The sequence below is a fragment of the Biomphalaria glabrata genome, chromosome 15, assembly GCF_947242115.1.
Source record: "Biomphalaria glabrata chromosome 15, xgBioGlab47.1, whole genome shotgun sequence".
Lineage (NCBI taxonomy): Eukaryota > Metazoa > Mollusca > Gastropoda > Planorbidae > Biomphalaria > Biomphalaria glabrata.
The window spans coordinates 15,493,074-15,565,162 of record NC_074725.1 but is presented as its reverse complement, the minus strand read 5'-3'; the positions used below and the strand labels follow the sequence as shown (position 1 = coordinate 15,565,162).

General features: G+C 36.0%; 2 protein-coding genes and 1 long non-coding RNA gene across 12 annotated transcripts in view; 1 reads left to right on the top strand and 2 right to left on the bottom strand.

The window, feature by feature from the left end:
* The window catches only part of LOC106053165 (uncharacterized), a 9,157-nt gene extending 2,828 nt beyond the window's left edge, over positions 1-6,329 (top strand). For all 5 annotated transcript variants that reach the window (XM_013208647.2, XM_013208646.2, XM_013208644.2 and 2 more), the window contains exons 2-5: positions 605-915; positions 2,112-2,495; positions 3,179-3,273; positions 4,924-6,329. In XM_013208647.2, coding sequence (XP_013064101.2) covers positions 630-915; positions 2,112-2,495; positions 3,179-3,273; positions 4,924-5,067 — 909 coding nt within the window. In that variant the 5' untranslated portion in view covers positions 605-629 and the 3' untranslated portion in view covers positions 5,068-6,329. The remainder of the gene's footprint in view (positions 1-604; positions 916-2,111; positions 2,496-3,178; positions 3,274-4,923) is intronic.
* A 5,080-nt stretch (positions 6,330-11,409) lies between these two features.
* On the bottom strand, positions 11,410-66,334 carry LOC106053164 (uncharacterized). 6 transcript variants are annotated; one of them, XM_056012221.1, is made up of 5 exons: positions 66,233-66,330; positions 61,667-61,766; positions 51,608-51,721; positions 47,075-47,118; positions 11,410-15,636 (listed from the first exon to the last, which is right to left on the bottom strand). In XM_056012221.1, exons 3-5 carry the CDS (start codon positions 51,652-51,654, stop codon positions 13,415-13,417), a joined length of 2,313 nt encoding a protein of 770 aa, XP_055868196.1. In that variant the 5' UTR covers positions 51,655-51,721; positions 61,667-61,766; positions 66,233-66,330; the 3' UTR covers positions 11,410-13,414. The 6 variants fall into 6 exon arrangements, with proteins under 6 accessions (XP_055868196.1, XP_055868195.1, XP_055868193.1 ...); XM_056012220.1 differs by lacking the exon at positions 61,667-61,766 and having other exon boundaries at positions 66,233-66,334; XM_056012218.1 differs by lacking the exons at positions 47,075-47,118; positions 51,608-51,721; positions 61,667-61,766; positions 66,233-66,330 and adding an exon at positions 42,565-43,293.
* Positions 66,335-70,028: 3,694 nt separating this feature from the next.
* The window catches only part of LOC129923144 (uncharacterized), a 3,958-nt gene continuing 1,897 nt past the window's right edge, over positions 70,029-72,089 (bottom strand). The window contains exons 3-4 of the long non-coding RNA XR_008775085.1: positions 72,049-72,089; positions 70,029-71,686 (exon numbers count right to left, since the gene is read on the bottom strand). The exon at positions 72,049-72,089 is cut by the window's right edge and continues 28 nt beyond it. This is a non-coding gene — a long non-coding RNA (uncharacterized LOC129923144). The remainder of the gene's footprint in view (positions 71,687-72,048) is intronic.

Sequence of the window (72,089 nt, the reverse complement as noted above, 5' to 3'; positions counted from 1 at the left end):
ACATAGGGCATAGGAACATTTTAAACCACAGAGCATCAATGGTTGTCTTGCAGGAATTTAATTGTATATTGAAATTTTGTCAGAGGAAGTGAACTTTGCCACATAGCTAATCTTGTCTAATAACCCATTATCTTCATAGGGGAAGATTTGACACAATAATAGCAGGCTTTGACCATTAGGATTTGTCTAATTAGATTCTCCACACCAGTTTAGTAAATGTTTTACAATTTTTGCATCTACTAGACATAATTTCTTTACTTATCCAGCATCTTCCAATGAAGGAGAAAGCTTTTCACGCTTCTTTCTGTTCATATCTGAATTTATATATGAATAAACAGAATCACTGAACAAATGGAATACTGCCACAATGTTTTATACTAAACCACAATTCAGTATACAGGTTTTCAAAGAAGCTTTTTAAGGGGGCACTTCTTTTAAGAAAAAAAAATGAGTTTCAAGTCTGGAAATAATTTCAGTAGTCTTTCCATTGCAGGTATCAGAAATAATAATCTCCAAGTGGCCTTTATTTATCCCACATTTGCAGCCCTTGTTAAAAGAATATTTTCACTTTATATGTTCACTATATATTTTTTTGTATTTTCAGTTTCATGCGTTGATTCGTTTGCAACATGTTCGCAACTGAATCATTTAATCGAAATAAGGACATTCGAAATCCAGAGCCTTTTTCTAATGGTACGAACTCTCATGAAAAGCCCAGTAGAGCTAGAATTGTAAATCATTCTCAGAGAAAGAACAGGTTGGGAAAGAAAAACCAAATGCAGAATAAAAAACATAATAATGAGGTGGCAACAGCACAAAATAAAGGAGTTCATCCAAAATTAGATCAAGTCGACAAAGAAGAGCATGGGCCACACACAGAAGAAACCACACCTGTCCAACAAAGGTCTAAGCTTCGTAAGTTGAAATAAAACAAATATGTAGAGCAAATGTTAGGACTTGCAGTTTAAGCCAGTGTTGGGCTAACATTTTGTTTTACAAAGGGGCCAAAAACTAAAAGTAAAACTTTATCAGGCCATATTTTTTTTTTCATTCAAGAAATAAAAGTGATAGTTTTTAAATATCAAAATCAAACTTTTTGAAGGTGGGAGTGTTTTTACTTTTTCTTTGTATCTTAGCACTTAATTGGTTCATGTAATGGAAATCATATATAAATCAAAATGTCAATATTTCCTCAATTTTTATTTAAATAAAAAATGAAATATTAATATATGTGAATGGTCAGATTAAGCCTTTCACTCAGTTGGAGTTGGGCAGCAGACCATAGTTTTCCTATCCCTGGTTTAAATGTTTCATTGGTTTTTACAAAGTTATTTTGGGGTTTTTGGCACATCGGCACAATTTAGGCCATGTCATGCCCATAATTCCTCAAGGATCATTCTCACTAAAAAGTTAGTACACATTATTTCTTCTACAGCCAATCTCAGGTCAAGCTGAAATTTTGCACACTTATTTCTTTTACCTGACAGACAAGAATCAATAAAAAAAAATTAACCCTTTAGTAATTAACTATTTTGTTTTGTATTGAACATGGGCAAGTAATTGTACTTGACTGATGTGGTGGTAAAAGTGGAATTTGTCTTCTTTATACTTTGCTTTGAAGTTTAAAACTAACAATAGATAACTATAAAACTTACATTTTCATATGCACTTCTCTGATCCAGTGGTTAATTTGCTATCTTGAGATGGCCTTAGCCCTTGTATTCAGGATGTTAAACTTTTATTGCTTTTATCTTTATTTTTTATTTTTTTATTTTTTTTTTACTTCTTAAACTGTAGCTGACGTGACATGATTAAGACCACATGGTGCAAATCCTAAGGTTTCCTGTCAAAGTTGAAGTGGTGCCTGGGATTTCAAATTATTTATTTTATAAATATGGAGTTTTAATATTCTTCCTTCTTTTTCTTCTTTAATGTTAGGTATTTAAAGCAATTTGTTGATAGTTATGTTGCCATGGATGGCAGCCAGAACAAATATTGGTCACAGACACCACCATTACCTTTTTAAAATAATAAATCTTAATTTTTGTTTAAAATGTTTTTTCTGTTTAAAATTCAGATAACTGTATTTTTTTGGTACCCTCTCATTTCAGGCAACAGACAGACTATAGCAAAGCCAGACAGTTTAAAATATGAGCATGACTACAATAGGGGGTTTCACACCAAAGTCATGCAAAATCTCTTCATAGAATCACCAAAGAAGAAAGGAAAGAATGGCAAAAGGCCGACATCTGAAGCTCGGAAAAGGAAATCATCTACTCTTGGGGAGGAGCAGGAAGGTGCCAAGAAGTCAAAGGCAGAAGGGGAGGGCGAAATTATGGACTTGTATAAATTTTCACTCAACCTCATCAATGGTGAGGTGGACACATCCAAGGCTCATTCATCCAAAGACTCTAAAAATAAATATGTGTTATTTATTGGTAACCTCCCCTATGACATCACCCGGGAACAGCTGGAAGAGCATTTCAGAAAAACAGGTCAGTGCTTTCAAGTTAGGGTTGATGGGATATTAATGCATGTGTGGAGTTACTGTGTATCACATGTATATATGTATATTAACGTATATTTTATACTGTTCAATTCACATACACATAATAATTATAGTCATTTAGCATCTTTTGCTGATTCACTACTTCTCAGTTTTTTTTTCTAAGGGATTATGGCTTCTATATTGTGACATTGAGGAAAAATCTAAATAAACTATGAAACATGAATAGCTGAAATATTTAATTAAATGCATTAGAATTTCATAAATTTGTCAATATTTTTGGCCTGTTGGGTAGGTGCCTAAATTCTCATTTTCTTATTGTGTGTAAATGAAAAGTATTTTTAAAAAAATTATTTACACGTGTTAGATTACGCATGTAGGTGACAAAATATATTATTTACAAGTGTTTCTTACATTCAGTACATGTATTGTTCATGTCCATATCTGCTTGAAATTTAATTAGAAAAAAAAACGCTTCTATCATTTTGGTAGTACATTCTTCAAAATCCTATGACCTAGACACAGTACTAGGTTTGAGTGATTTTACTATCCAAATAAATCAGATTCATATATATATTTCACTTTTATTAAGTATTATATGATTGTTTACAACATATTTTAAACTGAGCAAGTTTTATCTATACATTAAAAAAAATACAACTTCTGTTACAGGTGGTATTAAAAACATTCGTATTCCTAGAGATAAGGTCACAGACAAAGGAAGAGGTTTTGCTTATATGGAGTTTGATGGCCGCATCAGTCATGGGGTAACTTGAATATTTGTACCTATTGTATTAGCTCGTTTTTATTTACTAAACCTCTTTTTGTTTGCTTTGTTCAATTTTTTTTTTAAATATAATAATTTACAAGATTATAATAGCTGAATTTTATTGAAACATATTATACATCTTATTCTGTCTGGTTCTCTATCTGATGCACTTAAGCACGTCAAATATTCTGTGTCAGCGAGACATGCAACTGCAGTACTTTTTCATCTGTTTCAAATCTTTTTTTTTTTCAAATATCAGAGGAATTTATAGGGAGGATCCTGGGGCTGGCGGGGTGACAAAATCAGACCTACCATAACCATTCAAATCTGGCCCACAAATCACATTCTGTATCTTGGGCATCAATTTGACCTGCTATTATGTAAATATGAAAATATGATTTTGAGTCATACTGAATGATGTATCCATGGGTTCATGTAATGCATCATATGTAAGTAGACTGGTCGTCTATATGAAATCTCAATTTGTAAAAACATTTACAGTACAAGCACACTCATAATTATTATGAATTGTTATATTATTTTGAAATAATTTGATTAAAACCAATTGAATAAAGTATAAGATTTAATTGCGAAGTTATTTCTAGTGTATACGTTCAAATATCTCCACTCAGTCTTGGGGTGACTGATAAAACCATACAGAGTCATCATGTGATAAATTTTTTTTTACATCTAAGTACTACTAAAATAAATATAAAATAAAAAGATAGAGATAATGCAATAAGATTTTAACTAATATCAACACAAATGTCTGTTCAATAGTCCTTGGTTTTAGTAGAATATTACTTCAACCTAAGCCAGGTGTCCCATGTTAAATCAAAAGATGCCATTTTGTGTACTACAATTTAAAATTTATACTGTGCACCTTTCAAGCACAACAAATATCACAATTTATACATTAATTATTTCTAAATGCAACATTTTTTAAAATGAAAATTGTGACATTTCAATTAGAATTTTTTTTATATAAACTTTAAGTGAGCCAGTAATTATTGACCACCAGTACTGGAGAAACACTCATATATTATTAGTATATACAAGTTATCTTATTTGCTCAAAGCTAATTAATTGGAAACAACATATTTATGCAAACAATTAGACTTTTATTGCAAAATTATGAATATCTTCCGAATTTATTTTCTCCAACCACCAGATCTATATGCGTACATTGCATGAATATGGTAATGGTCATGGTACAGTTGCTACACCACTAGCTGTAAAATAATTTTTATAAAAAGGAAGGTGTGGGCCAATGACTACACTCCTTGTGCCATGTTATGAAAGAATGCTATAAAGTTTTTTTTAAAGGAATTACTGCCATTCAAACCAGTTGTGCTGGTTCATTAGATGCTTGTTCTATTAAGGTGTTTCCCCAAATACCTATAAAGCCAGTCCACTCCTCAGGAGGATTCTGCACTGGAACCATTATATTTTTTAAAAACTTGAGCAGTAATAAAGGTTCAAAAGTTCATCAAGTACTGTGGAACAGATTACTGGTAAATTTTGAAACTTCACTGTACTTGCCTTTACAATGCTTCAATTTACTAATGCACTTTCTCTGTGGTACATATAATAATTCTGATTCAATTTGTGTTTCATACTATTTTTTATTTCTGTATTCCTAAACCAGATTGCACTGCGACTTCACCACACTACTCTGGCAGGTAGAAAAATTAATGTTGAATTCACATCAATAGGTGGCGGCAAGTCAGAGGCCAGGAAGGCTAAATTACAAAAGAAGAACTTGAAAAGGAAGAAAATGAAATATCACTGATTTAAATTACTAGATGGGATATGTTAGGTGACCAAGCAAGAGATATTTTTGACTTAACTTTGAAATAGAACGCTGTGCATGGTCAGAGGAAAAATACAACTGTGGTCATTTTTTGGTTGTTGTTTTGTAATTTAAAAAAAAATTTTGTTGTGAAGGATTCCCATATTTGCTATAAATAGTTTGTATATAAATACAATTTCTTTGTTATGTTTATGTTACAACTACTTTCTCTGTCAGGATGTTAAATTAAGATAAATTTGTTGGGTGTGAGATGGATGGTTACATTTTTTTTCCATTTAAAATTACAATTTATATTTCTAGGCATGTACAATTATTGTTCGTCTTATCACTACCAGAAAACTGATTTAACAATGGGCTGAAAAGTCCACGTACAATATATATTGTAGTTATTTTCAAACTATGAAGTGATAGGGAATAAAACTGAACATGAAAAATTTTTATAAACTGCACATCTAAATTTATTTATTCCATAATTGAATATGTTAATGTGTATTCAAAATGAATTTTGTACTAGTTTTATAGTTAAATTCATCACTCTATGAATTAATTAGTGATATTTTGTTATTGTTTAACATGACTAGACTCTAGCTGGAGGGCATGACATGGCCTAAAGTGTGCCAATGTGCCAAAAAACTCAACAAAAAAAACTCAAACTCTAGCTGGTTAGCTAGTATGTAGTTTTGTAATTGTTTTTTTCTACTAAGTCGTTTCCATTGGATCATTTGTTTTCTTCTTTGAGAATTGTGCATCTCCATTAAATCAGCCACTTTAGGATTTCTGTGTTGGAAAGGGAATAAAAACCATTTGCCTCAGCATTTATCTGTTAAATGTGAAATGTTGTCTAATCTCATTTCAGAGGAGTGGTTCCCAGCATTGGATGTTCCAAAAAAAAATAAAAAAAAAAATAGCTAAATGCTTGAATATTACTTGTCAGGTTTATTTTGCCAGTGTTGTTGCCAAGTGGGATGTTTAGCTTATTGTCATTCTTAGCAGTTACAGTCATAAATATAGGAAAACCAACACTGTTGTAAAATTTTACTTACAAAATTATTTTCTTATTTAATATTTATGAGTAATTTTTTTTATTCATAACAGTTTATGTCTTTTTGATAAAATGAGAATGTAGCAGAACTAGTTGTGATAAGCTTGGATGTGTTGCTAACCTGTCTTGTGGTTTAGACATGAGTGGTTCGGTTGTCATTGTTATATCAATGCTAAATTAAACTTCTATTTTAACTTTGGAGTATCACTTATTTAGTCATTTACACTTGGCAAAGTTCTGTCTGAAACAAACCTCTTGGCATCATTTAATAAATACAAATCTACTGTCAATCTATGATGCCCTTAGACGCACTTACACACTTCTTAGAGTTGTGTAATGAATAGTTATCAAACAACAATGAATGACCAAACTAAAAAATGATGCTGATACTGTACTCAAAGTAATTAGGGCTGGGAATAAAAGGTCTTACTTTGACATTAGAAAAGACAGAATTTAATATTGCTTCTTTATTATGAAATGTTTAACTTGAGTCATACTAAAACATTAGATTTTTTTTTTTTATTTGATGATGTACAAAATAAAGAGGAGAAAAAAAAAGAAGAAACCAGTAGAAAAACCAGGGGAGGGGTAGAAACATTACAAGCTCATTCAGCTGGTTTCACATGCATTCTGAGTTTCTGGGTCGCTGGTGAAAGAAAATTAAAATTAAGAAAGGCTAAAACTGAAGTGTTAGAGACATGTGAGGCATCTCTATGTTCAGTAGGCCTGTTTTGTTCACACACAAAAAAGGGGACACATATTTCACCAAAAGAAATAAAAGGTCTTACCTTGACAATGAAATGACTTCATTTAATTTAATGATTTAATTTTTTAAAGTGTAGTAAAGTAAAATGTAAGGTTCCCCTTTCAGATGTAAAGGTCTCATCTGTTTCTGTGGCCCATGGTTGACGAGTGTCATGTGGCAAGCATAATGACCAACCATCTTTACTTTTTCCAATCTAATTTCAGGTACCCATTAGAGCTGGGTAAAATGTTAAAAATGTTTTACATGTTTCGGATGTTCCTTCAGAGTTGAAGATAATTTACTTCCTAGTCCAAACCTCCCTCAGGATGACGAGGGATGGTAGCAGGCAGGGTTTGAACCCTCGATCGTCAATAAATCTGAATGACAGTCCAGCTCGCAAACTGCACGACCAGGCAGCCATCAATTCATCAATTCAATTTTTTAAAATATTGTTAATCAACTTGAGGGATGTGTTGCTGAGAGGCCAGAACTGCTTGGCTTTGGCTTGGTCACCTAACAAAGGGGCTCGAGTTTGAATCCCAGCTCAAGCAGAGTTGTTCTTGCTGAGCAACTTAAAGCTGCACAGAAACCTCCAGTCCCCAATGGACCACAAAAGAGATTGGACCTTAGTGCACTAAGCATGCTGTACACATGAAGGATGGGCAATATAAAAACAAGTTTAAAAATTTTGATTTTTAGCTCCAAGCATATACATTGTTATCCTTGGAAAAAAAAATTCCTTCGTCCTTCCCTTGTCAGTACATTGTGCCCATGGATTAGGAAATGCTGGTCTAAATGTAAAGTAAAATCTTCAGTTATTAAGTATTTCCAAACTTAGGCTGCTTGTGAACTTCCAAAATTGCTTCCATACCATCCGTAGATCAGACTATGAAATAGGAGTCCTTATTGTAAAGGAAAAATACTGGGAGAAAAAAAAAACCCATTAAAAATGGTTTAAAATTTCAAAATTAATTTTTTTCCAATTCATCCTTAAATTTTCTCCTAATATTTTAAGCCAAATAAATTCTTACTTTGGGCTGTGTATATCCAATAGATGACAAGATCAAAAAAATATCTTCACTTATTACTACACATTTCTTAAGATGAATTGTGAATTTCCAAAAAGTGTTATCTTCCTTAGACCAGATCACGCCCATTATCTAATTCCTTACTTCAAAGAAAGGTGCTGTCAAAACTGTTCATTTTCAAATCCTATGACTGCCTCAGGGTAGATCTTTCTCCATAGTGATAAGAAAAAGTGTTTCTTATTTTAAAACATTTTTACTTTACTCTCTACTGTCCCAAAAAATTAAATTCTGTTAATATGTTTGTATTGAGCCTGTTAGTTGAAGACACTGAGGCTATGTAAGAATACATGGTGGTAGTATGTACTTTGGTATATTTGTCTTCATACATAATTTGTCGTGTGATTCTCTTCTGTAGCTATGTCAACATGGCTTTTCTCTTGGATTGGTACTTATCTTTCCTATAATAAGAATTATTATAATATCTCCCCTTTCTTTAAAAGGTTGTCCTCCTTGACCAATGACATCTCATCCTAATGTCCTGCTAAAGTTTTTGTTTTTTTTTCATACATGGAAGCAAATCCATAAATAGCAGGCTTTTTAAAATATTTTTTTTCTCTTACTGTATTTAATTGCATAAAGAACCTAGAAGATAATTAAAAATAAAATGTGATTAAATTTTAGTGTGAAAATCCTTAATAAAAAATTGTTTTGACTGCTTTAGTTTTCAAGAAATTGTTTTGTTAACCTAAGACATTGAAGAAAAAAAAAAGCTTAAAAAATAAATGGTCAACATTTTACTTGCTGATACTTACTTCATTCCCATGAAACCCAATACCCACATTCCAACTTCATAATCACTTATATAGCTCCTTTGTAGAGTGTCCAGAAAAAGTAGAGGCATGGCCCTTTTCAATTATTTGACCAAGCAAAAGGACTTCTCACACTAGCCAAGAATGAGAGATTGGCTCTTCACTGACCTTCACTGACCTGAAGAGCCTCCTTCAACTGTAGGATCATTTATTCACATCTGTTTCAGGCTCTTGTCCTTTTCAACCTCTCTCAGTTCCCCCTGTTGAAACTAGGCCAGAGGTCAAGCACTCTGCGGAAGCTTTTCAAATTCCTACATTATATTGCCACTAATTGTAAGAGAGCCGCTAGAGTAGAGTGCAATAAACATGAGGAATGGACTAGCAGATTTTGGAAGGGGTTAGCAAACATTTCTTTTTTCTCACCACAGTGGTGTATTCAGTACTCTGTTATCCCCATAATATTAAACCCAGTATACCACAGTATCTTATCTTATATAATACAGACGTTACTTCAAAAAAGAAGATGATTACGTCCTACGTGTCATGCATTTAGTCATGCATATTAACCAATGACTTAAATTCTGCAGTACCTGTTACTTTGTATATTTTTTAAGATGGCATTTCCATAAGTTGCAACGTTTTATATATATATATATATATATATATATATATATATATATATATATATAGCCAGTGCGGTACTCATTGATGTATTGCATAACTTTTAAAAAGTAATAATAAATGTTGAAATATAAGAAAAGTAGTAATTTTTTCCCCACTTTGGAAAAGGTGCTGCTGTACCAGTGTGCGTACTGTCACAAAAAAAGCACTGTTTAAAGCTGAAACAGTAATTGAAGAGATATATAATTTATATGGAATAATTTTGAACTTGTTCCATTATAGTCACTTGCCAACATTGACTTTGGGCATGACATGACCTAAATTTTGCCTATGTGCCAAAACAAAAAATACATTAAAAATCCAACTTTGACTTCATAAATTACTTCCACTTTTCTAATTATCTATATCTTGTCATTGGACCCAGATTATTGTTATTTTCATCACTCTTTTCTAGGTTCCTCAATCCTTTATTTATTTGTTTATTGGTGTGAAAGTAATGTTTGTAAATTCTTCTTTGGTGATATTTATCTGTTATCTTGAGGTTTAAGTCAATATGAAATTCTATTGAACCAATGAAATTATTCCTTTTCTAGGTATTGAAACTTTTTGTAGATGATATAATAAGGCTTGTCTTCGAGTCCGAAGATCAGTGAGGAATGCAGTATTTCTGGTGGCTCGGCAGCCTTAATTGGGACCTACATATTTTGCCACACCCTGGGCAAGCATAACCATTGTCCAATATATTAACAGCCTGTGTTCAATGTATATGATGAGGAGAGAGGAAATGTATCACTGGTTAAAACATTTTGAAACAAAAAATATTTGACTTGTTTTACGAAGGTGTGCCTAGTCTCTTCTTTCCTATTTAAATTCCTACTATCAACTCATACTTTCTTTACAGTGGGAGGAGGGTGATCAAGACATGCAAGTCTCAAGTCAAATACTGAATTAAAGAAATGTATCATTTATTTCAAGCTAAAATAGTGCCCATTATAGTATGACTGGATAGCTAAGTTGATGGTGTGAAGAATGTGAATCTATCCCATGCCTAGACTGGGCATGTTTTGTTCTCTTTATTTTTTAAATAATAAAATGTAAATGTTTAGTTGACTATAATATTTGACCATAAAATAAATAGTTTTATTATTTGTTTATTATTTTCGGGAGTTAAAATATTCAGTTTAATCTCATTTATATTATTATCATATTCATGTAATGTATTTATTTATTATTCTTTATGGTAAAGTTTTATCATAGTAACTTAAATTTGAAAAAAAAAAAAAAAGGTATCTATCTTTGTTAGAATTTGTTTTTTTAAAAGTATATATGTGGGGGTATTAAGCTTATTCTGTTAATTCCATTCTACCTCTGTCACCCTCTAAGATAATGACTACTTTGGTTCAGTCATTTTTTTTCCTTATAGATCTAGACTTTCCTAAGGTTATGGTAAATACAAGGTTTTCTAGAGTACAGGTAATACATATGACCATTGTGGAATGAGGGGGGGGGGGATTTGATTAACTTTTCAGTTTTTTTTAATTGTAGAAAAAGTTTTATACAATATTGTTGTTATATTTGTTTAGCCAAGACACCATGTAAACAAATACATTATGTTTCTAACAGGTTAACTGCATTATTACTTTTGTCTTAATACAGTTTTATTGGTTGTCTCCCATAACTGAGTAACAAAGTGTAATTACATGCTCTTGAAATGCAATGTTGTTCCCTTCCTTGTACCTTGAACTACTGACAAGAAGTAAGCCACTGTTGTAGGTTAAAGGTCAATGTGTGGTACATCCAGTACTATTCTACTAAACGTCTGGCAAGATCATTTAACCTATTGAGTTATTGAGTTTGGCTGCCTAATATCAAGGACTAACTAATCACATTTGGTAATTTGTTCTTTGTGAAAATCCAAAGTTCCATTCCATTGTTGTAAGCATTCTGCTTGTAGCCCAAACCCAACCATCATAACAATTAGTTTTATAATACATTATATTTCACTAATTAGTTGATTTTTCTCTCTTTTAAATTAAGAATTCGCTAGTTAGTAATAACAATAATGCGAGTCAAAGCCATCATAGATAATAATTTAATTTATATTGTCATTGTCAAATATTTACAGAGCACAAATAAATATAATTGACACAGTACTTTGCAGAAATACTTCCTTTATAATAAAAAAACAAAATTAAACAACCTCTATTATAATCTCAGCAGTTCTATTTGTCCACAATAGATACAGCTAGAAATATCTAGTTGATGAAGGAAATATGAATGAAAAGAAAGCACATTGATCCTGGTATGAAAAAAAACAACAATTAATATGATTTAATCTTTTCTAAAGTCATAATGGGACTACTACACATTTATTATTAGTATCAATGATGATTTACTATGCCTCAGCTGATGAAAGTAAAGATACTATTATTATGACACCCAACATGACAAGTTCAGTGAAGCAGTCACAAAAACAATTTAGGTAAATTTTTTTGCTTGATCTGTTTTTAATAATGTCCCCTGTTTTGGTGATTTGTTATTCTATTTATCCTGGTATATCATAACCAAATATCATGTACTGTAGTTATATTTCTTCATAACTTTTCAAATAGAACAAATAGATCTATTCATAAGAGAAAACACTTTATAATAGAAACAGTACAAACACATACATACACATTAAATTACATATTATCACATATAAAACTGTTTGAATTCTTCAGTTTCATCCTACAAAAAACAAACAAACTAAAAAGCTTTTAAAGATTATTTTGGACCTAACAGTTTACATTTATACCTTATACATTTTTATAGTGCCATGCTTCAATGCATTTATTCTGAAATAAAACGAGTGTTCTCCATATGGTATGATTTATCCATAAATCAATAATTGAAAAAGTTCCTTTTAAAAAAAAAGCAATGACAAAAATGTTCATTTGAACCCAGCCAGATTTCAGTGAGCTATTAGACTTACAATAGAGTTGTGGGAACTAGTGAGTGGTTCAAATAATAGAAGTTGATAAGTATATTGATTGACAATTGATCAATGACTTCTTTTAAAATGCCTCTAGAACAGAGGAGAGAGTTTGATTGAAATGGATCAATATTGATTTTTGTTTGGGATCATTTCTAATGATGTTAAAACTTTTGTAGCTTTTTCAGTCAACTTTATTCTGTGCATTAGTTTTTTATGGACATAAAACAAAATCTGAACTGGTTTGGCAAAAATCTACCAAACTTGTCACATTTTCTGAAGGTGGGGGGAGGTGGCTTATGTTTTAAAAACTCATTCTTTCACTGTTTTTTTCTTATAGCAGACACTTGAAAATTGGAAAAGAAGAAAAAAAAATCATTATTTTAGTTTATATGGTACAGAAGTCCAAATTTAAAAAAAAAAAGGATAAAAATAGTATCCTTCAGGTCCAAAAACATTTTCCATAACTTTTAGCTGACATCTACTGAATTGTTTTGAGTAGGCTATGCTTCCTTTGAAATATAAAATTCATTTAAGTTTTTTTTGAGCTTCTGTTGAGAATTTTAAAAAAATTTAGTTTTTAAGTTGTTAGCACTATTCATGTTATGTTTCATGATCATTGAATCAGCATACTGTAATTGAAAGGAAAAAAATCAATGTCTTCCATTCTACTTTTTTTTTTTTTTGTCTAGACATTTCAATTAAAAAAAGTCTGTTTAAATGCTTACAATTGTTAAGAAATCTGATTTCCCCCACCCATGCACACACACACACACATTTTAAGATCAGAATAGAACTATGTAGCCACATTGATTAGGCCTACTGGAATACTCAGAAAATAGACCATTGGGTCTTACAACACAACATTTGCCCATGATTGAAAGAAATGAAAGCTGCCAAATCAGACAACTGCCAAAATACATTTGCTGTCCTATTTTGGTACATGGGGACATTATTTTGGCAGATGTTGATCACTTTTAATTAGATTTGTTTCCCTTGTCCATTTGGAGAATGCCTTTTAAACTAGGCCTAATAAGGTGGGATGAAAACACAACTTGAAGGTCACTGTCCTAATTTGGTCAACATTAGTCAACATGGCACGTCAGTCTAGACATAGAATCCAACTTGCTCCTGGCCAGAAGACAATCCTGTGTCATACTTTAGAGTGAATTTTAGAGCAGTGTCCTGGTGGCTGCCATTTTTATCTGGGCAAGGTGATGAGCCAACAGTTGTGGGTGTTACCTCAAAATAAAATTTTTGCTGCCCATTTTGTTTAGTTACAGCAACCAAGTTTGAGGGCGTGGTGTCACTGCATGAGACTGAGCGCAACCTTGTGTTGATGTCTCGAACAGGAGGTGGGGGAGGCTGGGCAGACCCTGCACATCTCTGAGGTGACCTTGACATGTGATGACCTCTCATAGTGGTTTTATCCTCTTGAATACTTTGAACTTTGGGATGTGTTAATGGTCCACTAGAAAGTTGATCAGAAGTTCTGAATGATGTGCTGTCTTTGCTATCGGCAGCATTTTTAGATTTATTGTAACATTGCTCAACATTATTATTTGATAAACTGGAAGAGTAACTTAAGTTGTCTTTTAAAGTTGAGACATTTTGGTTGTTACTACTTGTTCTGGAATCACAAAGCCTAAATGTTGTGGGTAACGGTGGGGTGCCTGAATTAAAACATGAGCCTTTTACATGTTTGTCAGTGTAATGAAATTTATTTTGTGGCAGCTTGGAGACATTTTGATAAGATGATGACTGGGAAAGAATTCTAGCATCATTGTTTGTTTGATGATTTCTCTGATGTAGGAAGTTGATATCTTGTGAGGGTTGGTCATTCTGCTCAAGTGTTTTATTGAGAGGTGTAAAAGAAAACTTGGTTTCCATTTCTGAATCACTGTCAATGCCTGATGAATGTTGGCTGCATGTGTCTTCGTCAAAGGTTTGAACCTCATCCTTAAACCTGACTTTGAGTTTGACAATACGGTGTTTAGATGAAACGCTCAAGCATGACTTCAAAGAGTCCTCTTCACAGTAGGAGGCGTCGTCTGAGCAGTTCTGTATCCCACTTTCTTCAGAGGTGGTGGTGGGAGTGAGGCTTGTCTCGTCCTCCTCCTTGTGCTTGCACCTGGAGACCAAGGGCAGGTCACAGTCAAGGTCACTGGATGTGGAATCGAATATGAAGTGGCTGGAGGGTTCAGAAATGCATGGTGACACCATGTTGCTATATGTATGGTAACCTGCTTTCATGTTTAAATGTTCAGTTGGTGACACCATGTTGCTATAGGTATGGTAACCTGCCTTCATGTTTAAATGTTCAGTTGGTGACACCATGTTGCTATATGTATGGTAACCTGATTTCATGCTGAAATCTTCAGATGATGAGGTCAGGGAAAAGAAGTCAGAGTCTTCAGAGCTGCAGATATTGTTATTGGTATACTGACCAGCTGGTGGACAGTAAGACCTTTTGGGCATTGTTTTAGCCCTGGTGTGATCTTGTTTGGTTTTGATAAGATTCAGGACAACAATATTACCATCATGATCCATGGTCTCCCAATGGACATCACTGATAGGGCGGCAAACATTAGGAAACAAAGGCACCAGTTGACCTATGTCTTTCACTTTGATCTGAATCTGCACTCCAGCCAGAGTCTGCACATTGCCAGGCTGCTTTTTTAGGGCAAATTGAACGTCATAGTGCTCATTAGCATACAGTGTAAACAAGCAAAAGTCTGCTCTGAGAAGCTCAGGTTTCAAACCAATTAGGAGGGAGTAAAACTGGACCTGGTCAGCCCAGGAGTCATCCTGGGTGTATAGAACATATCTGATGTGCTCACGACCGTAGTGGACCTGTCTCAAGGCCCATAGCGGAAGGTCTGGAGCTAAAAGATAGAAATCTTGAGAGTTTTGAGGCAGAGCGTTCATGTGCTCTTGATTCACTTTCTCTGAGTGGTGAAACCTCCAAGGTGGGTGCTGAAATATATGCATGGCTTTTCGCAAGCGGAATTGATCCTCGCTGCTGACATTGTCATCTGCATCAGACCCACGCAGAAAAAGCATTAATGCCAGGCTGGGAGTGAAGGAACTGTCATTCTGGGGGGAGTTGCTGTTAAATGGGACTTCCCTCTCTGTTTCACAGAACAATTTCAAACTGGGATCCACCAGGTCTATGACTGACTGGTACTGGTGCCCTACCGAGAAGTTGTCATAGGCATCAGTGAAGATGCCAAGAGTGATCCGGCAAGGGTCATGACTCCAGCACACTTCCTCTGAATCAGTATTCAGCGGGAAACTCCTATCAACTCTCATTTCGCTGCTGTTCTTATCTGTTGAGTTGAAACACAAAAATATTTAAATAAAATGTTTTAAAACAAAGAATACAAAATCAAGAGTATATAGGTCATTAACATTACAAAAGTTGTCTTTAAACATTAAGTGCTCATGAAAATAAGTTAACATTGAAATTACTTTCCACACATTAAAAATTTATATGAACTTATAGCTCTATATATTCTTTTCATTTTGTTGTAAAAAATGTGTATATTTTCTTGCATATTGTTCAAAAATTCATGTTCTTTCTTTGACGCAAGTGCAAATAACAGTCTTCACAAACGCATCTCAAACTGCTTGCAATGTTCCTATTAAAAGTTGTGATGCTTAAAAGATTTGATTAAAACTAGATGTAGTTGGAAATGTAAAATAAGCTTAGAGATAATGCTGATGTACACTAATGAGATTCTGTGACTTAGAATGAACATGGCCACCGTATAACAACTAATATTCACAAGACTTCTTTCACGCCTTTCTAGGTAGCTTCTAGATCTACATAAGGAGTTTGATCAACATTTGCATTCCATACTATTGGTATATATCATTATATATCTCTAAGCGAGATCTGAAATCAATGAAAATATGTGGGAGCATATGGACAGCATGGAGAAGACAGCATGGAGAGGACAGCATGAAGAGGTCAGCATGGAAAGGACAGCATGAAGAGGTCAGTATGAAGAAGTCAACATGGAGAGGACAGCATAAATAAGGTCAGCATGAAGAGGTCAGCATGAAGAGGTCAACATGAGAGGACAGCATGGAGACACTAAAGCGACATTGAACAAGAGAATGAGAAAGAAAGCTGCCATATCAGGTAACCCTCATGCACGAACACTGGCAAAGTTTGCCGCGCCAAATTCGGCTTGTTTAGTTACATCAGATTCTGCACAGACCCAAGAACAAATCAACACATGTGCACATTGCCTTTCGAGACAAAAGTAAACATAGGCCTAAATATTTTTTATTTATTTTTACATAGGCTCCATTTTATTTCAATTTTAAACAAAACATCAGGGCCAATTAGTCATAGGCCTACTATTCCATCCTGTGCTTTTAAAATCCTTTTCTTCATCTCTGTCTCTCTCCCTCTGCCAATACCTATCTGATACACGCGTTCATTTTGTTGTTTGCATATTTTCTTAAAATTTGATTCTGCAAGAAATTGAGTGTAGGCCTAAATTTAATTTGAGCCTTAGCCTTTTCGATAACCATTTTCAGCTTCTTTTGACATTTCCGCCAACCTGACTCAAATAGTAGCATTAAAGTTTGCAGGCTAAAATAAATTACAATCGCAAACTAAAATTATGTAATAATGATCATTAACATAGGTATTGCTATTTATATTTATTTTGTAAAATAGCCATAAGTAACATTAGTGATTAGAAGACATATCTTTGCTATTAAAGTCAATTTAATAATAATAATAATAATAATAATAATAATCTTTATTATCCGTAAGGAAATTTGTCTTACAATTTGTGCATTACACCAAACAAAAAACATTATAACTATAAGAAACCAAAGTGTACATTCACACAAGACTCACTCATAACTAGATTAAAAGAAATAAGGTTCCGTCGGAAATTATGGCCCAATTGGCGTCAATCACACCGGTAAGCCAAAAGAACCTAGAATAAAAACTAGATCTAGTTAAGTTTTAATCTGGATCTAGAATAGCTCTTGTGTCTTGTGTGAGTTAGTCTGGTCAAATAAAACTAGGCCTAGATCTAGATCCTATCATTCTAAAGTAGGCATAGATTCTATATCAAACCTTTATTTATAGATGTAAAAAAAAAAGATTGACGTTAGGGCCTACATGAGAAGCGACCATTCCTAATGTTGAGTTGAAGGTTCATTGAAACTTTCCGAGAGGCAAGTCGACACCAACAATACATTGTGTCTCAAAGTAGGCAACCAAAACGGAACAACGTAACTCGTTCAAGATGCAGATGGAAAAGGGCGAATCTTTGGGGATTTCTTGCTAATGAATGATTATAAATAGAATCTACGCACTTTGCTTCAAGACATTAGGCCTATCTAATCTAACATTCCTAGTTCCATATGCTAGGACAACTTTGTTTAAATGCTCCTTCTTCCCTAGTGTTTTTGAGCTAGCCAGGAAAACCAGTGACTTAGAAGAATTTTGGTCATTGGTTAATATGCATGACGCGTAGGACTTAATCATTTTTTTTTTTTTTTTTTTGAAGTATCGTCTGTATTACATAAGATAAGATTTCGAAATGTTTATCGAGTCTTTTCGACAATAGAAATAACTCTCATATAGCTAACATGTAGGCATCTATAGATGTAGTTCCTAGAGCGAGTTAGCGATGAAATATTTGTTGCACGTAACCAAGAATGATAACCTTCCCATGATTACGCAAAACCAGCTGAGATGTGTCTAATTTTCGGCAGATATAGAGAAAAAAAATGTTCTTCGTTGCAGCCTGGAAGATCTATATCTACAAGCTGTTGAACGTGTTTTTCAGCGTTTAATGTCTGAAACGCTAACATCATAACGTTATTCAGTTCACCTAGAGAGAGAGAGAGAGAGAGAGAGAGAGAGAGAGAGGGCTAGGGATACTACACAGACCAAGTGTTGGTTAACGGAACAAAAAAGAACCCAGAGACCGCTGTCAAGTCAAAAGCGCGTGCAAAGGCAGTGACATAAACACAACAAAGCTTCCTGGATCAAGATTTGTTACTTCGCAATATTGTCTAATGCGTCGTTGAGTAGCAAGTTGTTGTCAAGTGACAGGTAGCTCAAGTGACAGGTGTGATGTGAACGCAAGCAAGACACTCCATATTTGAATTGTAACTAGAAGAAAGAAAGAGACCAGCAAGACACTCCATATTTGAATTGTAACTTGAAGAAAGAAAGAGACCAGCAAGACACAGGAACATTCACGAACAAACACACATCTAAAACTGAATGGGAAAATACTTTCACAAGATTACAAGGTCAAGGCCATCTACTTCATTGACTAACATTGTGACATGGGGGAAACAACTTTATTGGATTCATATTGTCAATGTTATGTGTTTATACACATCGTATATTAACTCACTCCATCTGTTTGTCTGGGTGGAATCTTGTACACGTTATTTCTCCCACTTCCCAGTCACGGATCAAATGAAAATTCGCTCAATTATTTTATGGTTCAAGATGATACATGAATCAATCAAAACAAAAGTGAAAAGAGCGAAAATAAAAGGGGGTTGGTCGTTGTGCTGGCCTCAAGACACCCCCGTTGACCGTCGTCCTTACAAACAAATGACCTTTACATCATTCCCCCCACCCTTTAAATATCTAAATGTCTGAGAGGGGAACGTTTTAGTTTTATGGGTGAAAAGAAGAGAAAACGAAATGGAGAAATGTGGTAGCCAAAGGCCTGCAATAGATCAGTAGGAACAAAATTGAAAAGAGGAAGATTTACAAATAAATAGACAATGTCGAGGACACCATATGGAAAGATCACTGTTGTCAGTTAAATAATAAATATATATTTTCCTACCATCGTTCAGAAATGATGAAATGATTTATTAAAATACTTTTGGCTTATCACTGCTTTCCTTTTTCTACACCGGAAACACCAAAGAGCAAAGTTATTTATGGATTTTCCGCCATGTTTGAAAATTGACGAGTAACATCCTGTGTCTATTATACTATTATTCATTTCTTGAGTGTCTTTTTGGCATCGTATTAGACCAAAAGCCATCATGATATGCAAATCGCTAAATTGATCACGTGGGTTCTTGGGCACGAGAAGAGTCAGCACTTCAACAAGAAGTTGTGATAGGACGATCTCAGAGTAGGGGAAACAATCCAACTTGATAACCAGGTGCTTCAGTGGTTCTCATTTTGAAATAGGGTAAAAGGATCATTCATTGCATCCTTCACAGTAACACTACTGATTAATGCTCAAACTTGGTATTGAAGAGAATTTTCCATAGCCACTTACACAAGATTGAGGGGAGAGGAAAATTACATGTCTTGTTAAATGTAGAGGATATGGGAAGGGGAAAATGTTTCTAGTCCCTGTCATGTAAGATTCAGAGCATATAGAAGTAATGAAAAAAATGTTTCCAGTGATGTAAGATGTAGAGGGTATAGTAGGCTTTGGAAAATGTTTCCAGTCATGCAAGATGTAGAGGGTATAGTAGGCTTTGGAAAATGTTTCCAGTCATGCAAGATGTAGAGTGTATAGAAGTCATGTTCTACAAAAATAATCACGATTCATTAAATTCATAAATGAGATGCCCTTTTTTTGTAACTCTACGCTTTAAACTCTTTGACTTATGAGAATCCTTGAAGTACTGTGGCGCTAGTACAACATGTTAGGCCTACATTTAGTATAGCAGCACTTGAAATGTTACATCTGGATCTCTTAGCGACATCTTGATCTAAAAATCTTATCACCAGTGCATCTCTCTCAATGGTTGATGGCCACACTCTGTAGCGATCTGATTCTGATGGCATTTCTAGAATGGGAAATCACTTTTTAAAATGTCGGTAACCACTGCCTTCTCTGACAGATTACTTGACCCCATCTAGGGGCTACTCATTGGTACACTCGAGCCTCCCGCCTCTTGATAGTCAGAAGAAAGAATGAGAGCAGCATTATCAGCTTTTAAGTTAAGGGTGGTTATCATTATCACTATTAAAAAAAAAAGAGGGACACATGCTGCTTAAAATTAATCACACGCTCCGGGCTAGGGAACAGTCCTACTTGAGTACACAGCCTCTAAACAAAACCCACTGATATGTATTTAAAAGTTTGTCGATAGTCTTTAATGAGCATTTATTTAAATTTATGGACTGTCAGTCAGAAAGAGATTAGATTTAGCCTTTAAGTTATCTCCGCTTTGGATGGAAAGGGAACTAACTTTTTTCAGTACTCGTGAGTTTCGTTAAAGAAAATACATAAACAAATTTTACAAAAATAAATTTAAAAGTTTATATAAAGGAAATAATTGCACATTTACAGCCATATATATTAATATTGCAAGATGTATTTCCCATTTCTATATCAAACATAATTAATTAATTACCACTAACTATTTAATTACTTGTTTTTTTTTTCTTTTTTATTGATTCATGTTTTCTTCGGGACAATGAATTTGAAATAACAAATTCATCGTCACCAGAGAATGAGAAATGGGAGAAATAACACACAATTTTTCCAGACAGACAGACAGACAGCGTGAGTTGATATAAGCTTTGTAAAAAAAATGGAAACATCTGATTTCGGTGATTGTACTATTTTCAATGATACTTTAGAAGTTCCCAAAGAGCTGATTCGTTTTTAAGATCTCAACATTAGCGCAACATCGTATGTAGACCCAACTTTCACAGAGAGACAAGCTTTAGCACACATAACAGCAGGGAAACCGAAATGAAAATTAACAAGAACTCTTAAACAAGAGTCATGGGGTAACTCAATCTGGGAGTTAGGGCTATAGAATGCCTAGATCTAGTTTCTGTTTCTGATTGATAAGATATAGCCTAGTTATTCCTTCCCTCTCAAAGGGGCTAACATAAAAAATCAATAAGATCTAGTGTTTCTGACCCAGCCAGCTTGTCACGAAGTGTCTGAAGAAAATGGAGACAGCTAGAGTCACAAGGTAGATCGGATCAAGTTAAAATTGTGCATAATTATTCATTGTTAATAATAATATGTGAATCAATTAAAAAAAAAACAACTAACCAATTCATTAACCAAGTAATGGTAATTAATTTTTGTTTTATATAGAAAGGGTAACTAAAACATAGTAGTGATTTTGCAGCTCTGCCCCTTAGATAAGTGTTGTTTTGTATTAAACCTTTTTTCATTCTGCTTGTTGGATTCTTCTTTTCTTCAAAAACCGGGATCATTTGAAAACTTCCTGGACTATGGTTGTTAACCCCTAAACCGTCAATACAATTTCTTCGCTGTGAAATACCCATAAAAACTTACATTATGTTTAACAACAGACGGACCAATTTATAGAAGCAAAAGACACAATAAAACGAAATCTCTAATGCGCTAAGCGCCATTAATAACAGTTCCTCTAATCTGATTGTGTTGTGTGTCATATCTTTATTGCCTCTCTCGCCTCGGTCGGTTCGACTTGCGGAAGATAAAAGCTAGTTGACCCCAATAGTCCCTTGGGTAAATAAAGTTGTCAGAGTTGTATTTACAAAGTCACTGCAAGTTCCAGCGAATCACTGTTTTTTTTTTTTTTTGTGGTACCAAGTCTTATATAAAACAAACACATACAGAGGGGGGGGGGTTGGGTACCGTGGCGTTGGGGCGCTAAAATGGGTATGAAAACCCTACATAAACTATTCTATCTTCTATCTGTAGCTACTCTGCTACGTTCATTGCCTTCGTTTACATTATATGCACATATTTTGTATTGCTTACTTGCCTTATGCAAATATAAATACATACAGTATTGGTAAATAAGGTTGAGGGCGCCAAAAAGCCTTTGCTGCTTTGGGTGCCTGTCAAGCTCAATAAAATCACTCAGGTATAGACACAACCCCAGCCCATGGTCACCAGAAACCAGTAGAAAGATGAGAACATAACATATGCATCGCATGTCTACCAGTGAAACTACAGGACAGACTTTTAGCGCATTAGCTTTGTAGTAGTATCAGTATTTAATGCTGAAAGGCTGTAGACGAGTTTTGATGCAAATAAGTGATTCTCAAACTTTTTTTCTTTTAAAGCTTATATCATGATAATACGTCTATTGATTTTTTAAATTAGAAAATCAAATATATTCTTGAAATGTGGAAAATTTGTTAAAAATTATGACATGAAAAAGATTTTTTTTTAATATGAAAAGATGTTTTTTTCTTTCTTTGTTCGCCATAATTAAGCTTAACTTGAGAATCGTTGACATAAATGCGAGTTCAAATCTTGTAGGCAATGAAGCGCATCACCGCGGCTTAGCTCGTGCAAACTTTGAAGTTTGAAGACTGTCTACAGCCTGGAGCGAAAATGTCGAGGGGCATACGTCAAGGTGCGTGCGTCAATCTCATAAAGTTTTAGGAGGACGCAAGGTTTGGGCTGGTCAGGTGTATTTATACGCCGAGCTCAAAGTGAACCCAACACGTCGAGCTTTCAGAAAATGTTTATGATCGTTAATGCTTAGATTGACCCTCGATAAGTGGCTCGCTGTACGTTAAGTGGCTCGCTGTACGCTCCATTCTACATAACTAAAGGGGAAGAACTTTGTCCTTAAAACTAGATATAATCATAATGTACAAGTAATTTTCCTTATTCGATATCAAACAAAATAATTAATTATTAATAATTAATTGACTAATTGAGTATTTTTGTTCTTTGATTAATGTTTTGTTAGGTACAATAAATATTTTTTTCAAGTATCAACTTGATCGGAAAATGCGTGAGGGAGAAATAGCGTTAACAATTATTTGGGGGGACTAAACCCAACACATTTAGCCATATCTGTGAATGCTGAAGTATTAGTTTCCAGTAATTAATAAGTTACTTTTTTTTTTTAAAATTGATTCATGTCTTGCCTATGTCAATGAATATATGTGCGAAGTTTCAACTTGATCCGTGAATGGATATGGGAGAAATATCGTGTGCACACTTTTTACTACACAGACAGACAGACAGAGTGAGTTGATATAAGATTTGTAAAAATAAAGGAACATTTAAAAAAAGAAACAGATGCTGACTTTAAAACAAAAATATTTGAAGAAAACAAAGCTTATCTAAGGGAAATAACTGCAAAAAAAGTCACAGCCATAAATCACAATACTGCAGAAATAAGCTTACTTTTTCCATATCAAACACAAATAATTAATTACCACTAATTGGTTAAATTTTTTTATTGTTTCATGTGTTGTCAACGACATTCAATAATTATGCAATATTTCAACTTATCAGAGAGAAAGCGCGAGAAAAAAACCTGTACAAAAAAGGGGAATAGCTCCACATATTCGACCACATCTGTCAATTAGTAGCATTTATTTCCTTTCTTGATACCCAATAAAATAACTAATTACCAATAATTCCTTAACTATTTGATTAGTTTTTTTTTTTTATTGATTCGTGTTTTTTTTTTAAGTACAATAAATAATTGTGTACTGTTTCAGTTGGATCCAACAATGGTTGTGGGAGAAATGTGTACACAAAATGAAACCAGACTAAGTGAGTGAGATATAAGCTTTTGTAAGAAGGAATGAACATAATGGTGCACACATATATTTTTAACGATTATCAGATGAATATGCATTACGTCTTATCTTATCTTTTCCCAAGAAATACAAATGTATACATCAAGATAAGATAACCTAAAAAGAAATGTTACTTTCATTTTGAATCACCCGATTAGTGGAAAGGTTAATAAGAAATTTTAAACATTAAGTTTCACGGTAGTCAGGTAAATGAATCTGATTTGATCTAGAATAATCTAGTTTTGTTTAATTTATCAAACAGACTGATAGGCCTATATCTATAAAGGCTTTTTTTTTATAATAAGCAATTAATTAAATAACAAAAATAAAAAAAAATGTTTTCAAAAAGCTAATCATGTAATATTTAACAACCTACTAATAATAACAACAATAGCACTAATAATTAGACTATATCTACAATGACTTAAGTAAACCCTAGGAGATCGATTATACTCTTCATTGGCTCTCAATGTTAGCAAATATAATGTGAAAATTTTGATTTTGATCTACTATCTAGAAGTAGAATCTATAAGTATAGATTTAATCTAGATATAGATCGAGAATCTAGGTCATATTTCAATAACAGTACCAATGTCATTAAATGACAATAAGCTTATAATTGATAAAAACTATTTAATAATATCAAACTTACCCTTAACTGGCACTATATTAAATCTACGTAAACATAATTCCTAAGAAGTAACAATGGAAGAGCAGCACACCATATAGCACAAGTGCAGGTAAACCCTGGGCTATCAACAACGAACGAACGAATTGTGTCCAATGTCATTAAATCATGAACAGTGTACCTCTGTGGTCGCAGCCTTTAGCCAGACCTTGTAACATTAACTGGAGTGCTGGCCTACCGCAACGCGACCTCCTAGCGGGGCGAAGAGAGAGGGAGAACGGAGAGAGAGAGGGGAGGGCGAGGATGTAGCTGTTTACTGCTAATGGTCACGCGAAGTCCAGGGAACGGTCAATATAATTTAGGTTGAGAAGATTTGTGACGGGAGAAGGGGGGGGGGCAGACTTTTCAGACGTGGAGAAGAAGGTGTCCTCGCTAGATGATGACAGGACTTGGTGTTGTGGCTGGTCTGAAGTTGGACAACATTAAATCAGGGCGTCAACTCTTATGGCGTCAGACACTTCACGTGTCAAAAATCTCATTTTTTTTTGTTTCCTACTAAAACTACTAAATGGGCAGCACTTGGAGTTAGATCACTTCCAGGACCTGCCAACTGAATCACATGAGGGAGATGAGATCTATGCCACTTCAGCCTTTATTAAGTCACTTGTCCATCTTTCCCTTTTTTTCCCCTTCTGTTTCCAGTTGTATAGACTTAAGTAGTAATGTGATGAGTCCAATTCTATTAACAGCATGATATCAAATGTTTCTAAACAACTTAATCAACGTATTCTCTAGTTAGACACAGGGCCGGATCTACCTATAGGGAACATAAACTGTAATTTAGGGCCCCCAAGAAATATTTAACATTGGCATTTAAAATATGGACTTTTAAGGGGTCCCGAAAGGACCCTATATCTCAAATAGCTTAGGACCTTTTCAAATCTAGATACGGCACTGGTTAGAGATCTGTATCTCATTCCACGAGTTGTAAATGTTACACTATTAACTGGCGCTAAACATTTACCCACCGGCTACGCCAGGTGTTTCGATGTAAATGTTATGTGAAAACTGAATATGAATTTTTAAACAAGGCCGTAATGAGGATACATATTACATCATAGTTACTCTTTCTTAATTTTCCTCCTCTCTCGGGCCTTAGGAACTAGATTTGATAAGGTCAAGGCTTTATTAAATAAAAAAAATATTACGTTGAATACGAAGTTATTAATAGCAGAAAATAATTTTGCCCTTTGAGAGCTTAAAGTCGATATCATCTATTGAAACCAGCTACTGTTTACAAAGGTGTGGGGCCAGTAAAACAAGGAATCGCCTCCACTCTTTGAAGGACAAATAGGCGTAGACCATCTCTTTGGGCTGGTGGGTCCAAGATGATATTGATATATCGATACTATTTAAAAAAAAAGGTTTCGACTATTTTGTAGGCCTATTAAAAATAAAAAGTTTGTGTGCATGCTGGGAGCATCACACAGACTGCTGTTGGTACCAGTCACACAATATAATTACTTGTATGCTATTGAATTACATAAATCTAGATAGAAACATGAAAAAGACCAAGATGCTTGTATGTAGTCGCTGAATGAACTCATGTTGTGTCTGTTGTATTTATGTGAATGTTTCTGTTGTGCTGTTTTTATATGAGAAAATAGTCACAATAAATTCCCATAAGGATCAATAAAGCAGTTTTAGTCTTAGTTTTAATCTAGTTCAAGTTCATCTGACCTGCTGTACACTGTCTAAAATGAAAAAGTTGCTATGAACAATGTCATTTAAAATATTCTTGGCATTGGCCAACACAAAAGATGTGGTTAGTGTCTCGCATGACAACAGATGTAGCGGTGATTCATTGGCAATTAAACCAATCACTTCTCATCTCACAGAGGAACATTTTTTTTTTAAAAATACAAAAACAAAATTGTCAAAATTTCCAGATTCTATGCCAGGACCGGATACAGAATTGATAAGGTCCTAAGGTATTTGAGATTTTAGGGCCCTCTGTAATCATCGTAACGTAATTTATTCTTTTGCTTTTTATTTAAATCAATTTTTTGGTGCCCCCCGTAAAGTAAGGGCCCTAATCTATAACTTATGTTGCCTACAGGGAAATGCAGCACTGGTCTATGTGTGTATTTTGTATATCTGTAATGCAACAGTTTCTCCCTGCTTTGTCCTTTGTTTCAAAACAGCATTAAACTGTGGATTAAACATAGAATTTTATTGAATGTAATGTCAGAATGTACCTAAACAGAATGACTTGATTAGAAATTGTCAAATGTCTGCTGGATTCTGTTGTACCTACTTATTCAGGAAAGCATAGGGCCGCAACCACACGTCTACACCGAACTCACTACACTGATGACTGACCTCTTCAGGTTTGCTTCAGTCTGCACACTCTCCTATATTTATGCGGATCCTAATCAAGCGGTGGCATGTGGTACCATGGTAGTTGCTTTTCGCAGGGTGTTTCTATCCAGCTCTACTTTAGTTTTTAATATCTTGGGCTATAGATTTTTGCTGGATTATCTTCCACAAGCTGACAGTAGATATCTGTTCGGGGCACCTAATTCCCAATATCTGGCGAAGACATTCTACTATTGTGTACAGGTTTATTTCTAATGCTTACAAGATTATATCTAATATGTACACGATACTATCTAATGTTTTCTGCATACTCTTTCACTTGTCTACATTTTTTATGTGTCCATTCTTTCACTTGTTACCTACACCTATGGTATGCTGAAGTAAGTCAAATACAATTGTTTGGGATGGAGTGATTCCACTTGACCAGTGACCCCCCCCCCCCCCCCACCAACCATTCGGAGTCAAAATCCCTTTACAGTAGGCTAGTTATCTTATACGTTTTGGACCTGGGACGAGCTTTAGACAAACACTAAAGAAACTTAATGTGCTAAACATGTGTTTCCTAGACGTGCATGATAAAAGCGTTCTATTCTATTAACAGATCGGGTATTCCCTAAGTTCTATATTTGGTGCTGGTCTTCGTTCTTTCTTTTTTAAATAACGTTTTTAGAGAGCACACTTAAGTGGCCCCCCTCGGGGAGGCTCAATAAGCTATCTACGCCAGCGTATACAGAATCTAATAATCACACCACACAGTGTTCTACTTGTCCACTTTCACTAAGGCAAACCTAAGCGTGGACAGCTCTAATGGCCACTAAGTGCTCGATCCTAGCCCAAGATAAACCCTGACTTCGACCCCAGGGCCGCATGCTGCTTTCAGACCTGGTGGTTATCATCAGAGTCAAAGCTTGGGCGATGTTATCGCACGTTCAAATTATCTGGCTGCTTTCTGAATGGATGTCTAAGAATAGCGTTGCGTCATTTCTGTGACTGCAAGAGCTATAAATGTTTGACACCCGTGTAATTATTTTTGGGCGAGCCACTATCGTTCGGAATCGAGGCCAGTCTCTTAAAAAAAGAATTTGTACTATTAAAAAATGCCCCCCCCCCTTTTTTTTTTGTCCTATTGAGTGGGAGGTTAAACTTGTACATTATAACGAAAGCTGGACAATAGACTTGTACTTTTTTTCTGAATGAAATACATTTTGATAAATTGTTACTAAGGGACGAGACATTGTGCCCTATAATCTTACGAGGTTATGAATCTGATTAAATGTATTCTTAGGGAAGCTTGTCATAGTTAGTAATAGCAAGGGATTTTTGTTTACCGTTTAATTTTGGTTAAATTCTATTTCAGCATTACAAACAAGAATGTTTTGTTGTGTAAATTTCTAAAAGTATTTAACAATGATTATGACTACAATAACAATGTCAAGGCTTTCCAAGACTTGCAAATACTCGAACTGTGACAACATTTGTGAAGTACCACAACGCTATAAAAGAGCATCCTATAGAAACACAATGGAGTTCCCATTTGAAACAAGTCAAAGCTGATGACTTTTTGTAAGAGCGATTACTTTGTTCTTAATAACTAATGAATGAAAGATTTAGAAAAAAAAAGGAAGATTTTTTACCAACCCACTGAAAAAAAAAATCCTACTCAGAGTAAATAAAATTCTAGTTTGGTGATACAGATCGAGACAGGGCAATATTACAAGACAGTAATCTAGATATGTGATATAGAAGATTCTAGTCTGATGATAGGTCTATTTATTTAGTTAACTCTAAAAACAAATACCCGGTGACGTATGTGTGTTCAACATATAAATCGTCTACACCTCCTGACCAATTTAATTAATTATTAAATTGTTATATTTTGACAAATTATTACGGTGTTTCATGTGTGACCAATAAGTAAGTCATTTTTCCCCAAAGATATACATACACTGTCAAATTTCTAGGAAAATCATTAGAGCAGTTTTCGAGATCTCATTTTTTTTAACTGATAAAGAATTTGCAAGCTGATAAGAGGAATTGCAAAAAAAAAAAAAAAAAAAAAACAAAAAAAAAAACTATTTTTTCTTATTTATCTTCGATACTAATTGTATTCTAGCTTCTAATTCTGATTTATCTTAATTCTTGTTTATCTGTGTTCCAATTATCATGTTGGAGGATTCTGATGACCAGTTCAATATCTGAGTTAAGCAAGCTACGCAGCAGTTTTCAGATAAGGCAGCTTCATAGAGTTTTTCTTCTATATGGGTGTATTGGGGCCAGTGTCCTGTTCGTGCTCTCGATAGAGCATGGAGCTTAAAAAGACATGGTCAGCATTCCCTGGTGAGACTCCACAAGGGGCTAATTTCATTGGCTTCAGGGACGTGTACTATTTGATTCTGTTGTGTCCGGCTCTGAAGCGATTAATTATACGTTGGTCGAGTCGGAATAGATCGTTTTAAATTCGTTTATCTTGTAATTTGAATGAGAGCGTGTCCATTTTTTTTTGTTTATCCTCCTCGCTATAATTGTGTTCATTCCAGAAAGAGAGAATTTTTCGACTGCATTCATTTTCTCATCTATGGCCAGCTTTACGTTTCTCATCTATGGCCAGCTTTACGTTTCTCATCTATGGCCAGCTTTACGTTTCTCATCTATGGCCAGATTTACGTTTCTCATCTATGGCCAGCTTTACGTTTCTCATCTATGGCCAGCTTTACGTTTCTTATCTATGGCCAGCTTTACGTTCTCATCAATGGCCAGCTTGACGTTCTCATCTATGGCCAGCTTTACGTTCTCATCAATGGCCAGCTTGACGTTCTCATCTATGGCCAGCTTGACGTTCTCATATATGGCCAGCTTTACGTTTCTCATCTATGGCCAGCTTTACGTTTCTCATCTATGGCCAGATTTACGTTTCTCATCTATGGCCAGCTTTACGTTTCTCATCTATGGCCAGCTTTACGTTTCTTATCTATGGCCAGCTTTACGTTCTCATCAATGGCCAGCTTGACGTTCTCATCTATGGCCAGCTTGACGTTCTCATCTATGGCCAGCTTTACGTTCTCATATATGGCCAGCTTTACGTTCTCATCAATGGCCAGCTTTACGTTCTCATCAATGGCCAGCTTGACGTTCTCATCTATGGCCAGCTTGACGTTCTCATATATGGCCAGCTTTACGTTTCTTATCTATGGCCAGCTTTACGTTCTCATCAATGGCCAGCTTTACATTCTCATCTATGGCCAGCTTTACGTTCTCATCAATGGCCAGCTTGACGTTCTCATCTATGGCTAGCTTGACGTTCTCATCTATGGCCAGCTTTACGTTTCTCATCTATGGCCAGCTTTACGTTTCTCATCTATGGCCAGATTTACGTTTCTCATCTATGGCCAGCTTTACGTTTCTCATCTATGGCCAGCTTTACGTTTCTTATCTATGGCCAGCTTTACGTTCTCATCAATGGCCAGCTTGACGTTCTCATCTATGGCCAGCTTTACGTTCTCATCAATGGCCAGCTTGACGTTCTCATCTTTGGCCAGCTTGACGTTCTCATCTATGGAACGCTTTACATTCTCATCTATGGCCAGCTTGACGTTCTCATCTATGGCCAGCTAGACGTTCTCATCTATGGCCAGCTTGACGTTCTCATCTATGGCCAGCTTGACGTTCTCATCTATGGCCAGCTTTACGTTCTCATCTATGGCCAGTTTACGTTTCTCATCTATGGCCAGCTTGACGTTTCTCATCTATGGCCAGCTTTACGTTCTCATCTATGGCCAGCTTTACGTTCTCATCTATGGCCATCTTTACGTTCTTATCTATGGCCAGCTTTACGTTCTCATCTATGGCCAGCTTGACGTTCTCATCTATGGCCAGCTTGACGTTCTCATCTATGGCCAGCTTGACGTTCTCATCTATGGCCAGCTTGACGTTCTCATCTATGGCCAGCTTTACGTTCTCATCTATGACCAGTTTGACGTTCTCATCTATGGCCAGCTTGACGTTCTCATCTATGGCCAGCTTTACGTTCTCATCAATGGCCAGCTTGACGTTCTCATCTATGGCCAGCTTGACGTTCTCATCTATGGCCAGCTTGACGTTCTCATCTATGGCCAGCTTTACGTTCTCATCTATGGCCATCTTTACGTTCTTATCTATGGCCAGCTTTACGTTCTCATCTATGGCCAGCTTGACGTTCTCATCTATGGCCAGCTTGACGTTCTCATTTATGGCCATCTTTACGTTCTTATCTATGGCCAGCTTTACGTTCTCATCTATGGCCAGCTTGACGTTCTCATCTATGGCCAGCTTTACGTTCTCATCTATGGCCAGCTTTACGTTCTCATCTATGGCCAGCTTGACGTTCTCATCTATGGCCAGCTTTACGTTCTCATCTATGGCCAGCTTGACGTTCTCATCTATGGCCAGCTTGACGTTCTCATCTATGGCCAGCTTTACGTTCTCATCTATGGCCAGCTTTACGTTTCTCATCTATGGCCAGCTTGACGTTCTCATCTATGGCCAGCTTTACGTTCTCATATATGGCCAGCTTTACGTTCTCATCTATGGCCAGCTTTACGTTCTCATCTATGGCCAGCTTGACGTTCTCATCTATGGCCAGCTTTACGTTCTCATCTATGGCCAGCTTTACGTTCTCATCTAAGGCCAGCTTTACGTTCTCATCAATGGCCAGCTTGACGTTCTCATCTATGGCCAGCTTGACGTTCTCATCTATGGCCAGCTTGACGTTCTCATCTATGGAAAGCTTTACATTCTCATCTATGGCCAGCTTGACGTTCTCATCTATGGCCAGCTAGACGTTCTCATCTATGGCCAGCTTGACGTTCTCATCTATGGCCAGCTTGACGTTCTCATCTATGGCCAGCTTTACGTTCTCATCTATGGCCAGTTTACGTTTCTCATCTATGGCCAGCTTGACGTTTCTCATCTATGGCCAGCTTTACGTTCTCATCTATGGCCAGCTTTACGTTCTCATCTATGGCCAGCTTTACGTTTCTCATCTATGGCCAGCTTGATGTTCGCATCTATGGCCAGCTTTACGTTCTCATCTATGGCCAGCTTGACGTTCTCATCTATGGCCAGCTTGACGTTCTTATCTATGGCCAGCTTTACGTTTCTCATCTATGGCCAGCTTAACGTTCTTATCTACCTCAACTCTCATCTACCTCAATTCTCATCTACCTCAACTTTTATCTACCTCAACTCTTATCTACCTAAACTCTCATCTATCTCAACTCTCATCTACCTTAACTCTCATCTACCTCAACTCTTATCTACATCAACTCTGATCTACCTCAACACTTATCTACCTCAACTCTTATCTACCTCGACTATTATCTACCTCAACTCTTATCTACCTCAACTTTTATCTACCTCAACTCTTATCTACCTCAACTCTGATCTACCTCAACCCTTATCTACCTCAACTCTTATCTACCTCAACTCTTATCTACCTCAACTCTGATCTACCTCAACACTTATCTACCTCAACCCTTATCTACCTCAACTCTTATCTACCTCAACCCTTATCTACCTCAACTCTTATCTACCTCAACTCTTATCTACCTCAACTCTGATCTACCTCAACACTTATCTACCTCAACTCTCATCTACCTCAACTTTTATCTACCTCAACTCTTATCTACCTCAACATTTATCTACCTCAACTCTTACTGTCATGCACAAGAGTTTTAGACCTACCAAAAAAGACTAATGGTGTCTCTAAAAGTGGTTCAATGTCCTCACTGCAGCCTATCTATAGTCCATCAGATTTTCTCCACCTTCTTCTCTGAACTCAGAGGCGATGTGGCTGAGCGGTAAAGCGCTTGGCTTCCGAACTGGGGTCCCAGGGTTCGAATCCTGGTGAAGACTGTGATTTTTTAATTTCGGGATCTTTAGGGCACTTCTGAGTCCACCCAGCTCTAATGGGTATCTGACATTAGTTGTGGAAAAAGTAAATGCGGTTGATCGTTGTGCTGGCCACATGACACCCTCGTTAACCGTAGGCTACAGAAACATATGACCTTTATATTATCTGCCCTATATCCCACAAGGTGTGAAAGGGGAACTGTACTTTTTCTTCTCTGAACTTATTGTCTTCTAATGCTGCTCGTGTATGTGTTTGCATGTTTTAATCTGACCACGTTAACACTACAGCTACAAAAGTATGTGACTTTGATATTTGTACACATTAAAGAATTTCCCTTTCGAGCTATTTCGTACGCAAGTCTAAGACTTTCATAATTTACTCATATCTGGCTCATGTTCTGATTATTCAAATTTGCAAAAGCATTCTTGTAATCCAAAAACAATTTTCGTTTCCGTGAGGTATCATTATTCACAATCACACACGCGGAGGCGTCGAAGGGAAGTAAATCATGACTGAACAAACAAAGGGAAACGACTTAATGTCAAGGTTATTTGACAGTCCGCTTGGAAACAAAAGGTGAACTGGTGAAAACATTCCAGAAACCTCGCAGACGACAGTGCATTCAGGATGTGCCAGTGTCCACCGAGAGGCGAGTCAACGCTTAAAAGCTAATAGAGCCGTTGTCCGTGACAAACTGGACATGTTGGCGAACGGAAGGATTCGGGCATTGTCACAAAGTATGAGACCCTGGGGGAGGGGGGAAGAGAGGATTAAGCATCACAACACAGCTGACAGGATTTTTTAAAAAAGGAGGGTGGGGGGTATTGAAAGCGATGTGAGGTAAATTGTAGTTATAGAACAATGCGGAGAAATGTCTTGGCGGTTCGTGGCAGAAGGTCAGGTGAACGACAGAGATAATATAAAAGTCAAACAGGAAAAAGGAGGCAAAAAAATTCATTTTAAAACACGTTTAGATGTTTCGATATGTAGGTCAAGCTTAAGAAAACTGTTCCAATTCAAAACCAATTTTAGACTAACACTGGTATGGCTTCGAACTGTGATCACAGTGGTCCTAAGTTAGAATCTTGCCCGCTTCCATAATCTGCCGTTTGGACTACGAAAAGAAAATATAAAGAGGTTCTCTGTTAAAAAAAATAATTAAATGATATGTTGAGAAATATTTTTGTTTCGGTACACTGTAGTCCAACATTTTCAATTATCGCTCCCTATATCAAGTCAAAGTCAAATTACTTCGCCCTCTAAACAAAGGAAAGACGTAAAGCAGGATACATCCAGACAAAAATGTGACATGTTGAGATTTGACTGCTAGAGACAGTAGTAGACCTGTGCTTGTAAAATATTTGACATGTTTCTAATGTTAATTCGATAAATCTGAACGAAAGTCCAGAGCGCTAACCGCACGACCAGGCATCCACCCAGTGCTAGGAACTTTACCTCAATCTTCTCCCAGATATTCCCCCCCCCTCCCAACTTGCTCACAAAAATGATTGGAACATAACGCACTGGGCATGCTATAGGCACGAAAGTTGCTATAAACAAAAAACAATTAACAAAAATATTTTCTAATCGCACATATTTACTATTGTTAGTCTAGAAATATTAATGACATGACTGACTCAAAATAATTGATGCAATTTCACTCAATATATTTTTTTTTCAAATTTGTTTTTTTAAAATGCTATTTGATATATAAATGTAATATGACTTGTCAAGTTCCTAGATACCCAAAACGAAGTCACTCAGACACAGGCTATGTGTGTGTGGGCATTTAACTGAATGCACAACTTATATAAAGAGTTATATAAAAATTCCTGTCTTCACCAGGAATCGAACCCGGACTCCCGGTTCGAAAGTAAGCGATTTACCGCTCAGGCACAGCACCACCTGTTAATGATGATCTCATATTAAAATCTAAAATACTTTCATTTTTAAATGACAAAATGCTAAGTGCCCCACTTCTTCGCTTCTTGCCTTGAACTTTGCCCTAATCACGAAGTCTCAATAGTCAAACACGAGCCAGGCTTAGCAAGCTGTTCTTTGCGCTCTAGTGATGGAGTCACGTTTATAATAACGAAGAAAAATGTTGAAGAATAACTTCTATTTTCTCACAAACCAAGAATGAAACAATAAACATCCCTCTCCCGGAGCAACCTTATTATCTCCCTTAAAGCTCACGGAAGGAAGATCTCTATTTTTGAAGAGAACTTTTGCATCTGTGTCAACTAAACTAACATCAATGTCTGCATTGGAGACTATTGTTCCATGACCATCTTGCAGTTTTTAGAATCAGAGGTTTAAAGATGCTTTACGGGAACAATAGATCTTTTGTTCCGAAAATGTCTCATGTCATAATCGTCATCAAAGACGGGTTTATTTCAGTGTTTCTATTATTAGTAGGATGATCTTTTTTGTATCACTAGTTGTTCTGTCTATTTTGATGCTTTCTGATACTTTGAGGGTTAAAAATAAAATACCAATTGTATCATATTTTTTTTATATCTGTTTAAAAATAGTCTGAATCAAATGTGTTTCTTTTTTCCCTCGGTTTTATGGTTATTTCAAGATGAGAATCTTTCTCGAAATAATAATTTCTTCAGTAGATGAATTAACTATTGATCCTGCAATAATTGATTTGTGTGCGTGTGTGTGTGTGTTTGCAGTTATTGGTTTATGTATATTAAATAAGAGAGTGTCTCTACAATAATGAACACTTTAAGGTGGAGATTCATAGCATTGTCCATTTATTTTAGAACTTTAAATGTATCATACATGATGAAATGCCTAATGACACGATGACATAATCCAGAAATCTCACGAGACTGGGTAATGGACTAAGCTGATTTTGATTTTCTCACGACATCTTGTTGCAATTGAGCTTCCAACTCGACAATTTGTAAGATAAGAAAGATAAGATAAGATAAGATACTGTGGGACTTCGCACTAGAAAATAAAACGGGTTACGCCATTGAGTACTTTAGAATGGATTAAGATCTTAGAATTGTTAAATTAGTGCTCATTTCTTTTTCCTCATAACGCTCTACACAGGGGGCTACTTTACCTGTATAATAAGAGCTACCTTGAAGCTCGCCGCGTTTGGGTTCAAACTATGGTTGCAGTCTTTATCTAGTTTGGTGTTAAAATGCTTATAGAAAAACATCTAACAGTTAATATTAATGTTTATTCTCTAATTCAGAAAATATTTTCTATCATTCTGTTTTCTGATGACACCCCCACTGACATTGCAAGTGTGTTAGGTGTATAGCATCAATATCTGAGAGTAGATTTTTATTGGGCAAAAGTTCAATCAGAGCTTTGAAAGATCTATATTTACTTTATTTTATTTGGCTTTCGCCAATGAGTAAGAACACTTCTGAACATTCTTTTCAAGATTTAGAATTATACGACGAAGGAAGATATCTTAAAACAGACTCATTTATCGATCTAAACTATACTAGAAGCAAGGAAAAAATTGTTCACAAAAAATTGGATACAAAACCAGTCAAGTCGTGTGTCCATCAAAATGTGTAAAGTATAGTAATCCTTGAAGAAATACGGGCACACATTGCCTAAATTGTGCCGATGTGCCCAAAACTCAAAACTCAACTCAACTCAAAATGTGTGTGTGTGAGATAGTGTATATTTGTGTGCGGGTGCATGTCTGTAAGTCTTTTTTGGTGCCAAAAAAAAAAAACAAAAAAAAAACAGTCTTACGAAAAGTATGGTTGGTTCAATACCCCCGTCCCCTTTTTTTTTCTTCCACTAAATTCTTCAAAGCTTCTCATGAAGTTATTTTCTTGTGTTGTCCTTTCAAATCATCACCACGTTATACGGACATTTCCCGTGGCCCGCGGGACTGTTCAAATCTCCAGCGTGATGACAAACTGAGAGAGGAAGGGAGTGCTGAGGACAAATATCACCATCAGATGTTGACAGGTTTAGAGGAACATTGACAAGTTCACAGTTGAGTCTGTCAGTCCTTTTTGTTGGTCAGCTCAGTGCCAGTACACATGTAACAACATGTAGAGATTCTTTAATGCTATTGATTCTTTTTAGAAAAGAAAATTAAAGCTGGTTGTTATGGACAATGTGTGGGTGTTTCTGATGAGGATTCCAGCTTCTGTAGCCTCATCCCTGCGTCTACGTGGACACGCCTGCACTCTGACTCGGATAGGTTGATAACAAGAGTGAACATAGGCTCCAGAGGGCTGCCGTGATATGTTCTAGCTAATGTATTTTCACGTCATGAGGATGGAAGAAAGTCTTACTAACCATCTATTACACCTTTCCCCAGCGGGGGTTATACTAGCAGTGATTGCCCCCCTCCCAAAAAAACGGAACATGACGATTAAAGGTATTTGGAACGTCCCCTCGTGGGCTCGGCCTCAGGCCTCGCATGGGAGAGAGAATCCATAGCGTATGGCTTAAGAAGCCGTATCACAAGAAAATGGAAGTGATTACAAGATCATCCAGATGATTAACTCTTTCTCTCCTAACTGACGATACCAACGTTGATTCCACCAGAATGTGGTAAATAATTACGGAGAGAAAGAGTTAAAGCCTCCAAACAGAGGAGTCGTTGAAGAGCCATCTTTCATCCTGGCCATCAGGGTAAAAGCCTTCACTGGGTCAAAGGCACATTAAAGAGCGCAATCTCCACCTTAAAGACACTTACGTGAGATGTAACCATCAGAAAAGGGCAGCGGATATTTTGATTGGGCAGGCTGAATCCGATGAAATCACGAGCTGGAATGTCATAGTGGAAGCTAATCAATACCGTGAAAGTGTGAAAGTTGAAGAGGTAAAGACTAACAAGAGACATGGGACAGAACAGACATTATCTCACACCACAAATGTAATACGTCTATATTCAGAGCTACACATCAACGACCTATTATTATTAACTCTGGTCACTGCAAAAATCAAGAGTGTTTAGTTACTATGAAATATCTCTGCACTATAAACAAAGCGATTATTTACAAGCTGTCATCAGTCAATTAACAACATCATCTAGCCAGCCCCTGTGAACGTTTACGAGGAACGAATTGTGATACAAAGTAATTAAAACGTTAAGCAATGTCACGTGATGTTGTACATTTCTTTTCGATCAATCCCCTTTAACCTCATTTAAAGGTATTCGCTTGTAATAATATAACAATATAAAGATTAGAATCATCCTATATTATTCAATGTGCGTAGATACGTTTTTCTTACGTCGACCAACTGTCAGCTCAACACGGCAACTTTTGAAAGACCAGCTTAGGAGCCAACTTGATTTAATTGACATAGAAGAGAGCACCTGGCTGCAGGCGTCTTCGGAACGAGACAGCTGGAAATCACTGACAATGTACAAAGAAATGAACATGCCTAACAAACTGGACAATATTAACTTCCTCCCCCGCAAAGAGCAATCTACAATCTTCCAACTAAGGACAGGACACACATCTCTGTTAAATTATCATCTCAATAAAATAAATCCCACACATCTCCCCCTTATGAAACCGTAAACCATATCCTTTTTGAATGCCCTTTCCTAATCCACCTTAGGCAGACCCTACTACCACTCCAGCCCAACATAACCAACACCCTGTACTGCAGGGCTGAACAACTGAAGAAAACAGCACACTGTTTTTCCTTGGCACAGTCTGCAAAAGAGCTCACAGCTCAGCAGCAATAAAGCTGGCTAGAAGAAGAAGAAAAGAATCACTGACAAAAAACGCGGGATACTCATTTGAGGCCAAAAGAAAATCCACAGCCGAGACAGACGTAGTCGGCGAAAAGAAAATCTTAATCGACCACTGGCGGACAATGGTTATGACTGCGCTGAATATGGCGAATTATGTAAGTCACAGTTGGGGCTGTGTATTGACGGGAAATACTGCAGTCCTTATTATCCTCGGAATCGAAGACACGCCTTATTAATATAATAAGTGAAGACAGAGGCTTTCCTAGACACTTCAGCTCTTACGCCTTTAAACTTGGTGCCATGGTGGGAAAGTCCGTAAACTGGAACATGGGTAGGCAAGAATGCTGGCGATGGCTTTGCTTCCGATGATTAAGGATGAGTGCAGCATTTCATATAAATACGTTAACCCAGTTGCGACCTGCATTTTTTTTCCATATGTGATGCAGACAAAGCCCTTGTAAATTGTCACTTAGTTAGTTGTCTCCTTGCCCATGGAGAACCTGGCATTTATGTCTTTGGTCTCCTAGACTTTGAGGTGGAAAAAACATAAAGAAAACATAAGGGGGCTGTCTTAATATGTTCAAATGTATACCTCTGTGTGTGTTTTAAGCAGTCCCGCCCCCCCAACTCACCAATAAATAAGGTGGTCTAATAATAGGTATATGAAATATGTATAAATATATGAAATTATTTCTTGAGTTGCCAGAAGCTAAGGAGTAGGACAACTTGTTTCAAGGATTAGCCCCAAACTATTCCTAACTAGCAAGCAAAAGTCGAGGTTTCGTTCTTTACCACTGGTACAGAGAGAAACAAGAGTTCTACTGGCTCCAGTCCTTAGCGGTCATCTTATTCTTATTTATCTTTACAATGTGCTGAATAACTTTCGGTGGATATTACTATTTGTTTCTATGTATTACTTAAAAACATGATTAGAAATGAGAAACAACTCTATAGTTTTCTAGTTGAAATATTGAGAAGCCTCTTTTGTTACACAGAATACATTTGTTACGATTTAAAGATTCCTGTACTATTGTTTTTTGTACACGTTACTTTTTCCCACTTCCTATTCTCGGAACAAGTTGAAACTTTACAAAAATATTTGTTGTCCTTAACAAATCATGAATAAATAAAAAAATAAAAATTAATCAATTAATTAGTGATAATTAACTAATTTCGTTTTAGATAGAAAAGACAAACAAACCTTCCAGTATAACGAGATATGGCTGTAAATGTGTAGTTCTTTCCCTTCTAAGAGCTTTGTTTTATTTTTAAAGTATTTTTTTATGTTGCTTGATTTTGTAATATAATTTTCTGTTGTTTATTGTTGCCTATTGCGGAAGGTTTATTGTATCTATATATTTATTTAAACATAATATAGTACAGCACACCACACATCTTATACCCATAAACAGTATACGACTGTATATTTAAACGCCCACCATTAGGTCATATTTGCTATTTGAAAGTAATCTACAAAACTATCGCGATCAAGGATTACAATAAAACAAGTTAAATGGCGCGCTGTCTGTCGAACAAATTTGATTGGTCAAAACCAGCGACATCAATCATCATCAAACTGTGTGGACGTCCTCATTGACCACAAAGGTCAACTTGCAAAATTGCAGTGTCGATTCAGACGTTTGGTGGAGACCCCGCAATATTGGTGGTATAAAGTGTGTGTGATACAACGTGGGCACTATGTGTGTGTGTGTGTACATGTGTTAGAATATGTGTGTGTACGTGTTTGTAAACGTGTTTGTGTGTGTGTCGACAGTTCCATGTTTCAAGTTCAATGCGATGACGGACAATGACCATGACGACAGTCACTAAGTGCAGACACTGACCTGACCATAACCTTCGAACCTGTTTGTTTTACCAGGCATTTCCGCACCCCCCCCCCCTTTTTTCTTCGCTGCACCATTCTCCTCAAATCGTCAAATATTTTCATTTCTTCGATTGTGATAAATTTGTCACACAGGCTTCGATCCCATGCCACGTAGCTCTTAAAAATATCACATGTGTCTACGTCAAAGATAAATAACTTAATAACAGTATTGTGATAAATAACATCATATATATATATATATATATATATATATATATATATATATATATATATATATATATATATATATATATATATTATATAATTATATTCTAAATAATCATCTTCCTTACCTTCATTTTTTTAAGTATTAATAATGATAGTTATAAAAAATGTGTTTTGTGAAAAAACGGCTTACATATTTCATCTTAAAACTAAAGCGGTTCAATTTTAGAAGTAACCGTTGACCTAAACTTTGCAAGCTCTAAAATATATTGAAATTGGTTTTACAAAATGTGGTCTTGTTTATTTCAAATGTAACCATAACAGACGGGTTTATGGATGGATAGTCAGATCAAACATAACTAATGGCGGATTTTTTTCTTTTCGGGGGGCACTAAAAAAATATTCAGAACATCAGATCAGAAATCATCATCACCAGTCCCTTGACGTACGTCGTAAGGGTGCTGTTACAATCCGCGTAACCAAGGCCCTCCACTTTTCCCGGTCAGCGGCTGTTCTTAGTAGGATATCAAGAGAGGCCGATCCATTCTTTCAGGTAATCCCGACAACTTTTCTTTGGGCGACCCTTTCTTTGGGCGACCCTTTCTTTGGGCGACCCTTTCTTCGTGTTCCCTCCGTTGTACCTTGGAGTTTGACTTTTGATAGTGACTCATGTCTTACAGTAGGACCAAACCAGCTCAGCTTTCATTTCTTCGTGGTATTATGAAATTGACCCCTCTTGCCAGCCAGAGTGTAGACTTGTAAAAGTACAAACTCATTTGTTTTCTTTTCCTGGCATCCGATACACAGCAGTTTTCTGAGTATTTACTCAGAAATACATAAAGTATAAACTCAACTCTACAAAATGGTGTTCAACTCACATATTTGTTGATGGTATCAAAGTGAATGAGAAGAATAGCAAAAGAAATAATTCAGCACAAAGTGTCTTGGACCTTACAGAAGCGGAATGAATTATTAAGTGAGGAGTCCCCAAATAAACTCTTTAGCGCGTGTCGTTTAACTCTGAGCACCGAGTGGATTCTATATATAGCACACTTCGTGAATCTTTAACGCTACGATCGGACTGACTGCTGTTGACTGTTTTGAATATAGAAAGTGTACTCCTTTTGTTACATAGAGAGATAGAAAGATCGATAAGGAATGAAAGAGTGAAACTTTATGTTACAAAGTTATCAACACTTCGATTGGTGGTAAAATGAATTTAATTAGCATTTGTGAGGTGGTATATATGTATACATGGTTATGTTCACTATGATGTTAATTGTACTTGTTAATTTATATAAATATAAAAAAAGTGAATTTTAAAAAGTTTGCACTCAATTAGAAAATGGCGCTGAACAGAACGACCATCCGTTCAGTTGTATTTTAACTAGAAGTATTTGAATCAGATGCATCTGAAATGGATGAATTCTAGATTGATCAATGTATATAAGATAGAGATATTTGAGCTAGTTGGATTTGATCTAATGTATTTGAATAAATCGTATTTGATCTAGTTGTATTGGATTTAGTTTGTATTGGATTTGGTTGTATTGGATTTAGTTTTGTTGTATTGGATCTTGTTGTAATGGATTTGGTTGTATTGGATCTTGTTGTATTGGATATTGTTGTATTTAAGTGAAATGAATTTATTCCAAATGTTTCTGAGCTAGATGTATTTAAACAGGAACTGAGTCTTGTTTGTGCAATCGTTCGTGAGAGAAATGTATTGTAAGCTAAATTTCACTCTCATACAGACGGTTGAAGAATCAAGAATTTTACACGCTGCAATGCCCAATAAATGTTGCATTTCTCAAATCTAAGCATACACAGTTTTAAAAGATGGGCTTCCATTATAATAGTCATTAACCGTTCAAATATATTATACATTTTTTTTCGATAAGCCTTAACTTATTTGTTTGTTGTTTGTCTGTGGTAATAATACATTTTACATTAATTCATTTTGTCTTCAGAAACTTATAATAAGAAATAGTTACTTTGGTGTTAGAGTCATGTGAAATCGCAAAAAAAATACTTACATTGAAAAGAAAACAAACCCGTTACCAACTACAAAAGTCTTACCTGCAAACATCTTATTTACAGACGTCCTACATACAAACGTCCTAATTTCAAACGTTCTAACCACAGACGTCCTATCAACAAATGTCCTACGTATAAACATCCTAATTACAAACGTCCAACCTACAGACGCCTTACCTACAAACGTCCTACCTACAAATATCCTAAATACAAAAAACACTGGCACTTACGAAAACGTTCACTGTCCAGGCAAGACTGAAAGGAGTCGAAGCATTCGAGCCGAACATAGAATGAGTTTATTGCTACAATGAAAGTAGATTGACTTTGATGTCTGCAGCAGTGAACTCAATTCCTTCACATTTTCAAGTTACACCTTCAAAGAACACACGCCTTTCACGTCAGCAGCGATTCAGCAGATTCAAAAGATTTGAAATCGATCAGTATGATTAGAGCAATAAAATGTGGCAACAAATCGCTCTAGTCACGTCAGTTATAACCATAGTCTGAGCATCAAGTCAAGAATTCATTCAGAAAGTTAGCAATAAAGATAAATGAAATTGAATGCTCTGTGAGGCCTCAGAGAATTTTTTTTTTGAAATGGTTTTCTTAACAACTTAAGCGAAGAAAAAGGATAAAGCGTCATGCAACAAGCTAGGGCGGTATTGATTCTGTATGCCGAACAGTATAGAAACATTAATGCTATGCACCAAAACTTGTCTTATTAAATATTCAGTTGTTTTATATAGCATCTGTTTTATCACACGCACACAAACACACACACACACATATATATATATTCCGAGCTCACATAGGTCTCACCAGCCACACGAGGAGGTACAAAACCCCAGTGCAAAGCTCTCAGCCCCCTGGATGACAAAGTGGTCATAATCGAACCACGAGGGACGAAATATAATAATATATATATATATATCAATGTATCTCCACAATCTAAAAAAACTAGAAACTACTACAATACGCATAGCCTACTAAAAAAAAAAGCAACAAAAGGAGGAACAAGAAAAATAAATGTATACATAATTTTTTAAATGCTTGTGTTTGACTTGATTCAGTTCTATGGAACTCATTACTACAGAGCAGATCAAAGCACTCCACTTATGTGTCCTGTATAACACAAGTTTAAAGTTAAAGTTATTGTGCAGTGCAGTGTGTGTAGGTAAAGTTTGTTTAATTAGTTCCTTGGTGTCGTAATGACCAAGATCAAAGTACATGAAACAATATTAATCCACTCTCTTCTTCAAGATTTTCCCAAGAGACTTTCCAAGATGAAACGTACTGCCTGAATCAGCCAGGCAAAGCCAATAATGACTAAGTTAAGTGTCAATCTTAACATGAAACAAGAATTTTTTAAAAATACTTTGAAAAAAAAAGACAAAGTATCAATTGTATCTCCGCAATTAAAAAAAAAAAAAACTTTTACAACAACCATTCTAAAAAAATAAACAAGACAGAACAGGAAAAATATATTATATTAAGGGTTAAGTGCTGAACAAATCTCTTTCATCTCTCTCACATCTTTAACCACTCGTTGCAAACGTGCGTAACTCCACACATCTGGAAAACTTTAGAGATCGCACCAGTACCAAAGAAACCAAAAAATAGATAGCGTAAATGATTTCCGCCCAGTACCACTAACACCAATAGTTATGAAATGTTTTGAAAAATATGTGCTTAAACAACTTGTAGCGAAAGTCAGTAACAGCCTAGACCCTCACTAATTTGCATATAAGCAGCTAGGAGAACTATTGCTTTTGGACCAGCTTTCTAAGCATCTCGATACACCCAAAACATATGCACGAGTGCTCTACGTAGACTTCTCCTCGGCTTTCAATACCATACAGCCACATCTAATGATCAACAAACTGAGTAACTTAAATGTCAGCCCCTACGTACAAGCATGGGTTCTAAACTTTTTAATCCAACGGCCCCAGTATGTTAAAGTCAACAACACCAAATCGTCAACTCGAGTACTATGTACGGGTGCTCCACAAGGTTGTGTACTTTCTCCTGTACTATACACTCTTTACACTAATGACATAGGAAGCATCTATGACTCAGTTAAACTCATTAAATTCGCTGATGATACTGCCATAGTCGGTCTTATTTCAGAAGACGAAACTCAGTATCAAAGCTCGAAAGAAGAGTTTACGAAACTTGTGCACTGACAACTTTCCAGAACTGAATGTCACAAAAACTAAAGAACTTATAATAGATTTCAGTAAGAAGAAACAAACTATACGTGAAGTGCAAATATAAAACAAGTGAAGGCATATAAACATCTAGGCGTTATCATTAAAAACAAGCTTTCGTGGGAAGACCACCTAGGAACTCTGACAAAGAAAACAGCCCAGCGAATTTTTTTTTTATATACAAACTCAATAGCTTTAAACTAAACAAGAAGATCCTAGATATTTTTTACGGCGCGATTATACAAAATCTGCTAATATACGGAATAACTTGTTGGCAAGGCAACGCTTCATCTCAACTGTTACGCCGTCTAGAAAAAATCATAAAAATGCGAAATGTGCGACTGCTGTCAATCAAAACAAGAACAGAGCGGTACAAAATCGCTCGTACCTCACTCGATCAGACTAGATCACTCGTTGATCAGGAAACATGAAAAGGACCAAGATGCCTGTGTGAATGAACTCTTTACGTTGTGTCTGTTCTATTTATGTGTATGTTTCTGTTATATGAGAAAAAAGTCATTGTAATCATAACAAATGTCCATAAGGATCAATCAAGCAGTCTTAGTCTTAGTCTCAGTCATAAAAGTTTTGTCTTAAAAAAATGTTTTTCTTGTTTTTCATTCATATTTTAAAAAGTTAAAATGTGTCTAATAAAATGTAGTTTTTTCTTCATGTCTGTGTTCACATACGGCTGTCACTCCATAAACCCATAGCATCGTGAAATACTGCACTCCTCATTAATCTTCGGACACGAAGACAAGCCTTATTATTATTATTATTATTATTATTATTATTATTGATTATAAAGGAACTACAACACTGATGCTAACATGTGGTTTGTCTATGGGGCGATATAAATTTTTATAGTCTAGTGTCACGCTAGTGTCACATTACTTAGGTTGTTTTTTTTTAATATGCCTTCAATGTACCAGCCGGAGAGCAATAACTCAACGGGTGGGAAATGGAGGCAGCTCCCGGGGTGCCGTAGACTGGTCAACGCTTCACTATGTCTCACCAATTTTATATCTACCAATGATCCCATTTTTAACTTTTAAAGCAATAGAGTTTACGACAACAATTTTTTTTTAAAAATCAAACATGAACATAAAACTTAAATGTTAAATGTTGGTTAGCCCAATTTTAGAATATGCATCTTCTGTTTGGGACCCCTTGAAGTCAAGAAAATAAATTATAACAGACTCAAAATAGAGCCGTGAGATTTATAAGAATTAGATATTCACATCTAATTAGTATCACACCAATTGTAGAATCAATTTAATTAGTATCACACCAATTGTAGAATCAATCTAATTAGTATCACACCAATTGTAGAATCAATCTAATTAGTATCACACCAATTGTAGAATCAATCTAATTAGTATCACAGCAATTGTAGAATCAGTCTAATTAGTATCATACCAATTGTAGAATCAGTCTAATTAGTATCACACCAATTGTAGAATCAATCTAATTAGTATCACACCAATTGTAGAATCAATCTAATTAGTATCACACCAATTGTAGAATCAGTCTAATTAGTATCACACCAATTGTAGAATCATTCTAATTAGTATCACACCAATTGTAGAATCAGTAAATGTCAGGACAGGACAGAAGAATAAAAGTCAAAGTAGCAATACAATACTGTGCCATAACCTATTAATACAAAAACAATACCTAATAAAATTCTCAGAAAGATACAAAGTTAAAGGCACATTTCTTATTCCATATGCTGGGACAAATTTGTGCAAGTGTTTCGTCTTCCCGAGTTCATTGAGAGCATGGGTTGCCCGAATCAGCCAGGAAAACCAATGACTTGGCAGATTTTAAGTCACTAATTAACATGCATGACTTGATTAACACATGGATACGCTAAGGACGTAATTATCTTCTCTTTTGTAGTAAGGTCTGTCATTTATAAGATAAGATAAAGCTCCAAGGGGAAGTAAGCCTGTAATAAGCAAAAAGTAAAATTCCCATTTTAACAGGATTAGAGCCCGGTACATCCGGTTCAGAAGCCAAGCGCTTTACCGCTCAGCCACCGCGCCTCCAAAGCCTATAATTGAGAGTGATTTATTCAGACATGGTTAATGACAAATTGTAAATGAAGGCCCCTATTTATAATCCAATAGAAACGTTATTGCCACACCACAATACAGAGAGAGAGAGACGAAGAAGGTGATTACAGTGTATATGTTTATCTCAAGTTTGTCTCACAAATGTATGTATGATGTTGTTCTCATAAACAGTGTGTGTGTGTGTGTTCCATTTCTACTTATTTTTCTATTTTTCTCACTATTTCTATTCTTCAATTTAGTGCACAAGTCTGAAGGGAAACAACTTACCACTATTGTTATACTTTTCCTTCAAAGAGTGACCGGCCATTGACCTGAAATGAAAAAGATTTACATTTATGTTAGACAAAAGCAAACGACAGTTTACCCGAGACTGATGGTTATAGAAGACCTGAACACTGACCTGTGACGTCGCAGCTTGTGAGAGTGGAGACCAATAACTCGTTGCCACGTCGTAAAGACCTGTGACGTGACAACGAGCTATTGGTCTCCACTATCCACAGGTTGGCAGGTCAGTGTTCAGACCTTCTTTGGCGATTGGTCTTGGTTTATCGGACTTTATAAAAACTAAAAGCAAAGCTGGACATGGATACAACTGAAGGGAAGTCCCCAGAACCACTGGATTTGTTATATTTACCTAAATTTAGCATTGAACTTCTACGTATGTGGGGGTCACCCATAGTCGCCCATAGAAATATTTAGCATTAAACTCTACGCATGTGGGGATCACCCATAGAAATACTTTACTGCTAAAACAAAAAACAATTACTAAATTTGGATCTATGCACCAGTAAATTATTTTCTAGATAAATGACTTTTTTTTTTACTAAAAATGTTTTATTCTCCATATTAAGCTCTAAGACATTAGCACTTTATGGGCAACACACAAGGCATACAAATAAAAGGGTTTATGGGGAACACTGATGACCACGCATCATTTGACCGAGCTGATTGTAAATCTAATTGACCGTAGCGGCAATTGATTTTCTAAACGTTTCCTCCCCAGAGTGGACGATGTACATTTTCTACCATGCGAGTTTCATGTCATCAGAAATGTGCCCTCATATACTTGTATTGGGATAGAGAAGGATGAGCGTCACGCTGGGTGCCCCCCCCCCCCCGCAATTATCCACCACGTGAATGGTAGCGGTTTATGAGTACTTTAAATCCAGAGGGATGGAGGACAACCGCATCCCGAAAATCATTCTGTACGGGCAACTCGCGTCTGGCTCAAGAAAAACTGGTCGCACCCATTTCCGTTATGTGGATGTGATAAAACGGGATTTAAATCAGTGAAACATTTGGGAAGACATAGCCCTAGACTGCACTAGTTGGAGAGAGACGGTGACCAAGAAAGCTATGGTCAGTGAAACAAACATGGGCCTGAGCTCTGGAAGAAAAGCGTGCCATACGAAAAACGGCCGGCCCCTCTACCACTATAGTTAAAGCCACCTTAACCTGCGATATATGTGGACGGGAGTGTCACTCCAAAATAGGGTTCCACAGCCATATGAAAAAGTGTTCGAGATGAACCAGAGTCGTTCTACAACTGAAGGAGGCCAATAGAAATAAATAAATAAATAAAAAACTAGAGGGTGGATCAAACTGAGATCACATAGCAACAAATAGTCCCAAAAGAATGTAAGCGTATTGATTCCCGTCCCACAATGCACTCGTTTAACTTTTCAACGGCAGGGAAAAACAAAAACAAACGAAAGGCGTTGAAGTGGCAACCTTTGGCACGTCACATGACTGAGTGCTGTTGATTGGGCTGACACCTGATTTCTCGGCCAGATAATTAACTTGTCGGCCAGTCTTGTTGACCTAGCCCAGCTCTTGGGTCAATGAGAGCGATTGTTGTAGTCCATCAAGAAAAGAAATCACAGTTCAATGAAGTGAAACAGCCAGAGTCACCACCAGGTTGTTCTATTTATCTTCTTAATGCTATTTGTTCTCTCATTGTCTTCTGCCTCTCGCTCTAAAATTATTACGAAGTTAATATCTTAGCGACATTTAAGTGGAATATATGGGTAGGACCAAGTTGGAAAAGGTTACTTGGCTACCTAACTGAAGTAGCTAGTTATAATAGACTCTGAAGTTTAAGTTCGAGATTTGACTTGAGCTGATTAGTGTTTGCCTACTGACAAAACGGTAGATTTTAATCCCCTGATCTGCTGCTTATAGATAAAAAAAAATCGCTACTCTTTATTGACATCGCTGAAACTTTGTCTCATCATTTTAAGTAAAACTGAAATTGAAAAACAACGAAAATATGGGAACCTAGGCTTGGAGATTAAGCGTCTATGGAAATTGTCCAAAATAACAATATACCCCATTGTTATATCAACCGAGGGGATAATAACAACTGACCTCACAGACACCTTCCAGGCCCTTAACATTCCTAGGAACATCTTCGTTGCCTGTCAGAGGGCGGTACTGCTGCAGACCTGCCACATCACCAGAAAATTCCTCAGTGGAAACTGTTAAAGGGACTACGATGAATTTTGTTTCTCTTTAGCGAAACTCGACCCTGGCAGCGCCAGAGAATGACTACTCGTTCATTTCTAACATAATAATAATAATAATGACTTTAGTCTGCGACAGAGCGAAACTATTGACAAGTGCAGCCACTAAGAACTGAACTTAGTAAGGATGCTATCTTTTTGAGTGTATTCCACATGCTGTATCGGTATGTACATTTAGAAACGCTAGTTACATCATGACTTTTAGTTGAAGGTGCTCTAAACGAAACTGTACGATAATATGGTGCCTATCTCTTATTTTTTAATTGAGTGGAATGAGAAAGTTAGGATAGATTTTAACTACTTGTTCACTCTATATGGCAGTGTCGAGCAGCTGAGAAGAAAAGTTCTACTTTTCCTTGGCACAAACTCCAAAAGAGCCTACAGCTAAGCATCAAAGAGCTGCCTTCAAGTGTATATTGTATGATATAATGCACTGCGTAGTAAATTCAGTTTTTAAATAACGAGAAATAAAAGCCTAGTTAATATTTAAATTTCAAAATAAATGGAAATAAAACGATGCTTAAGAATTGCTCCTGTGAACATCTTTGTGTTCAGTTTTCACTTCTACCCCCCCACTCCTCCCCATGTTGTTTGCAACATCTCCGTCAACCCAGTAATTCGTCATCTTACAACATTTACAAATGCAAACGACGTTTCTGTCGAGTAACCTCTCCTGAGTTCAAAAAGGAAATGACTGTTTTAGTTTTGGTTGAGATGAAAGTTTTACCGATTGAAATGTTTGAGTTTTTTTTTCAAAAGCAAACGATCCCTACTTTAAATCATTACCATGTTTGGTTTTTGTTAATAATCCCCCGAGTTGTTAAATTCTGTTGTTCAAATCATCAGAATTCATTATAATGCCAGTGTCTTCGATTCCGAAGATTAAGGATGAGTGCAGTGTTTTACGTAACTACGCAATCCCAGTTGCGACCTACATATTTTTCCACACCTGATGTAATGAAAGCCGCTGTCCGCCAGAAGTCATTATTCACTTGCCAAATATCTAATTCACTGCAATGACATAAGTGCAGTTAACCCCCACCCCACCCCCTAGATTAGTGTTGACTCCACTTGAAGACGACTCGATATAGTTAGATGACACTTAGCGACGGAAATAGTATACACTTAGATCTTAAAATGACTTGAACTTGTCTTGTTAGTAGAGCTACTAAACTAACTATCCTATTCAAGCCGTACTCAGATTTCATTATTGTCTGGCGAATTATAATCGTTTCAGTCTGTGCTTAAGAGTTGGGCCTGCAACATAGATTTACAACAGAACAGTTGTAATACAAGTGTGTCTACAAATGAGAATGTATTCACTGTTCTAACGACACAGCACTGGTTCAGTTAATGCCTTTGTCATCTTTAGAACACTGTGATTCTCAACCTATAATGTGTTTACCTTTTAGAGTGCTCTCTGATTCAGTGGCCTAGCGATGTACCCGTGGGCCTGGATTGAACATTATGATGGTGCCACCCCCCCCCCTTTCCCAAGAAACAAGATTTATAAGTGAGGTTTAAAAAAAATAAAACCACTAGTCATTCTGTTTGTATGTATCAGTAGATTATCAGAAATACATTCTAATGTATGCACCATTGTTTACAAGTAATCAGTTCATTACAATCAGTAAGGACAACAATATCAAAGAATAAGTGTGCCAACAAAATACTTTTAATTTGCATATCTTTTTAAAATTAATCAACGACCATCTTTCAATGGCCATTGTTGAGCCCTTTGAGACATGGCCCTTTGGTGCAATGCGCCATGAATGCTACGCCACTGCTCCACACCCCGTCTGGTGCGAAATCTGGCAACGACGCTGAATGAAAAGATTTGAGCGTTTTTTTTTTTGTTTTTTTTTTTATTTGAAGTGAAGAGAAAATCCCCAGAAAAACTGACAAAGTTGTAGGCGGAATACAACAACCCAGGACCTAACTGTAGTCGCAAATTAAAACTTAAAAACAAATTTTAAAAATGAGGGGGGCAAAATTCGGCTGCTAGCCAGCTCTGAAGTAGTCCTCGGCGAAATTGTAAAAAATGTTTAATGTTTGACCAAATTTTCGCTCACATCTGTGATGCTAACAGTGCTAAGTGCACACTGTAAACATATTTGTCATTTGGAGTCTAAAGCTACAAAACTCGTCTCCAAGATTCTCTACTTGTTGATTTTACTAGTTTTATATCCAAGTAGAATTTTTTTCCAAAATAATTTTTACTTTTTAAAAAATATGTATAGCTTTAAATCCTACATTACCAGAGCTTCTACACTCTCACCTTATATCCTTAGACTGTGTCCCCAGGTGATCTGTAAGAGGATCCATGAATAAACCTTGTGCTATAGATGTTTAATACCAAAGCCTCATATTGCACAAATCAATGTTGAGGTATCTGTAGAGTACCATTGAAGCCGTTAAAATATACACTGGTTTATAATTTTGCAGAATAGACAGTCATCTAGTTTCAAGACAATGATTGTGTCAAACAGAGAATGATGTCCCCTGATAAACAGACATACACCTGTCCATTGATGTCACATGACACTGGTAATAAATCCTATACAATGAAACTTGGCTCGATGGTAACATGAAACATTATAGCAATATGATACCAACATTGCAAAGTCAAGGGTTCTTGGGCTCAAGGAAGATAACTCTAGAAAAGCGGAGGATAACTTCAATAAAAGTAAATCCTTTCTTCTACATTAAAAAAACAAACAATCATTAGACATTGGAAGGTGTGTGGTGACAGGATCACGTGGTGGGGTATCCATGTCCTGCTTCCACCTCAGCGCCTCAAAGTGCATCTCTACCGCAGGAAGTATTTTATCCTAACAGTTTAAGCTTTAAGAATAGTTAAGTCTCTGTCTGGGGAAGTGACTTTATGGACACGCTTCCAATACCTGCACGGCTTATACTTTCACGTAACACCCAATTGGCTTCCGAACAGAAGGGCTCTGGCCAAGTACAGGGTTCGAATCTCGGTGAAGACTAGAATTTAGAACTTTGGAATATTTAAGACGCCCAACTGGCAACTCAAATGGGAGCCTGACATTAATTTTGGAAAGTAAATGCGGTTTGTCGTTGTGTTTGACACATGACACCTTCGTAAATCTTCAGCCATAGAAACAGGTGACCTTTAGATCGCACTTTTTTTTTTCTCTTTGACACTAAAATAAGAGAAAATAAGAAACTAGTCAGACCTAAGAAAATAGTAAGACCTAAGAAAATAGTAAGACCTAAGAAACTAGTCAGACCTAAGAAAATAGTAAGACCTAAGAAACTAGTCAGACCTAAGAAAATAGTTTGTTGAGATCCAAGTCCGATGCTTTTCAAATTGTCATATTTAGTTCTTATTTTCCCCTCCCAGTGGTCGGCAGTGACTCTTCGCCCCCCCCCCCCCCCATTTCGTTCTGAATATTTACCAACAGTTTGAGAAAACAATCTTGAGTCAGGGTCACACCATTATGACCACCGGCCCTGCATCTAGATTCTTTACGATTGAAGGCTACGCATCCCGGGAAATTCTTTCGCACTTCTATTATGTGACCGCCACGTCCATTGAATGGGCTGCTCACGAGACTCTAAGAATCACCTCTGTTGTTGAACGGCGTGGCGGCTCTGTCTCATGACATCCGGGGTATTTCACTGGGAAAAAAGGGGTTTGGGGGGGGGTCAGTTTAGTCACCCGTTGTTTGTGTATCTGCACCCACTTAGGCACGTCCCTACTGAAGGTGTTACGCTGAGGCCATGTTGAGGACGCGTTGAGGCCATATTAATTCCACTCATGCAAAAATCCTTAGGAACTTCAAGCAACGGAGGTTAGGACTACATTAATAATAATTTTAAAAAAGGTGAAAGACCTGAATTCGAACTCGAGCGCAAAATCCTCCTCCAGCCAACACACTAACCACTGTGCCAGCGAATCGCTTATGAAAATAGAAGGTTTTATACTTATCTATTGTTATCTTCAAGCTTTAAAGCGGCGACCTACAAAGTATATAGGAGGTTAATGCAATTTATACCACCACATCAGTCGAGTAAAAAAAGAAAGAAAAAATGAAAACACACCAACAACTGAGTTAGCATCACAATCCTTTTAAAAGATTAAGTTACAATGAAGTACTTCTAGTACCGTCTATATTACTTCCTCAATGACGTCTCTCTAAAGCATCACACATTCAGTCTGTAGTCAACACTAATACATCAAAATGAAAATATCGGCATTTGTTTTTACCGCCCTTAGTAATTCTCATCCATTTCTAGAATTTCTATCTTTCGGGCGTGGCTCATTGATACACACTTCTCTCATGAGTTTGTCTGGCACGATCTAACCTCTCTTGGGAAGAAGTCTGATCAGTTTTATAGTACGTACTCTACGTACCAATCATTCTAGAATTCCCCTCCTAGCATAGTTTCTCAAAACAAAAAAAAAAGGTGGTGGTGGTTATCAGCTGTAATTGGAATTTCGTACGACTAATTAACAAGCCTTGTAAGGGAAGGTTGTTAAAAAAAAAATCACTATTAAGTACATTGATTTAGTGATAGCAGACTTAAGTCAGAACAGAAAGCGTCACGTGAACATAGCGCAAATTACTTCTGTATGGACCAATCAGGACGTTCATTGAGCAATGAGATTATTTCCTCTGCGTCACACGGTGGGGCATTCTGCATTGTTTGTGAAGTTTATTGTTATTTGAAGATACTTGACACATACACACACGTCCATTGGATGTCACGTGGCTCCCAAATCACTACAACACAATAACACTACAGTCGAGGCTAACTCGGTACAAATTGTGTAGAGTTTTGGGTTTCACTTTGTTGTTTAATTGTTGTTGTTTTTTCTTTTTAAATAATTGAAAGAGTGAAACATTGAGATCGATAACCCGCAGTGAGCTGTCTCTTGTGTTGAGAAGGTCACCACAAAGTCATATATTGGGGTCACCACAAAGCCAGGCTTAAGGAAGGTCATCACAAAGTCATGTATTGAGAAGGTCACCACAAAGGCATACACTGTGAAGGTCACCACAAAGTAGTGTGTAGAGAAGGTCACTCCAAAGTCTTGTTTTAAGAAGGTCACAACAACTGTTTTTAAGAAGGTCACTAAAAAATTTTTTTAGGTCACCACAAAATCATGTTTTTAAGAATTTTGTAAATCTTTTGCTCACAGGCACGCATACACAAACATTTCTACAAAGTGGATGAGTGTATTGAGCAGACTGAATGAACATATATAAAAAGTGAATATGTTCTAATTTATGTAATACATATATTTGGCTTGTTAAATGTTTTAGAATGTTTCGTTAAAAACTTTACTTCGTGTTTGTTGTTTTTAAGATTTTAAAAATTTGTTCACGTGCAAACTATTGTCGTTTATTTTCTTTTACGATTTTTATTTTCTAAGTCATAAAACATTTTGTTTAACGACCAAGACAATTACACAAAAACTCATTCCCAAAATGTCCCATTTAGCTAAAATTACCTTCCTTGATTTCCCAAACTTCCCTAAAACCGGAAAACACGTGACACGTAACACAGCTATTTTTAACTTACAAGGTTAGACTTTGTTTTAATGGGTGTGTGAGTGTTAGTATGTGTGTGTTTTGTATTACTTGTGTTTTGACCTTCTATCTATTCAGGGCGTGCATGCAGCCTTGACAAAATTGGCCTCGCCGCCTTGTTTTCTCTGGCACAGCCTCAGGCCACTCTCCCATGTCTGTCCTCCAAGGCGATCTAATCCTGACTGACCGTGGGTCTCTCCCCAACGAGTCCCATAAGCCCAAAAGACAAGATTCCTGATCCCTGATTACACATCATTTAGTGGTCACAAAAAAATAGGGCCCAGTCTTGGTGGCCCCCAAAAGATTTCAAGGACGAGACAACTTTGCGTGGGTCTACTAACAACCATCGAGCTTGTCAGCGAGTTTCGAATTAAATCCGAGCGTTACACGGAAAAGGCAATAAGGAGTTATTTATATTCCAAGGTGAGTAGCTTCCCCTTGATTTCAACGTAAAGGCGTGGTAAGTTTCAACGTGCCACAAGGTGTTCGTCTAATTTGAGTCTCTGTGTTTTGAAACTAATTGTGTTCTAGGTTTGAAGGAAATAGGAGAACACGGGGGAGGGGTGGAGACTAAAATCTGCATATCATCAACGCCCTAAACCAGCAAATACTTTTGCTAACAATGTGCCAAGATAGTTTTGTCAGTGGTCTAGATCTCCAAGCCTTTTCGTCTCCCAGATTGGTTTAATTACAATTAAATAACAAGTGTCGGTCACATGTCAAACAGCGGTTTAAAGAACAAATCTAATTTAGATTGTATTAAAAATAGCTTTTTTTAAAAGAAAAAAGCAAAAGAAAAAGTTTATTCAAGGAATATAGCTTCGCACTTACACCTATATCAACAATGAAGGGGTTATTTCCCTTATTCGATACCAAACAAAATAATTAATTACCAACGATTAATTGACTAATTGGGTAATTTTTTAATGTTTTGTTAGGTACAATATATAATAGTTTTAGGTTTCAACTTGATCCGAGAATGGGTGTGGGAGAGATAACGTGTAAAATCTTTAACCAGACAGGCAGACAGACAGACAGATTTGTAAAAAGAATTTTCCTAGAGTCAACTTTTCCATTTACTTTAAATTGTATCTTTGAAAAAATGTCATCACTTTTGATTTGCATAGTGTAAACTAAATCGACTTTGCTTACTTAGTTTATAACTACAGCTATTAGTTTTGCATACCTACTAACATTTTATATATAAATATATATATATATATATATATTATATATATATATATTTAATATAAAGAATTTAAAATATAATTCTGTTTATTCTGCAGCACAAGTTTCAAGAATAAAAAAAATATAAAAACTTTGTGGAGTATTTTTAAATTAGAGTTAATTTTATTCTTAAATATTTAAACAAGTATGTTATCTCCTTGTCAGTATTCATCTATTCCCCACATTCTAATTGATAGGACACCACCTTGTTCATCTATTTGCACCTTTGTTGAAGTGACGTCAATTCATCAGATAAAGAGATTACATTCCAACCAACGTTGCACATAAGTCACCACCCCCAGGAACGATAAACCACTTTCAAGATCTTCTAACGCATTCGCCACCCACAGAGCAAAACTTTTCAACCGGGTACGGCTAACTAAAAACAAAACGTTAATTCTTAACAATACATGTCTTGCCAACTACGGGGGAGAAATCAATAAAGGAAATTGGCGATTTTAAAATAAAACGTACACAAAAAAAAAAAAAAAAAGCGAAACAATCGATTCATACATAAATCCATTTCAAAAAGCAGGGGAGGTCTTCGATAAGGTTACAAAGTGATTGGTTTGGTGGTGGGCAGTGGCGTAACTAAGGGGGGGGGAGAATTTTAAAATCCCCCCGGGCCCCCACCTAGGGGGGGCCCCCAAATGGGTGTCCGAAATTTATTTGTAAATACATAAATTAATATATTTGATTGACCAATAGTGTCAACGGGTGTCTTTTTTTTTCAACATTTATGGATTAAATTTATCACAAAGACTAGATCTAGGTCTATCAGTACGTTGACTTTGTTGACATTTTAAAAATATTTTTTTCCCACAGAGATCAATTTAAAAAAAAAAGAAAATTAGTCCTACATTTTAAACTTTGTTGCCACGAATAAAACTGCATGATATACAGCGAATTCCAGGTATCTTGTTACCTTTACAAATAATAGAGCTAAATGGCGAGTATTATATGGCTACACTAATTAACCTTGAAGCAAAATTTACAGAATCGAGTATAACAGATCTAAAAGTTATTCTTAATAATGCTAAAATTGTCCATTATTCGGGTTTGGCGTCTATAATTTCACAATTAAACTTCACACTCGAGTTATTACCCCTTTATTCATCTTTCCTCAATTCAATGGAAACTCTCTTTTTATTTCCAGCTAATCCTTTTGCTTTCACATAAAACATAAACAAAAAATAATGACGTAATATCATATAATATCAACACATCCTTCCTTTTGAAGTTATTATCACACCCTTCCTTTCAAAGTTTTTAAGAGTGATATCTACTAGCATTTGCGGGGCCCTATGCGAAACGGATCGCGCGGGGCCTAGTCTGGGTAGGGATAAGCAAAATGTCATTATTATTTTTTTTTGAATTAGAAAATAGGCCTACTTTCGTCTTTGTAATAAATTTTTATCAAATGAAAGCTCGCAATACCGAATACCGCTAACTCAGGCCACTTCCATTACGTCATGTGAGAGATCATTCTCAAAGCTCAAGCTCATCAAAAAGTATCTCAGGAGCACACTGACGCAAGAAAGGCTTATCATGGTTTTAATGTCAGTGAAGTCACAAATACTAGAAAGTATCGATGTAGTTGATGTTATAGATGTTGTCACAACGTGTGTTGTGGTGCCGGGGATTTCACTTGAATTAAAATAGTTGAATAAATGACGATCTAGGATTCACAATAAAAGATTCTTTGTTAAAACACAACTCTGGAACTTTATTTAAATATAAAACGTAAGTACAGCTTATGTACAAGTTACAGATCAACAAGCATAAATAATATTACAAAGGCTTTAAATCAGAGCTCATAGAAAACGCGACTGTCTACTAGGAAATTCTTTCATCGACTGGCGTTCTTTCTACTCTCGTCAATTCTCTGGCGCTAAAATGTCTTTATTTATTTTCAAATCAACCAATAGATTTGCAACATCGTAATTACGTCTCGGGTAAAACCTGAGGCGCTGTCAAGGATCTAGATTTGTGGGGTAATTCCTGAGGCTCAGTCAAGGGTTTATATTTCTATTTACACACAAGCTTTTAAATGTGAAATATACAAATAAATCTATAATGGCATCTGTGACAGATGTCTTTGCTGCACAGAATGCACGACGTGAAGCGATATCAATTTAGATTTGTCACTTGTGCAATATTTAACTATTAAACAACGGTATTATTCATTAAGAGTCTTGATGATTACTTTTTGTTAAGTTTACTGATATACTGAACCAATTTGATTTGGGGCTTATTTATTTTTGAGTACATTATCTCATGTCGTATGTCGAATGTCAAAATGCAAGGGGCTCCCAAAGAGGTCAATCCCCCCGGGCCCCCAAATCCCTAGTTACGCCCCTGGTGGTGGGGAGATGACTGAAGGATGTATTGAAAGGGACCGGGTGGGGGAGGGGGTAGTGCAAGACACCGAATGAATGATCAAGGACAAAGTTCAACTCGAAGAAAATAATTCTGACCAATGAATCTCAAATCATTTGTCTGTGCATATCGACTAGGAAATCGTCAGTTCTGTGTAACAGTCAGATCCTCCAGAGATAGATAGATAGATAGATAGATAGATAGATAGATAGATAGATAGATAGATAGATAAATAGATAGATAGATAGATAGAGTGAGTGAGTGAGTGAGTGAGTGAGTGAGTGAGTGAGTGAGTGAGTGAGTGAGTGATTGAGTGAGTGAGAAATATTTAAGTTTAGTCTAGATATGTGTATAGGTCGAATATTCCGGTCGATGTCTATAGATAGTCCTCATACATTGGCGCATAAAGTCGTTTCCCACTTCCTCTCTGTCTCTTTCTCTGATTCTTTCTCTCTCTCGCTCTGCCTTCTTCTACTGTCTATCTCTCTCTCTCTCTCTCCTCTTTTCGCTCTCTCTTTCTCGCTCCTTCATTCTCTTTTGTTCTTTTTTCCCCACTTGGATCATCCCTCTTTCTCTTCTCTTTCTTTCCTTCTCTCTCTCTCTCTCTCTCTCCCCTTCCCGCTCCCCTCTCTGTCCTCTCCATAATAACAAATTGCACTACTTATAGAATCTATGGCTAGGGGACTCAAGACCTCATTAAAAATGAAAACAAGGGACATTAGTCATCCATCATCTCTTATCCAGAGTTGTCATTCCATTGATCCAATCAACTAGAAATTAAAGTTGCCTTTATGAAAAAAAAATTAAAACAAACGAAGGGGAGAAAATGAAATAAACAAAGTGTGACGTTGAATCATGGGCGTAGCCAGGGGGGGGGGGTTCTTGGGGTTCAAACCCCCCCCTCCCCGAAATGAAATCCCCCCCCCTTGGGGGGGGGGGAGTCGGAATTTAGTGACTGATTTTTTGCTTTGATTTTGTTTATTTTAGGTGAGATTTTAATACTAAACCATCACTTGCCCTAGCACAACCAAAGGGGTTTTGAGTTTAAAACCCCCTACCAGTGGGGTTCGAGTTTAAAAACCCCTACCAGGGGGGTTCGAGTTTAAAACCCCTACCAGAGCGGTTCGAGTTTAAAAACCCCTACTAGGGGTTTTGAGTTTAAAACCCCCTACCAGGGTTTTGAGTTTTAAACCCCCTACCTGGGGTTTTTGCAGTTAACTCCCCCGCTTCTATAAAACAAAACAAAAAAAAAATGCAAACGAAAATCCCCTAATTCCAAGAGCACAGTTAATGAAGATTTTGATTTTAAAACCCCGTCTAAAATTTACGATAAACTACCTCTTTAATATAAAAAAAAGCTAATTAGGCACTCAAAATGTTATGAGCGTAGCTAAATGGGTTTTGACTCAGTTTTCAAGGTAAAAAATACCTCTTTAATAATAAAAAAAAAGCAAATTATACACTAAAAATGTTGTGAGTGTAGTCTATGGGGTTTTGAGTTTAAACTCCCCTCCAGTGGAGTTTGAAGCTAAAAAGTAGCCTACCTCTTCAATATAAATAAAAGAAAATTACTCACTCTAAAATCTATGAGCGTAGTCAAAGGGGTTTTGAGTTTAAACCCCCCGCCATCTTCAGTGTAAGAAAAAAAGCAAATTACGCACTCAAAATGCTATGAGCGTTGCCGAAAGGGGTTTTGAGTTTAAACCCCCATTCAGAGGGGTTTGGTGCTAAAAATACATCTTCAATATAAAAAAAAAAGCAAATTACACACTAAAATTATTTGAGCGTAGCCAAGCCAATCAGGGGTTTTGAGTTTCTTCTACAGATGGCTTTTTTTTTTAAAGTTTAAAACCCCTCCAGATGGTTTTGAGTCTAAGATCCCCCTACAGAGCATTTTGAGGTGGAAAACCCCCAACAGAAGATTTTGACGATAAAACTTCTCTTTTCGATATAAAATCTAAAGCAAACTACAGTCACTTAATTCCAAGAGCGTATTCAAGAGAGGTTACACATTTTTACCAGTGGCAGGGCTCCATTAATAAACTGCAGTGAATAGTCATATGCCGAAATTGAAAAACACTAAATGTGGCTCAACAAAGATGGCTAAGACAGATTTTAGGAGTCAGTTATAGAGATCGGATCTAAATCAAGGAAATCCTATGCCGAACTGGGAGTCGACCCCTTAGTAAGATTGTGAGAGAACGACGCATGAGGTTTGCCGGACATGTTCTCCGACAAAATGAATTACGCATAAGAAGAGTTGCAATGATATCCTAGTACAACTTGACGCCACTCATTCATTGAGGTCCTCATGGTAGTTGGGAAGAGGCTTCAGACATTACCAGTGACAGATTTTTATGGAAACTGCTTGACGTCAAATGCTCCGAACGGCGTGGGAGGGTCTAAGTCAGTAAGAATAGCACATTAGGTTTTTGAAATAAAACTTTTTAATAGCATTAAAATGGACTGTAGATACCTCAGAATATGCATTTTGTTGGTTTTCAATATCAGAAATAGTGCTTGGCTGGGGAGCTCCTGGCGTTCCCCCAGACCCCCTTGCTAGTAATGGCTGGGAGTCCACAATTTTATGGAAACAGCTTGATGGCAAATGCGCCGAACGACGAGGGAGGGTCTAAGTCAGTAAGAATAGCACATTAGGTTTTTGAAATAGAACTTTTTAATAGCAGGAAAATGCACTGTAGATACCTCAGAATATGCATTTTGTTGGTTTTCAATATCAGAAATAGTGCTTGGCGGCGGGGCTTCGCCCCGCGCTGGGGAGCTCCTAGCGCTCCCCCAGACCCCTTTGCTAGTAATGTCCGGGAATCTACAATTTTTTCACTAACTCATGGAAGAACCTATTCTAGGGCACAATAAACGTCTTCCGAAAGAATGAAGGGTCAGAATGTAATAAAGATTATGTACACACACACACACACATAAATACATTTTTTTTCGCGGGGGGGGGGGGGGGTTGGGGGTCGGGAGGAGGGAGAAAAAAATTCACCCCCCCCAAACCCCCCCCCCCCCGAAAAAAATCCTGGCTACGCCCATGCGTTGAATCAATATCTTTTTAGATTGGGGACGACACATTTTAATCAAGGCCGGTGAAGGATGACTTGTGATGTCCTTTGTAACGACCTATATGTGTGTGTAGAATATCTTACCTTATCTTATGTAGTACAGACGTTACTTTACCAATGTCTTCAATTCTGCCAAGTCACTGGTCTTCCTGGCTGGCTCAGGCATCCCATTCCATGCTCTAATCTAATAAAATAGGAAAGAAGGAGCATTTGTACAAATTTGCCCTAGCATATGAAACGAGGAATGTGCCTTTATATTTGTGTCTTTCTGAGTATTTTATTACGTACAATATGGGTTGTGTCACAGTCTTTTGTATGACATTAAAATTAAACTCACGAAAATGACTAGGTCACGTAAACATATGGACCAACACAGTTGATTAAAATGACTTTTAGAGAGTGGACCTTTTGTCTCTATTACAATTAATGGAGTCCAAGTCACGCTACTCAAAAATAACGCGTGACAGGTTATGAACATCTCAGAAGTCTATATTCGTCTTGTAATGTTTCAAAGATACTGCATGTTGTATGTAGACATTGTGATGCAGGCGACGCATTAGTTTTAATTAAATCCATTTTTTTTTAGTTTAGTTTTCTTTTGACTCAATCCTTACAAACAACTTCCGACTAAATGTTTGTGTATATATTACAATAAAACATTGTGCACTAAGGAAACACATCTTATTAATGAACACCGAGTTCGTAAATATTATATACAAAAATGGCATGGTAGTTTGAGCTAAATAAAAAAAGCAACCAACCAGAGAGGACCACAGTCTCAAATAGGACCACTGTCTTATAGAAGACCACACACTCAGATAGTACCAGTCTAAATGAAGACAGCAGTCTCATAGAGGACCACGGTCTCACAGAGGACCACAGTCTTACAGACGACCACAGTCTCACAAATGACCACAGTCTCACAGAGGACTACAGTGTCATATAAAATGTAGAAGTTCTTTAGTTGCAGTCCCAATACAAAGTAATCCTTTTCTACACTTGCAACTAAAGCTATTGTTCGGGTAAAAAAAAACTAGAAAACAAGTTTGAATGAGAATTATTCTAAATGTGTAATTAATTAAATTGGGGGAAAATAATAAAGAGTCAATAATATTCTTTATACCAATATACCAATGCACGAATCCATTAATGAAGCTAAAATTATCAATGAAGAAGTCGGTGACTTACCTCTTCTGTAGCCTTTTATTTAAAAAGTGGTGTATTTTATGAAAAATACTTCTTGAATAATTAATTTTATAAAGAGACTATTCATTTTAACGCGATAAAAAGTAGTCTTCCCACCAGAACTTTGCAAATATTTTATCTAAATTTTTCAATTTCGTTTATAGTTTTGGCGACCTAAACGGGACGGACTGACGGACAGACCAATAGTAATAGCTGCTTTTTCCCTTTTGAAGTTCGCTACAATATAGCACAACCAAGTAACATATATATATATGTGTATGTGAGTAACAGTTATATGTATATGTGTGACACTCTCTGTGTGTGTGTGTGTGTGTGTGTGTGTATCTGTGTGTGTGTGTGTGTGTGTATATATATATATATATATATATATATATATAAATATTGTTGAAGAAAAATAGAAACGATAAATGACGATGAACAACTTAACTGGTATTGTGGAAGAAGCGAGTTGACTTGTCTACGACTGTGTTCCTCTAGACCAGTTCCCCCTTTTATTTCCCCATTCTGTAAAGTGTCATTCTCTGTTGTTGTTTCTCGCTGTCTTCAAATAACACTTCAAATAACACTTTGGAAACTACACAAACGTAAAGAATCGAACAGACCAGCACTCTACTGATTCATCAAGATGATTAAATTAAATTAGGTCGAGTTAATGAACTTCTTGTTTCGCCCCCCAACTGACAGATAGGACGTCCATGACTCACCGAGCAGACTGTTTGCCTAATGAGCTTAGCAGGAACACGGACAAATTCAAATGATCGGCCCCTAGAGTTCAGCTCGTAACGAAACCATTGTGAGCGCGATCTTGGTCAGTAGTTTCACCCTTAGATTGCACTCCCCCCCACGTTTAATGCACATCCCATTCGGGTACAATGTTGCGAGGCGGTGCGAACACTTGATTGAATTAGATGACGTAAACGGAAGTTAAACTATAGATAGAGAAAGTGAGAGAGAGGGAGAAAGACTGGGGGGTATATATTAATAATAATAATAATAATGATTTTATTTATAAAGCGTTGTTAACAAACAAAATGTAGGCTAAAGGCGCTGTAATAACATTACAAACGCAAACACGACAATATAAATCAAAAACTAATCTAAAAAAGTTTTAAACAAGTAGGTCTTAATGTTCTTCTTGAAAGTTGTATAGCAGGTTGTCTGTCTGAATTCATTGGGAGAGAGTTCCAAACCTTTGGTCCGTGCACTAAAAAAGCCCGCAGACCGTAGCTTTTCAGGGAGAAACGTGGCACCACTAAAAGCGTTGAGCGCAGGGCTCTCTGGGGGACATATGGAGTAACCAGTTCGCTAAGGTACAAGGGCATCTCATTGTTATATATACACTGATGACAAAGTGTGGCGACCTTGTAATCGATTCTCGCTTTCACGGGAAGCCAATGGAGCGTGCGCAAGAGCGTAGTAGCAGAATCTTGTCTTGTTTTTCTAAGTACTATTCGTGCGGCGTTGTTCTGTATACGTTGCAGTTTGGCTATTTTATCATCAGGTATACCTGCTAGCACGGCGTTACAGTAGTCAAGGCGGGAGAGTATGAAAGCCACAGCTAGCGTTTTTGTTGACTCCGTTGTTAAATATGGGTCGGATCTGGCCTAATCTACGCAGCTGCAGATAAAGACCTTTGCAGAGCTGAATTATGTGTGGGTCGAAAGATAGTGTTGAGTCGAAGAAAACTCCAAGATTCCGCACTACATGGACATAAGGAAGCTGGCAGTTCGTGATAAAAAGAGAATCTGTGCTTTCAACTTTTGAGACGTTGTTCCGAGTGCCAATCTTAATTATTTTTGTCTTATCTTTATATTATATATATGTCAATTAAAATTATATATATAAAGAGAGAGTTGTAGAATAGTTGTCAAAATAGAGAGTATGTTTGTGAAAGAGAGAGAGAAAAGAATGATAGTTACCGTTGTATATGTATTCTTTATGAGTTTATAAAGTATTCAAATTGATTGTGACCAGGATTACAAATAGTCCGCTCATAGATCCGCGTTTAACAGCCAGACTGCGACCTAAGAAAGCTAGTTCGTTTTCAAGGATCTAATATTCATCGGGAATAATACATAAAAAATAACAACAAAGGTTGTTCAGCTGTATAGAATTGTCTTATTGTTTTTTAAAGTTAATTTTAAAAAATTCTTTTGTACTTGTTGTTGTGTTGTATGTCAGTGTTTTATGTACCATTGCTTCTTTACTTTTTGGACTTCCGATGCTCTATATTTTAATGTTGGTCAAATTAAAGTTAAGTAGCAGTTTAATTTCATGTTCTTGTATATCTTTACAACAATCTAGTATACACAAAAAAATTGCGAACGTCTATGGCCGAAATTTAAAATAATTAATAAAATGCTTTATCTCTCGTCATCTACTTCCCTTTCTATGACCCCATACTCTTTACAATCGTCATTCTAACTCGAAAATATAGTTATCTTATTGTTACTAATACTATTATTATTAACCATGAACTCATAACCATTCTCTTGCGCTGCCAGGGTCGAAATTCATTCAAAGGAAACAGACATTCTGTAGTACATTGCAATATAATAGGTCTATTATTGTTACTTTTGTTATTGAGCTGTCTATGTCTCTGTCCCTCTTTGTCTCTGATCTTATCTTAACTTATAAAATACAGAAATTACTTTTAAGAAGAAAGATGATTACGCCCTACGCGTGACCCTAGGTCAATCTAGTCATGAATGTTACTCAATGACGCTCTTTCTCTCTGTGTCTCTCTCTGTCTTTCTGTCGCTGTGTGGTGTGTGTCTCTGTCTCTCTCTCTCTCTTTATATATATATATATAGAGAGAGAGACAGATAGATAGATAGATAGATAGATAGATAGATAGATAGATAGATAGATAGATAGATAGATAGATAGATAGATAGATAGATAGATAGATAGATAGATAGATAGATAGATAGATAGATAGATAGATAGATAGATAGATAGATAGATAGATAGATAGATAGATAGATAGATAGATAGATAGATAGATAGATAGATAGATAGATAGATAGATAGATAGATAGATAGATAGATAGATAGATAGATAGATAGATAGATAGATAGATAGATAGATAGATAGATAGATAGATAGATAGATAGATAGATAGATAGATAGATAGATAGATAGATAGATAGATAGATAGATAGATAGATAGATAGATAGATAGATAGATAGATAGATAGATAGATAGATAGATAGATAGATAGATAGATAGATAGATAGATAGATAGATAGATAGATAGATAGATAGATAGATAGATAGATAGATAGATAGATAGATAGATAGATAGATAGATAGATAGATAGAGTGTGTTGATTAGTCGATACTCTGTCAAGCTATATTTTAACTCAAAACTCTTAGCAAAGCTCACCACACAATGTGAACAATGCAAGAAAATGGGCTAAATAAACGAAGTAAGACCTACCTTGTGTCCCGAAAGGAAAACAAGCAACACATAGTCCATTCAGCGTCCAGTCAGCGTTCAATCATAGAAAACGAGCATTAATGCTAATCAGCACACAGCCATTCTTAGCGTTACACACTGACAAGCCGAGCTGGGGGCTTTAAACGTTTATCTGATAACAGGCATAAGGTCAGATAAGATGTCCTTATTACTCATGGCTCAAAAATAGAACTATACTAATTAGAGGGCTGCATGGTGGTGTGGTATGCGCTCTGGACTGTCGTCTCGATGGTCCCGGGTTCGAATCCTGTCCGCCGCCATCCCTAACCACCAAGCTGGTTTAAGTTAGGATCTAATAATCTTCAACTCTAAAGGAACATTCCAAAACTTGTAAAACAAAAAACAAAACAAATCAAAAATAAATCAAAAACAAAAATTAACTTAGAGAGATCATAACAAAGGCCGGATTTACTTAAGTCTAAATGACTGTGCATGAGATCAGGAACTGCCCGCCCCATCTCCCGTCGTCCTGCGGGAGGTTTGGGCTAGGATGGGATTATCTTCAGAATCTAAAGGAACATCCGAAACATGTAAAACATTTTACAGACATCTAGTACAGTGGGAAAAAAACACCTTCTTTAACATAAAAAGCTTTGTGTTTCGTAAACTAACGCCAAAACCTCTCGCGCCAAAACGACCATCGCGCCTAAACTACTGTCGCGACAAAACATCGCCTACCCCCTGGGAAGTACAACCAGTCACAGAAATAATACCATATATCTAAGGGAAGTAATACGTCTAAAAAGGGGAATGTGAACAAAAGCATTACGAATGTGATTATCTACCTTGTTAAACCTTTATCTTCGGATATTCTGACTTTTCTTTCTACATAGACATTTGTATGATCTGCAAATTAAATTTAGATCTAGTATGATTTTCAAGAGATCGTAAAGAGGCAGGGGCGTAACTAGGAATTTTCCATCATTTGGGGGCCCGGGGGGCTTGACATTTTTGGGGGCCCCTGCATTTTGCGTAATATTTAACATTTGATGTAAAAAAAAAAAACAACTCATTTGGTGGCCTTCTCAAGTGGGGGTCCAGGGGGATTTTCCAATTCTCCTCCCTCCTCCCCCCACCTAGCTTCGCCACAGTAAAAAATGTAAAAAGGTAATATTAGTGTCAATCAAAGTGATGTCTGAATGAAGCATTTTGTTTCTGTAATTAAACTATGAACTAATTATGTTACTAATGAAGAATTAGTCAATAAAAATAAATAAATACTATTATAACACTAGTTCTTATTCTAATCATGGAACTATACTAATGGAACACCAGCTTCGAGTTTTTTACAAAGACAAAGAGAGTCGAAGTGCCGTCGCGCATCTTTTTCGCGCACCATACCATTTTGAAAAATCGATGAGGATGCCAAAGAAGAAATTTACTCCGAGAGCCACTTGGATTGACCTTCATTGAGAGTAAAACTTCCCCACACTATATTTTATTAGATCTGTAAAAACTTTATCCATTTTCTGACTATCTGATAAAATAGATACAATTTCCCTGAATAAGAGATCGTTACAAAAGTTATTTTTTTCGATCACCCTATAAAATGCCACTTATTTTCCAAAAAATAGAATCTAAATTCCGAAAATACAATCTTTCAGTGTTTCTGTGTTTGGTTTATTTACACTAAATCTGGATGAAGACCTGTCTACCGTTCCGCCAAATGCGTATTTGTTACGATATACTAAATTGCACGAAATAAAAATAGGAGGCCTAATACAGTTTTGACACTCCAAGCTACGCATTTCTAATCGTTTTTTTTTTTTTATTATCGAAAGGACTAGGCTATAGGCATACACGTCTCGTGGGAAACAAAGAAAAAGTTAATCTTGATAATATTGTAGCCTAAATAAAATAACAAAAAAAAAACAACAAAACAACTATAGCCTAATCTAAAATGAAATAGATCTAGAGCTAGATTTTCTTGGACGAATGATATAAAATAAGTATAAATAATAAGTCATATGAATCTGATAGATCTAAAACAAATACTGATAGAGTCATTCATTAATTAATTATTAGAATTACTGACTACCAACTGGGTATTTTTATTGCCAAAATACAATGTATTTTATGTGCATTTATTAAAAACAACAACCAAAAATTAAGCGTTTGACGCAACTAGATCTAATATTAGTAATATGTAGATTCTAGTTCTAGATCCAGAAAGCTACTTCTCTAATTCAGTTTTCTAGTTTAATTCTAGTTAGATCTAGATGTCTAGACCACTAGATCTAAATCTAGCCAGGGTTTTTGTCATGGAATAGATTTATAAAACTTCAGCCACCTACTGATCACGATATGACAGATAGGCCTACTCTAGCTCTCTACTACTAGACTCTAGATCTAGTACTAGTAGATCACTACATTTGACTAGATGATTACTAGATCACAGTAAAATTCAATGTGTACTTCCGACTTTAGCTCAACAAACAAGTCTACTCCAAAGTATAGATCTACTAGTAAAGTCACAAAGTGTAAAGGATCATTATATATTCACATAAAAAAAATTATAGGCCTAAAATAAATCGAATAATCAGTCACTAATTTGACTAATCAGTAATCTAAATTGTTTTCTTTTTAAATGGCAAGTGTTAATATGACTTCTGACTTGTAAACCAGTTGCAGAGATTCTAGTTTTTATTTTGATGACATGTTACGATATATCAATGATATTTAGATAAACCTAGTGGAACAGACAGAAGGAACATTTAATATAAGGCAAAGAAGTAAGATGTTTATAATCCATCAAACTATGATCAAACTCACAGAGGACTTGTGTCATTTGTGACGGCATTTCATGCATTTACAGAAGCTACAAACTATTCTACAAAAATGATAGGCTTGTCTTTGATTCCGAAGACTTATGTTTCCAGTGGCTACTCAGCCCCAGCTGTGACCTACATATTATGCCACACTGAGCACAGGCATAACCATTGTCCACCTGTGGTAGAATCAGTTTTTTTTTTTCTTTTTGCCGTCTACCCTCTGCAATTAATTTTCATTGGTGTATACCACACCTTTGTAAGTGACCTCCAGCTATCTCACTCTGAAGCTGTATGCAACCAGGTGCTCTCTTATTCTATGTCAGTTAAAGCAAGTTGGCGCCTAAGCTTGTCTTGAAAGCATTTCTGTGGTACCTCTTTATGTGCATATGACATGTTAGGCAAATAGGTTTTGCCTATCGGAAGGCCATTTCGGAATATATAGGTGTTTAAAATGAAACTCCAAACATCTGGACTTCCAGTAACCAAGAAAATAAGCTTAGGATTCAAAGAGACGACACTGGCATTTCAGCTAAGACAATCAGTAAAATTAATAGCAACTTTAATTGCAGTCCACCAAACAGGATAAAAAGAAACAAGTGTGGCTTCAATAGCATTGATGATATTTAGTTTACTTTTATCTCATTTACTAGTATTACTATTTCATTGACTAAGGTTTTTTATTGTCAAATATGCATAAGTACATGTACTAGTTCCTGCAATTTGATGAAAAATAATAATTAAATTGTGTGTAGTCTATATACAAATGTTTATAAGAGATCACAGCTAAGCTTAATTTACTTAATTTCAAAACTATGATTTTTTGTTCTGACTCTACTCTAAATAAATTATATTTTATTTTAAGAATGCAAAGTTGGAAATTCTGTTCTGATGAAAAAAAATTATTAAAATAAAGTAGATGTTTATGGTTTCTTTGTATTTATTTTTAAATTATTTATTCATTAAAAATTAATTGTTCATTAACATTTACTTGAAGTAAAGATAAAAAACACAAATTCAATTCATGCAGATCACAGCCCATCACTTAAATGTATTTACTGTCAATTCTACACACTATTCATTTCAAAATGTTGCTTTAAATTGTTATATGACACAATCAAAGTACTGGTACCTCACATTGATGTAGGCCTAAAGCACCTGAAATAATGACAAATTTTCATTCAATAACTTGTACTGTCATTTATTATCAGACGTGTTAAAACTAATGACCTGTATCATCATCATTGGCCTCCTTCAGTCATAGAAATAGAAAGACTAAGGTTTCATCTCAGAGCACACTTCCTCATGTGGCTGTGGAGCCCTATTTCGGAGAGACACTCCCATCCACAGATAGCACAGGTTAAGGTGGTTTTTGCTTCGGTGGTAGAGGAGCTGGCCATTTTTCGGATTGTACGTTTTTCTTCCTGAGCTGAGACCTATGTACTTTCACTGTCCATAGCTTTCTTGGTCACTGTCTCTCCATCTGTTGCGGTCTAAAGCTATGTCTTCCCAATTGTCAGTATTGATGTTCACTGATTTGAGGTCACGTTTTATTACATCTATGTAATGGAAGTGGGGGCGACCAGTTTTTCTTGTGTCAGTAGTGTGCTAATGACCTGTGTATATAATTTATTAAGCAGGAGCATCAACAAATCTTGAACAATAATTGTCTACAGAAAAACTTTATTCTTATCCAAACAATATGCATTTACAATGTATTTAAGCAAGTTAATTTATATTTATACAAATCTATATGGCCTAAAGAATATAGCGTATTTTGATGTGTGAATACCAATATACATTATTACATGAAAATAGTGTACTCATTTTTAAAATATTCTGGGTAATAAAAATAAAAAACTAATGATACAATAAAATTGAAGCATTTGTCAAAAAAAGAAAAATTTCACTCAAGATCTATGTGAACTCTGCTTGAAAATTAATTAATTAATTAATTTTGAAATTAATTAAAAAAAAAATTATGGTTCTTTAGTCAATGGAATGATAGCAGCAATTATTTAACAATTTCATGATTATCCATTCATTTCAATATACTTATAACTGAAAAATAATTCATAAGGTTTAGATACAACCATTTGAAATAATGATTATAATTTTTTTCTTAATTTGCTTAATTCAAATCTAATATAAACAAGATTTCCTCTGTCAAGAAACTTATGAGGGAACAACATGCATGTTCTTCTCAGTAAGTTTTGCAAAGGGAATTAAGAATATTTAATTGATGTTGCTTTTTTTTTTGCCAACATTTTAAACCTTTGCACCAGGTTTTAGTTTTAAGGAGAATGCACCATATTTTATATGTTTACTTTTGTTAGATTCTTATTTTAATTTTAAAAAAGTAAAATTTCCCTTACCACTCATCCACTGCACTCCCTCTTGTTTTAATGGGGCTCAGATTAATAGTTTTCAAGTACAATATCAAACAGATTTAAAGAAATACTAAATCCAAACCTGTTGGCTGAATGACAGGATATACATAAATATGTATACAGCTTACAGTATAATATATATATCTTAAATTAAAATTGGTCCAAGACTTTTATTTTGCAACATGATGGGATTTTCCTTTCTGGTGGTGCTATGCAGGAGTCCAAGAATCTCATGTTTTCTCATAACAGAAAGTTATCTAGTTATAAAAATAAATAAAAGGATTTAAAAAAAAATTAAAAAATATGTGTGACATATGTGTTGACCATGCTAAACGTATATATGTTATTAATTATAGTTATATAATTTTGCCATTCTAAAAATAGTCTGTACCTAAAAGGAGCTACTGCGTTAATGTGTAGACATGGCCCTGACCTTAATAGTTATGAATTATTACTATAGGTGAAGGCAGATGTTCAGTTAATTTGATGCACATTGAACTAATCTAAAAGCAACTATAACATATATTATGATTTACATTTTCATGGAAAACTAGTTTTTCAAAAATACAAGTACTTCAGCTTATGAGAAAAGTACATGGGAAAAATTGCAGTACCTTACCTTTAAGAGGTGCAACCAATCATTGACTTTTCAGGAATGCA

Bases quoted from the DNA above. Each gene is read 5' to 3' on its own strand.
- LOC106053164 (XM_056012218.1), bottom strand. From the start codon at position 42,664: ATGTTTATACGTAGGACATTTGTTGATAGGACGTCTGTGGTTAGAACG. The intron at 15,637-42,564 runs GTAAGACTTTTG...TCAACTCAACAG, and splicing joins TGTAAATAAGATGTTTGCAG to ATAAGAACAGCAGCGAAATG.